Here is a 72,089-nt window from a genome sequence, read left to right on the forward strand (position 1 = left end):
TTGCCTTTATACCTAGGATATGGGGTATATTGGTATACAAGGCACTAACATCAAGAGAGACCCATTTATAATGTGGTTCCCATTTTATATTAGTAACTTTTTGCAGGGTATGAGGTGTATCCCTTAAATAAGATTTCATGAGAGGAACCAAGGGCTGTAAATAAGTATCCACATATTCTGAAAGTTTCGTTGTTAATGAACCAATTCCGGACACAATAGGTCTACCCGGTGGACAAGTAGCGTGTTTGTGTATTTTCGGCAGATGATAGAATGTTGCCAATCTTGGATATTTCTGATCTAGAAATTTCCATTCATTATCATTTAATATTTTGTGGTATTTGGCTTTATCAAGCAGTGCTCTGTATTCCCTAAGGAATACATCAGTAGGATCTGAATCTATTTTTTTATATATTGTAATATCATTCAAAAGCTTGTATGCCTCCAACATATATTCAGTTCTATTTTGGACCACAATACTGCCTCCCTTGTCCGCCTCCCTTATAACTATCTCTTTGTCTTGTTTAAGACTCTCAAGAGTTTGTTTGTCTTTTAAAGACAAATTATCATTCTTTATCTTGTAGTCTTGACATAAATTAGTTAATTCTTCTTCTACTAAATTTGCAAAGACTGGGATAAAATTTCCCCTTGAGTGTATCGGGAAAAAGGTGGATGGTGGTTTAAACTCGGTATGAGCCCCATATGATAAACAAATATCCATATTTTGTTCTGACACCCTATTTGAGTTTGTTGTATCCAGAGGTATGTTAGCCTCAGATAAACTTTCAAGTGCTAATATGGCTTCTATATCTTGATCATCTAATCCAATTGGATCAGCTTGATCCAGAAGAGCAATTTTATCTTTCTTAGATTTTTCAAAGTGTCTCTTAAGAGTTAACTTTCTGATATACTTATGTAGATCTATGAAAAGACCAAAAGAATTTGGGCCCTTGGTAGGTACGAAGGATAAACCTTTTTTCAGAATATCCAATTCCCTATCTGAAAACACCCTATTTGAGAGATTAAAGATTTTTACAAAACCAACATCATTTGTCGTCAATGTGTTATTGATTTTGTTCTTTTTGGATTGTACCTTTCTACCTGCTCTACACCCTCTCTTTCTTCTTCTTCCCATCTTCTTTTTTGTTGTTTTGGGGGGACTCTCCTCCACTGTGGTGATTCTATTGGTGGGTGATTTAAATATTCTTTTTCTTGCCTTATGTTTCTTTGAGGTGTATGATGTGAGTGTTTTCTTTGGTTTACCCCTAAAAAATGATGATGGGATTGACTGATCTTTCTGCCTTTTTGTTTATTATGTTGTCTAATGGGATAGTAATCATCCGATAAAGGTTCATATTTATTCCCCAATTGGAAACCCTTTCCAACTCTTTCATTTGTGTTACTATTTCGTCTATGATGGGACCCATAGTAACCATTGGTGTATTGGGTTCCTTTTTTGGGAATAGCACCCATATTTGGATGTTGGTAGAAATTCCTGTTGGTTGCTTTTAATTTATTAAAATTATTAGTTCCATTCCCTTTTGTGTTTTTAATATAATGCGGATTCCTATACAAATCCTGAACCAAATTACCCTTTGTTTGTAGTTCTTTCTGTTTTTCATTAAATTTGATAAAACTGTTAAAGTCTCTATTTATAGCATAATCAGGAGAATATATACATTCATCCAACGATTGTTGTTCAAAAACTTCCCCATGTGTTTCAATAATATTATGCCCTGCCTCCTCTGCATTCATATCATTTTCATGTTCCTCATTTTCATTTCTGGCTGAATTCTGATCTTTCTTTACCTGATAATCTCTCAGGAATTTATTCTTTTTCTTATTCTCCACAGTTTTTTCAAAAATATCTATTTTCCGTTTGTTATTAGTATCTAATTCCTTATAGTATACATCACCCCTGAACATGTTTAATCGTTCTCTAATATCCTTAATCTGATCAGTTAAAGTATCTACTTTTTTATTTCGATACTTGATTAGGATGTTGATAAAGGTTTGAGAACAGGTTTCAAGAGCCGTTTCCCATTCTGTTAACAGTTCTATTTCTGTGTCTTCAAAAATTGGAGTTTTCTCCAATCTCAAACCTTTAGGGATGATCTGATACTTTTTATATCTCTCAAGGTTATGGCTATCATGCCAGTTAAGTAACTGTTTTTTACTGAGTTTTTCCAGTTTTTCAAACAGTTTCTTTGGGTCAGTTATTGCCAAATTCCCTTCTAATGTAAGTTGTTCCTCTGAGATAGATAAATTACGATTTTTTGTGGAGGGGTCAAAATAGGCCCCATATTCAAAGGTAGACATAATAGATTAAATTGATATAACAAATAATGGATATAGCCAGAAATGAATCAAAAAATCATAAATATATATATATACACACATATACATACATATATATATGTATGTATATATATGTTATTGTAACTACACGATGTATACACTGGTGAATAGAGTGGTCACTAGTTTAAACAATGATAAAAGAAATACAATAGTACAATATAGAAAATAAGAAATTAAATAATTAAATTAATAATTAAATTTATACCGCCACAGAATAAAGAACTAATTAAACAGCAGCAGAAAGCAAAGGGAAAAATAAAAATATGAGAAAAAGATGTGATACCCGCGCTGTATTAGTTCTATTAAGTGACGTATAAATATAAATGTATGTATAAATACATAAATAAATCCCGTATAATATAACGGAAATAAATACAAATATATATGCGTAATAGCACAAGTCCACAGATTTATTTAGATGTTCAGAAAGGCTGCTGAAAAAGGATTTGTGGAGACTCCCAGCTTGTCTCCACAGCTAGAAAGAAAATCAGGTAAAAAGAGTTTATATTCTGCGCCTTTCTTCTGCGGAGTATACAGTTGTGGGGCAAAAAACAGCCCCTATAACTAAGCACTTACTTCAGGCCACCTCAATCCGTATGAGGTAAGTGATCACCAGAGTATAGATGTTGTTCCAGGACCAATGTAGGTTGTCATCCGTAAGCTGATTAACTGATGTAGAAGTAACAATATATCCAATGTGCTATGAAGAACCGGGTTGAGTGCAGAATCTTCGCCACCCAGTCAGATGTCTCCAATGATATGTGAAAAGGAAACAGACAAAAGTGCCCAACAATAGTGAAGTATGCCTTTATTAATTAAAACATATACACATATATAAGCCTCAGATGTCAGCCCACTCACACTAAGCGACCTCAATCAATATGAGGTAAGTTAAAAACCAATAATAGGAGAACATCAAGTGGCGAATCAAATAATGCACCAGCCCAGCGAATAAATAAAAATCACTCAGTTGGTACCGTACTGCGTCCCTGACGCGTTTCGAAGTTGCCTTCTTCCTCAGAGGGATAGAAGTACGGAGATACTTACACATTTAGATCAAGAGTGATTTAAAAACCCGCGGCGTGTGACCACGGACGAAATTTCCGTCCACTGATTGGTTACACTAGCTCGCGGTTCATTGGATTAAACATCCTGATGCGTGATTGGTCTAAACAGGGTCATGTGACCATGTCATGAGACCCGATCGTCTGTACTATTCATACATTTAAGGTGGACCAATACCGCATCATACAAAACATAGCACAATTGGATAATAATAAATATATAGAAAATAAAAAGACCATAAATGAATAATGTGACCACTCTGTACCATATAGAAAAATATATAAAAAAAATAATTATATATATAGTAGTAATAGTACCTAAAATATCACCATTATTATTGATGATATAGACAATATAAAAATTAATACATTGTAAAAACAACAACAATAATAATAAAAAATGATGAAAATAACCAGTGTAATACATAATAATAAAAAGTAGATCTATAGATACATAAGCTAAAAGCTGTAAAAACATATACATCTCTGCACTTAAAATGTATATATACATATATATAAACACATAATTGTATGCACCTACACATATATATACATACACACACATACATCCATCAATCCAAATATATACAAACCAATATTAATCAACAGTATTGTACACATTTAAAAACTAGTAATTAGTAATAAATAATGGATCTAAAATATTACTAACATAACTACATAGGGAACAGGATATTTTAAAAAATATATATAAAACTATATCAATTGATGTTAATAAAAAATATATTAAAAAATTAATTAAAAAATTGTAAGACAGATATTTTATATTTTATATTAAAAACGCAGCCAGATCAATATCTTTATTGAGACCTTTTGGTATTTTGGTATCCAGGGTATGTATCCAGAAGGTTTCTCGTTTCCTTAAAGTTAACTCTCTATCTTCATTAGGAACAAATTTAATAAATTCAATAATAGAACCTTTAAGGCATGATGGATCTTGATTATGAAAGGACAGGTAATGTGCAGACAGATTGTGTGACTTTTCCCCATTCTTTATATTCGTAATGTGCTCCAGTAAGCGTTTCTTATAGGGGCGTGTCGTGCGACCCACATATTGTAGGCCACACCCACATTGGAGTAGGTACACGACAAAGTCAGTTCTGCAATTTACAAGTGCATTAATCTCTACTTCTTTGTTATTTGAGCTGGAGATCACCTTTTTAGTCACTTTATTACAAGAATAATGGTGGCTGCATGATACACAATTTGCTCTGTTGCATTTAAAGAAACCAGTTGATCTTCTTTCTAACCAATTAGTCTTGGATACAGGTTTCTTTAATTTGCTCGGGGCTAAAATTGATTTTAAGTTTTTATTTTTTCTAAAAATCATACTAGGCCCCATACTAGTTATGTCATCAAGTAATTTATCTTTTTTTAGTATGTGCCAATGTTTTTTGAAGATTTTCTTGATGTCTGCAGCTCCCTCATTATATGTGGTAATCATATTTACTCCAGTCTTTTTTCTCTTAGTCGTAGTGTTCTCAATTTTATTAATCTGTAATCCTTCCTCATAAGTTTGTGTATGGGTATCCCCAAATAGTAAAACATTTCTATCCAGATCCATAGCCTTATTATACGCAATGTCAACTACTTTTTCAGAATATCCTTTGGCACGAAACTTTTCTTTCAATATCATTGATTCCCTTATAAAGTCCTCTATTTTACTACAGTTTCTCCTCAGACGTTGAAACTGGCCATAAGGGATATTATTAATCCAACTTGGATTATGACAGCTCTTTGCGTTTAAATATCCATTGCTGTCTGTCGGTTTTTTGTATAACTTACTCAGGATTCTTCCATCCTGATGATAGAGGACAAGATCTAGGAATTCAATCTCGCTACTGTTTATTTTATCTGTAAATTTGAGATTGTATTCATTGTTATTAATATACATCATGAAATTTTTTAGAGAATCATCGTCACCTCTCCAAATAAGTAAAATATCGTCAATAAATCTCATCCAAGTGACAATACATTCCGAATAAGGGTTGTTTACCCATATTTGTTGTTCCTCCCATAATCCCATATAAAGGTTCGCGAAACTGGGGGCAAATTTGGTGCCCATTGCCGTTCCGCTTACCTGTAAGAAAAATTCCTCATTGAAACAAAAGTAATTTCTTTCTAATATAAATTTAATTGATTCCAAAATGAAAGCCTTACGATTGTTGTCAAGTGTAGTTAATGAGTCCAGCCAAAACTCAATTGCCTTTATACCTAGGATATGGGGTATATTGGTATACAAGGCACTAACATCAAGAGAGACCCATTTATAATGTGGTTCCCATTTTATATTAGTAACTTTTTGCAGGGTATGAGGTGTATCCCTTAAATAAGATTTCATGAGAGGAACCAAGGGCTGTAAATAAGTATCCACATATTCTGAAAGTTTCGTTGTTAATGAACCAATTCCGGACACAATAGGTCTACCCGGTGGACAAGTAGCGTGTTTGTGTATTTTCGGCAGATGATAGAATGTTGCCAATCTTGGATATTTCTGATCTATAAATTTCCATTCATTATCATTTAATATTTTGTGGTATTTGGCTTTATCAAGCAGTGCTCTGTATTCCCTAAGGAATACATCAGTAGGATCTGAATCTATTTTTTTATATATTGTAATATCATTCAAAAGCTTGTATGCCTCCAACATATATTCAGTTCTATTTTGGACCACAATACTGAAGAAAGAGAGGGTGTAGAGCAGGTAGAAAGGTACAATCCAAAAAGAACAAAATCAATAACACATTGACGACAAATGATGTTGGTTTTGTAAAAATCTTTAATCTCTCAAATAGGGTGTTTTCAGATAGGGAATTGGATATTCTGAAAAAAGGTTTATCCTTCGTACCTACCAAGGGCCCAAATTCTTTTGGTCTTTTCATAGATCTACATAAGTATATCAGAAAGTTAACTCTTAAGAGACACTTTGAAAAATCTAAGAAAGATAAAATTGCTCTTCTGGATCAAGCTGATCCAATTGGATTAGATGATCAAGATATAGAAGCCATATTAGCACTTGAAAGTTTATCTGAGGCTAACATACCTCTGGATACAACAAACTCAAATAGGGTGTCAGAACAAAATATGGATATTTGTTTATCATATGGGGCTCATACCGAGTTTAAACCACCATCCACCTTTTTCCCGATACACTCAAGGGGAAATTTTATCCCAGTCTTTGCAAATTTAGTAGAAGAAGAATTAACTAATTTATGTCAAGACTACAAGATAAAGAATGATAATTTGTCTTTAAAAGACAAACAAACTCTTGAGAGTCTTAAACAAGACAAAGAGATAGTTATAAGGGAGGCGGACAAGGGAGGCAGTATTGTGGTCCAAAATAGAACTGAATATATGTTGGAGGCATACAAGCTTTTGAATGATATTACAATATATAAAAAAATAGATTCAGATCCTACTGATGTATTCCTTAGGGAATACAGAGCACTGCTTGATAAAGCCAAATACCACAAAATATTAAATGATAATGAATGGAAATTTCTAGATCAGAAATATCCAAGATTGGCAACATTCTATCATCTGCCGAAAATACACAAACACGCTACTTGTCCACCGGGTAGACCTATTGTGTCCGGAATTGGTTCATTAACAACGAAACTTTCAGAATATGTGGATACTTATTTACAGCCCTTGGTTCCTCTCATGAAATCTTATTTAAGGGATACACCTCATACCCTGCAAAAAGTTACTAATATAAAATGGGAACCACATTATAAATGGGTCTCTCTTGATGTTAGTGCCTTGTATACCAATATACCCCATATCCTAGGTATAAAGGCAATTGAGTTTTGGCTGGACTCATTAACTACACTTGACAACAATCGTAAGGCTTTCATTTTGGAATCAATTAAATTTATATTAGAAAGAAATTACTTTTGTTTCAATGAGGAATTTTTCTTACAGGTAAGCGGAACGGCAATGGGCACCAAATTTGCCCCCAGTTTCGCAAACCTTTATATGGGATTATGGGAGGAACAACAAATATGGGTAAACAACCCTTATTCGGAATGTATTGTCACTTGGATGAGATTTATTGACGATATTTTACTTATTTGGAGAGGTGACGATGATTCTCTAAAAAATTTCATGATGTATATTAATAACAATGAATACAATCTCAAATTTACAGATAAAATAAACAGTAGCGAGATTGAATTCCTAGATCTTGTCCTCTATCATCAGGATGGAAGAATCCTGAGTAAGTTATACAAAAAACCGACAGACAGCAATGGATATTTAAACGCAAAGAGCTGTCATAATCCAAGTTGGATTAATAATATCCCTTATGGCCAGTTTCAACGTCTGAGGAGAAACTGTAGTAAAATAGAGGACTTTATAAGGGAATCAATGATATTGAAAGAAAAGTTTCGTGCCAAAGGATATTCTGAAAAAGTAGTTGACATTGCGTATAATAAGGCTATGGATCTGGATAGAAATGTTTTACTATTTGGGGATACCCATACACAAACTTATGAGGAAGGATTACAGATTAATAAAATTGAGAACACTACGACTAAGAGAAAAAAGACTGGAGTAAATATGATTACCACATATAATGAGGGAGCTGCAGACATCAAGAAAATCTTCAAAAAACATTGGCACATACTAAAAAAAGATAAATTACTTGATGACATAACTAGTATGGGGCCTAGTATGATTTTTAGAAAAAATAAAAACTTAAAATCAATTTTAGCCCCGAGCAAATTAAAGAAACCTGTATCCAAGACTAATTGGTTAGAAAGAAGATCAACTGGTTTCTTTAAATGCAACAGAGCAAATTGTGTATCATGCAGCCACCATTATTCTTGTAATAAAGTGACTAAAAAGGTGATCTCCAGCTCAAATAACAAAGAAGTAGAGATTAATGCACTTGTAAATTGCAGAACTGACTTTGTCGTGTACCTACTCCAATGTGGGTGTGGCCTACAATATGTGGGTCGCACGACACGCCCCTATAAGAAACGCTTACTGGAGCACATTACGAATATAAAGAATGGGGAAAAGTCACACAATCTGTCTGCACATTACCTGTCCTTTCATAATCAAGATCCATCATGCCTTAAAGGTTCTATTATTGAATTTATTAAATTTGTTCCTAATGAAGATAGAGAGTTAACTTTAAGGAAACGAGAAACCTTCTGGATACATACCCTGGATACCAAAATACCAAAAGGTCTCAATAAAGATATTGATCTGGCTGCGTTTTTAATATAAAATATAAAATATCTGTCTTACAATTTTTTAATTAATTTTTTAATATATTTTTTATTAACATCAATTGATATAGTTTTATATATATTTTTTAAAATATCCTGTTCCCTATGTAGTTATGTTAGTAATATTTTAGATCCATTATTTATTACTAATTACTAGTTTTTAAATGTGTACAATACTGTTGATTAATATTGGTTTGTATATATTTGGATTGATGGATGTATGTGTGTGTATGTATATATATGTGTAGGTGCATACAATTATGTGTTTATATATATGTATATATACATTTTAAGTGCAGAGATGTATATGTTTTTACAGCTTTTAGCTTATGTATCTATAGATCTACTTTTTATTATTATGTATTACACTGGTTATTTTCATCATTTTTTATTATTATTGTTGTTGTTTTTACAATGTATTAATTTTTATATTGTCTATATCATCAATAATAATGGTGATATTTTAGGTACTATTACTACTATATATATAATTATTTTTTTTATATATTTTTCTATATGGTACAGAGTGGTCACATTATTCATTTATGGTCTTTTTATTTTCTATATATTTATTATTATCCAATTGTGCTATGTTTTGTATGATGCGGTATTGGTCCACCTTAAATGTATGAATAGTACAGACGATCGGGTCTCATGACATGGTCACATGACCCTGTTTAGACCAATCACGCATCAGGATGTTTAATCCAATGAACCGCGAGCTAGTGTAACCAATCAGTGGACGGAAATTTCGTCCGTGGTCACACGCCGCGGGTTTTTAAATCACTCTTGATCTAAATGTGTAAGTATCTCCGTACTTCTATCCCTCTGAGGAAGAAGGCAACTTCGAAACGCGTCAGGGACGCAGTACGGTACCAACTGAGTGATTTTTATTTATTCGCTGGGCTGGTGCATTATTTGATTCGCCACTTGATGTTCTCCTATTATTGGTTTTTAACTTACCTCATATTGATTGAGGTCGCTTAGTGTGAGTGGGCTGACATCTGAGGCTTATATATGTGTATATGTTTTAATTAATAAAGGCATACTTCACTATTGTTGGGCACTTTTGTCTGTTTCCTTTTCACATATCATTGGAGACATCTGACTGGGTGGCGAAGATTCTGCACTCAACCCGGTTCTTCATAGCACATTGGATATATTGTTACTTCTACATCAGTTAATCAGCTTACGGATGACAACCTACATTGGTCCTGGAACAACATCTATACTCTGGTGATCACTTACCTCATACGGATTGAGGTGGCCTGAAGTAAGTGCTTAGTTATAGGGGCTGTTTTTTGCCCCACAACTGTATACTCCGCAGAAGAAAGGCGCAGAATATAAACTCTTTTTACCTGATATATATATATATGCAAAGAAAAAATTGACACTAGTACACTGTTCACAATTCTACAAATAAAGTAAACTTGTTTGTTAAAGGGATACTAAACCCACATCTTTTCTTTATAGAGCATACAATTTTAAGCAACTTTCTAATTTACTCCTATTATTAATTTTTCTTCGTTCTCTTGCTATCTTTATTTAAAAAGACTATAAAGCTTAGGAGCCAGCCTATTTTTGGTTTAGCAACTGGGTTACACTTGCTTATTGATGGTTAAATGTAGCCACCAATAAGCAATAGCTATCCATGGTGCTGAACCTAAAATGGGCCGGATCCTAAGCTTTACATTCCTGCTTTTTAAAAAAGATAGCAAGAGAACAAATAGGTTTGTATTGTATTTGTAGAATTGTGCACAGTGTACTATTGTCACATTTCTCTTTGATTTTTATTACATGTACCTGATTGTCAAGGTATATGTGAAGACTAATATATATATATATATATATATATATATATATATATATATATATATATATATATATATATATATATATATATATATATATATATACAGGGAGTGCAGAATTATTAGGCAAATGAGTATTTTGACCACATCATCCTCTTTATGCATGTTGTCTTACTCCAAGCTGTATAGGCTCGAAAGCCTACTACCAATTAAGCATATTAGGTGATGTGCATCTCTGTAATGAGAAGGGGTGTGGTCTAATGACATCAACACCCTATATCAGGTGTGCATAATTATTAGGCAACTTCCTTTCCTTTGGCAAAATGGGTCAAAAGAAGGACTTGACAGGCTCAGAAAAGTAAAAAATAGTGAGATATCTTGCAGAGGGATGCAGCACTCTTAAAATTGCAAAGCTTCTGAAGCGTGATCATCGAACAATCAAGCGTTTCATTCAAAATAGTCAACAGGGTCGCAAGAAGCGTGTGGAAAAACCAAGGCGCAAAATAACTGCCCATGAACTGAGAAAAGTCAAGCGTGCAGCTGCCAAGATGCCACTTGCCACCAGTTTGGCCATATTTCAGAGCTGCAACATCACTGGAGTGCCCAAAAGCACAAGGTGTGCAATACTCAGAGACATGGCCAAGGTAAGAAAGGCTGAAAGACGACCATCACTGAACAAGACACACAAGCTGAAACGTCAAGACTGGGCCAAGAAATATCTCAAGACTGATTTTTCTAAGGTTTTATTTACTGATGAAATGAGAGTGAGTCTTGATGGGCCAGATGGATGGGCCCGTGGCTGGATTGGTAAAGGGCAGAGAGCTCCAGTCCGACTCAGACGCCAGCAAGGTGGAGGTGGAGTACTGGTTTGGGCTGGTATCATCAAAGATGAGCTTGTGGGGCCTTTTCGGGTTGAGGATGGAGTCAAGCTCAACTCCCAGTCCTACTGCCAGTTTCTGGAAGACACCTTCTTCAAGCAGTGGTACAGGAAGAAGTCTGCATCCTTCAAGAAAAACATGATTTTAATGCAGGACAATGCTCCATCACACGCGTCCAAGTACTCCACAGCGTGGCTGGCAAGAAAGGGTATAAAAGAAGAAAATCTAATGACATGGCCTCCTTGTTCACCTGATCTGAACCACATTGAGAACCTGTGGTCCATCATCAAATGTGAGATTTACAAGGAGGGAAAACAGCACACCTCTCTGAACAGTGTCTGGGAGGCTGTGGTTGCTGCTGCACGCAATGTTGATGGTGAACAGATCAAAACACTGACAGAATCCATGGATGGCAGGCTTTTGAGTGTCCTTGCAAAGAAAGGTGGCTATATTGGTCACTGATTTGTTTTTGTTTTGTTTTTGAATGTCAGAAATGTATATTTGTGAATGTTGAGATGTTATATTGGTTTCACTGGTAAAAATAAATAATTGAAATGGGTATATATTTGTTTTTTGTTAAGTTGCCTAATAATTATGCACAGTAATAGTCACCTGCACACACAGATATCCCCCTAAAATAGCTATAACTAAAAACAAACTAAAAACTACTTCCAAAACTATTCAGCTTTGATATTAATGAGTTTTTTGGGTTCATTGAGAACATGGTTGTTGTTCAATAATAAAATTAATCCTCAAAAATACAACTTGCCTAATAATTCTGCACTCCCTGTATATATATTTGGTCTATCAGCACCAAATGATTCATTCATTCATTCATTCATTCATAAGACATTAAAATTGACTTGAAACCCATATTCAATCCTCCCCCACTGCTGTGATTACACAGGATGGGTCACAAAGTCACTTAAAAAGGAATGTTGTAAAAGTGATTTTGAGAAAGAGCAGAGTTTTATAGCTTAAATTAGAATAGGACCATTAAACCATTTCAAAGGCAAAAACTTCAATAAGAGATGGTCAATCTATATAGCTATATATTCCAGGTTTTAGATCAGACATAAGATACGCTTCTCCTAATTAAGATAGCATTTAAATTGCTTCAAAAGGAATGGCCATGTCTATTTTGTATATTATAAATCTTGGATCAAACGTGATGATTCCCCTTCCTGATGAACAGGACATAGGAGAACCAGATTATAAGATAGATAACCCCATGCAGGGATATATATGACCACAATGTCAGAGAAATAGCTGGATTTCTTTTGCAACTCAATTATCTTTTCAAACAAAGATAAACATAGTACCTAAGTTACAGGAACCCTTTGGTTGGTAGAGTCAATGTTCTGTACTTTGGGGGAGGATAGCTCAAGAGTCTTTTGAAATCCTTCACCAAATCTTTCTAATCTGAAGAGAAACACATGCTAACAGACAAATGTGATAACAATGCAATGGCTCACTAAATCGTTTGAAGCCAAATGAGATGCAAAGACTCATAACTGCTGACACTTGAATATACGTAATTCAGACATACGTCTGGGGGGGGATAACACACAGCAAAAGTACATGGCTTGCATTATAATTTAAAATTTCACTGTTTAAAATAACTGTACTTAGATTTCAGTAAAACATATTTCAGACAAAAAGCATAAAATGTCTTAGCCTCTGTGTTTTTTTTAAGCATATGAATATGGAGATTTGTGGACCTAAAAAGCAATGATTAATAACATTATTATTTTTATTTCAGATCTGCATAGACAAGATTCATGCATTTAGGATTTATTAGAAATATGAAATATATTATATTCATGTTGGGATGCAGTGCAGTACTGAATATGAAATATGCTGTGTTTGTATATAAATGTGGAGAAATGACCTGGTGACATTTTAAATGGATTTTGAAATAGTTAGCAGTATAAATTACTTTGATGTAATATGATATTAAAAAGAATACTGATGTTTTATATTAAAATAATCAGAAAAATTATATGATACTACCCCATCTATAATTAATATTGTAAATGATTAATGAAATGTTAAAGTATTGTTTAAATGATCATTATATGGGAAGATATTGGGATTGGCAGTGTGGGATAAATGTTAGAAATGATTAAATGTATTGCTGTTTGTTTGTCATGCTGCCCCCCGATGGCCAAAATCCGGTGTTGCGATGCAAGAATTACAGCCAAAAGACAATTGGTTGTTAACAAAGATGCATCTCCCTAGCAACATACATTGCCAAAATTATCCAATCACAAAGCAGATCCCCAGGGCCACCCATTTGTTTCATTAATGATTAAAACATATATAAGTCAATGAAAAATAGGAAAAGGACATGCTGCTGAGCTAACTTGTAACTGGACATTGGCTGCGTTTGAAATACAGTTTACTATAGCAAAGCTGGGCTAACTTTTCTCATTAATTGCAAAATATACTTATTTTGTCTTCTGAGATGAAACAAGAAGTTTTTGGAAACTGACTTATCGATTTGGTGTTCATTTTGGTAAAGTATTTAAAGGTTGATAAAATATAGGTAAACATTTAAGATAAGCATTCCTTGTTGCTGTAGTAAATAAATTTAAAGAGCATATGTGTATTTTAAAACTAGTATTTCATAGTCTGTGTATTTTAAACTAATCATTAGTGCTAAGCAATTTATCCTGGAAAATTTACATATATATATATTCTAGAATTGTCTTAACTGTAGATAACTAAGAATTTAATTCAGTTTGGATAAATTGGCATAGAGTTTGGTTATTGGCACAAATAATAGATACTATTTCTGATGTTTTAAATTGGAATTATATAGGATAAATTGTGGCTAAATAGCTAATTGTATTGCTTGAATGTTAGCAGCTAAATATCTTGGAATCTCATTGTGTTAATTAAATGAAGTTCTATTGTGAATAAGGCTAGTTAAAAAGTTACAATTTGGTTTGCCTTGTAAAGAGTATTGCAACAGTTTAAACACTATATAATTTGACTCATATTCTGGTTCTTACAAATATATTTCAGTGTGTCTATAAATATCAACTAATAAAAAGAATTCAGGAATTTATATGAATTTTATGGTTTCTAGTATATGCATATTGATTAAGGGTTTATTTTAAAGAAAAATTATTAAATATATTGTGTTATAACCCGGCCATATACTGACATGATGTACCAGGAATTCTGGGTCATTTAATGTATAACATATGTTGCTTTAAAACTCACCAGATATGAGAAATACATTACACACATCATAAAAATAAGAAATAATAATTAAGAACCATAAAGGCAATCTAGCCATTTACCTCACCAAAACCCACCTGCATAACCCATGGCCTAATACTGGAAATTACCAATGTCTTTTAATGTGTATGTATATGGGTGTATGTGTGTGTGTGTGTGTATGTATGTATGTATGTATATATATATATATATAGATATAAATTCTCTTTGACAGGAAGGAGACCAGATTTTACCAATGTAGCATTATGATTAACAGCTTTAATAAAACATGTCTACTGCTAATTAAATTAATTTTAAAAAAATGTATTTCACTGTATTGAATAAACTCACCAGAATATAGCAAGAAACATTATTTGAAAAGTATATATAAAGACCCACATATATATTTTAAAGCGTATAAAATAATCAAATATTAGAACACTTTAAAGGCATCATATATAAAAATTTACTATACTTAAATTCCCTGTCCTGCAACTCTCAACTCTAAATATCAACAGGGGGCAAGGCTTGACCAATGAGAGCTGTCGCTCACATCCTAAATGTTTTCAGTGGATGATTAGCAAAAGAGGTTGAGGAATGCCAGAGAGAATATAGCTGTCACAGAGTTGAGAGACAAGAATCTTTGTCTCATCTTTGGAGTCTGATTGTCTGGCTAAATCCTGCAAAATGTGGCTGAAAACCCCTGTTCTGATAGTGAAAATTTTGATGCTAAAAACAAATCTCAGATTCCAGCTACCTGCCTACCTGGCTAACTAAAGTAACCTTTTGCTTGCGGGATATACTCACAAAGGCCCAAAAGACTCAGAGACCTGTTTTCTTACTGAATATAAACTTGGTACCCAATAATGTATAATAGCAATTTAATATTGTAATGGTCACTATAGTTAAAACTTCTATATTATTATTGTGATTAAAAGTGTGTTCGTTAAGCCCTTAAGGACCAGCATCGTACCCTGTATAACACTGCTGTCCTGGTCCTCTCTCTCTGCCGCGATCTTGCTAAAAGTAGCGAGATTGCACTATTTCTGCACACCCCACGAGTGGGGCAGTGCAGAAATAGAGGGGTAGAGGTACCAATGCAGCAGTGGTTCTGATCGTTGGTGGGTGGGAGGGTAAGGAGGGAGGCGGGTGGGCGGCCCATCCCTGGAGGGTGGTGGGAGGAGGGCGGTACTGCTAAGGCTACAGAAAAAAAACAGAGCGGCAGGGAGTGGGGGAATCTGGTTATCACACTGAGGGATGGGATAAAAGGGTGCGAAAATTATCTGGGGGGGGGAGGGTATTGGGGGCAGCTACACTACAGAAAAAAATGGGTATTTTTAATAAAAAAAAAAAAAAAAGGGGCAGCAAACTGGGTACTGGCAGACAGCTGCCAGTACCTAAGATGGCAGCAAATAGGTAGAGGGGGGAGGGTTAGAGAACTGTTTGGGGGGGATCAGGGAGGTTGGGGGGTAAGGGGGGATCCTACACTGCAGAAAATATAAAGAAATATTTAAAAAAGCCTTTTATTTTAGTACTGGCAGAATTTCTGCCATTACTTAAGATGGGGGTGACCATTGTGGGGTGGGGGAGGGAAGAGAGCAGTTTGAGAGGGATTAGGGAGGGAACAAGGGGTGGGATGTGTCAGGTGGGAGTGTAATCTATACACTAAAACTAAAATTAACCGTACAAGCTACCTTCACTTCTGGGCATAATACAAATGTGGTGTGCAGCAGCATTTAGCGGCCTTCTAATTACCAAAAAGCAATGACAAAGCCATATATGTCTGCTATTTCTGAACAAAGGGGATCCCAGAGAAGCATTTACAACCATTTGTGCCATTATTGCACAAGCTGTTTGTAAATAATTTCAGTGAGAAACCTAAAATTGTGAAAAGTTAATTAACGTTTTTTTTTAATTATTTGATCGCATTTGGCGGTGAAATGGTGGCATTAAATATACCAAAATGGGTCTAGATCAATACTTTGGGTTGTCTACTAAAAAAAAATATGTATAGTTTTGATAGGTAAATATAAAAAAGGCTCTATTTCTGTTTAAATCAAATGTAGTGATGGCAAAAATGCTTAAAATGCTCTGGTCTTTTGGGGATTTTTTTGTCTGAAATGCCCGGTCCTTAAGGGGTTAGGTTAATTTAAAACTACTGAATAAGGAATGTGTATTTATTATAAAAGGGTTATTTAGTAATTACTGTGGAATTATTTTTAATATACATTAAGGCATCTTTAAGGATCATATTTGAATGTAATTCTCTTTCTATTAATTGTTTAATGTGTTGGGTTGTTAACTTTGTATAAAGCTGTCTGATTGTTGAACTGAACTTATATAGGCTATTCAGTCAGACAGACAATTACATTGTACTTCCTGGGAGTACTGTTAACCTGTTGAATCATAGTTTAGATTTTAATTGTAATTTGTGACTCTTTCACTAACCAATTGTTGCTAAATAAGCCTTATTGTGTATTTGGTTAATGCTACTGGCTTATTCTGAATTGTTCTAGTAAATCTGTGATATTCGACATTTCAAAGTTCAATTCATTTTGGGTCAAGATTTTGTTTTCCAATATTATAGTGTCCATATCCAAAGGGTAACAGAAGATTTATTTGAATATTAATTAATTTAAATATTTATATAGCTTGTTCTATATTTAAATATTTTAACAAATCAGTTAATTATTATGATTACTGCATACATATATTTGTTGTGTCTATAATATTTACACCTGTCAGACCTTAGTTATTATTTGAGATTAAATATTATTTAACATATTTACTATAATCATTTATTAATATTCATAAAAATCTCAACACTGAGAAATCCTTAAAGGAATAGTCTAGTCAAAATTAATCTTTAATGATTCAATTTTAAGCAACTTTCTAATTTACTCCTTTGATACATTTTTCTTCTCTCAGTATCTTTATTTGAATGTAAGATTAAGAGCTGGCCTATTTTTGGTTCAGACCTGGGTAGCGCTTGCTGATTGGTGGTTACATTTAGACACAAATCAGACATCGCTGCCCAGGATCTGAACCAAAAATGGGCCTGCTCCTATGCTTACATTCCTGCTTTTTCAAATAAAGATACCTAGAGAACGAAGAAACATTTATAATAAGAGTAAATTAGAAAGTTGCTTAAAATTGCTCTATCTGAATCATGAAAGTTTAATTTTGTCTAGACTATTTCCTTAAAGCGACTTTAAACCAACATTTCATGATTCAGATGTGTCAGGTGTGCCATGCTCTATCTGAATTATAAAAGTTTGCAATGAACAGGATAAAAAAATAATACAAAACTATCCTTTGCAAAGATATCTATCTATCTATATATATTATATTTATATATATATATATATATATATATATATATATATATATATATATATATATATATATCCCACAATGATCCTTTACAGCTCTGTTGATAACAGCTAGAGTGAAGATGATACTGTTGATGGTGCCAAAACGGTTTACAAATAATTTCAGGCAGTTCCAGTAGGAGTCCCACTAAAATGCAGCTCCTGCAAGCAGCATAGGTAATAATAATAATAATGCCAAAATTATACTTCTTAACTGCAGTTTACAATGAGGGTGCAACAAAAGATTTTGGGGAAGGAGTGGTTTGCACTACACTGATCTCAGTCTAGTATTTGTTTAATTTCTCCCAATCCCTAACTGCAATATGTGGGGGTGAATGTATCCATTTTTGTACCCACCCCCCACATTATTATCTGGGGGGAACTCCCCCCCCCCCCCCCCAGTTCCTACTCCCATGTCTGGGATATATAATCTCACAGGAGAGAATGAGGTTAACAGGGGAGCACCTGGCATTAATATAAATTAATATGTTATCAGGGAGGTAGGAAGATACCCAGATAGCAAGGATAAATTGCCACAAACCTATAGCAAATTGTCACTGTAAGTCTTGCTAACTTGCTGCAAGTTTTTATTGGCAAGTCTGTTCACTTGCAGCATAATTGCAGCAAAAGTTCTGGTTTTCAACTTGAAGCAATTTTGCCAGGCAAGACTCTAGCAAGAGGACAGGGAATCTGTAATTTTGTGACAGGTCGACAACAAGAGGTCTGCGAGTCTGTTGCCAATAAATGGTAAATGAACTGCAAGAGCCCTGCAAGTCTACTGCAAATGTCTGACAAGTTGATAGCAAAAGCTCTGCAAGTCTGTTATAAATCTCTGTCGAGTCAACAGCAAGAGTACTGCAAGTCTGTAGCATATCTCTGGCAGGTATTTCACAATTAAGTTCCATGTCAGCCACAAGAGCACTGCAAGTTTACTATTATTTAAGTAAATTATATTTACAAATTAATAATACATTATAGGTTGATGAGGCAGCTGTGTTTGAGGAACGAGGGGTAAAGTGATGAACAGAAGCTGATGTCCGAGGGTTAGTTAGACTTAGAGGGTGAGCACGATGTGAGTGTGTCTTTACCAAGAAGATAAATGAGTGGAATGAGAGATAAAGAAACATGCTTTTTTTGTGGGGGGAAATGGAGGAGAGAGTGTAAGGAGGAGATTTTGTGTGAGGTGGAAGGATGAGGAGATGGTTCCATGGGAGGGAGAGGGTGAATGAAAAGGTGACCAGGGGCGTATGTAAGGGAGAGTAAGCTTTGATGGTGCACATTATACTATATATCATAGCTGATGTCACTAGTTATGTTGGTGATGATGTCATAATTTTGCCTACCACCCAACTCAATAATAAATTTCACTTACCTAACATTCCCTTCATGCAACTCTGCATTAACATCTTTCTCAATCTTGCAGTCCTCACCTCCTGCTTCTCAACCTCCTACCCTTCTAGATTGTAAGTTCCCACGGGAATATGATCCTTAATTCCTCCTGTATGTGTTTGTAAAATGTATAACATCTAGATGAATTGTACCCATGGACAGTGCTGCGGAATATGTTGGCGCTTTATAAATAAAGTATAATAGTAATAATAATAATAATTTTGTGTGATGTCATCAGTTATCATTGATGATGTCATGCAATTCTCCCAAGTAGTGCAGTTTGTTAGAAACTTCCTTGGTTCAATGTAGATCCCTTTTAAATACTGTGTATGCTTTTTTTGAACATTGAAAGCTATAGATTATTCAAATCCCACATTCTTTTATTATATATTTAATGTCTACTGCACTTTTTTTTACCATAAAAAAAGAATGTTTATCGAGACATAACATTTCACATAATATGACATTATTAACCTTTAATTGATTAGTTTGTTCTTTTATTTGTTGTATATAAATTGGAGTTACATCTAGGGTGATAATCTGGAAGTGCACTAATATACTGAACCTCAATTCAAAATATATTAATTATGAATACATCTGATACACCATCATTTAATTTTACATACAGTAAACATGATACAAATGTATTTTCTGTAACATTAAAATATTCTTTAAAATGTGTGTGAACTATTAACCTGTAGCTAAAGAAAGTCTGTTTTTCAGATACCACATTAAAATAAATCTCTAGAAAAATCCCATAAGATATGAGTCAGAAAACTGGGGTCAGAATGTCAAATTCTACCTCACAATATAAAATTAAACCAACAAGAGGACACAATTATAACCACATCAATCTGATGGAAATGAGTTACTCTCAAAATAATCATGTGAATTAAACTTTTTGACCAACTGTATGTAAAACTGAAAGCAAGTTGCGTGCAGAATACTGAACCTGTATCTTTTCTCACACTATAAGTTGTGGCTTCTATATAAATACACAATACAGATAAAAAAGCTTGTAAACTGAATATTTAGTGCACTGCTTGCTTTGCTTTGTAATAAAGCAAATGTTTTAGTAGTAGCAGATAAAGACTATATTTATAACTTGTTTCACAGTTATGATTGATAGATATTTTGTTTTCTTTTATTAATCATGAAAGAGCTTAGCTGGGGATCTGATTGAATTTGAAGAAAAGGACACTGTTGGCTTCTTACCCACAAGGTTTGTAAATGTATTTACCCAAGGATTATTTTATTTTCCTAGCTAAAATGTAATTCCACCAATCGAATAAAATGTGTGAAAATGTTTTAAATTAGTTGTTTTTTCTTCATAGTATCACAATCAATGTAAAAAGTAAATAAAATCATATTGTTGTTTATTTTTTTGCATTTATAGAGATACTATTTAAAGATTGTATTATAGATTGTAGAATTAAAAAAAAAATCATAGCTGTGAAAAAAATGGATACATGTGTGTATATATGTTGCTTAAATGTATTAATTAGCTACAGAAAGCTACAAAAAAAGAACAATAATATATTTATTTGTATGGGAATGGTTAAATAAATGGGCTGATTGGCTGATAGGGACACCTTCCACAGTGTACAGGATCAAGCCTAAAATGAGAATGTGGGATTTAAAATTATTTTTAATTTTTTTAAAGTTAAAGGGACACTGTACCCAAAAATTTTCTTTCGTGATTCAGATTGAGCATGAAATTTTAAGCAACTTTCTAATTTACTCCTATTTACAAATGTTCTTCATTCTCTTGGTATCGTTATTTGAAATGCAAGAATGTAAGTTTAGATGCCGGCCCATTTTTGGTGATCAACCTGGGTTGTCCTTGCTGATTCGTGGATAAATTCATCCACCAATAAAAAAGTGCTGTCCAGAGTACTGAAACCAAAAAAAAGCTTAGATGCCTTCTTTTTCAAATAATGATAGCAAGTGAACGAAGAAAAATTGATAATAGGAGTAAATTAGAAAGTTGCTTAAAATTGCATGCTCTTTCTAAATTAAAAAATAAAAAATTGGGTACAGTGTCCCTTTAACATTATTATTCCTTTTAATAAAATAGTTATATTGCTATTACTCATAAAAAAAAAAAAATTGCAACACAGAAAAGAAAATTGCATTTCAGGTTTAGTTAAAGAAACATTAGTAATTTGAAAATGGTTTATCTTATTTTCTTTTCTGTAACCAATAAGAGAGAGCAATAAATGAGCCCATGCACTTATCAAGCAGTAATCGTGTAGAATGTTGCATTGTCAATGCTCTTAAAGGTACATAAAACAAACAAAACAATATTTCATGATTCAGATAGAGAATGCAATTTAAAAAAAAAGTTTCCAATTTATGTCTGTTATCAAATTTGCATTGTTCTCATGTTATTCTTTGTTGAAGTGATATCTAGATAGGTAGCGTGTTCATGTCTGGAGCACTACATACAGGAAATAGTGCTGCCATCTTGTGCTCTTGTTAATGTATAACATTATTACAAAACTGCTGCCACATAATGCTCCAGACACGTGCCCGCTTCTGTACTTGCCTTGCTGCTTTTCAACAAAGGATAACAAAAAACAAAGAAAAGTTTATGAATAGAAGTACATTGAAAAGTTGTTTAAAATTGTATGTTCTATCTGAAATTTGAAAGAAAGTTTTTTGGGTTTTATGTCCCTTTAACACTGCAAGACACATTCCAGTGCTCAATGTGGGAAAAAAACACAGTTTTGGGAGATAAAAGATATGAAAAGCTGACGAAAATTAGTGAAATTATGTTTTATTCTACACATAATTAAATACTTTTTGGCAATTACGTTTTTTTTAATAAGCGAATATATTTTTGATCTGAAACTTTGGTCAAACACTTAGATGATTTAAAGATTAAATAATGAGTTCTGAATATATTTGTCAGTAGTGTCTGAATCACGGCTATAGATATCCATCAGAACATAACATGTGTCTATAGAAGATCCAACCAAACTACAGACCAGGAGCCACATACTATCCTCCGAAAGGGTTTTGTGTGGCCCCGAGCCTAACTGCACCAAAAACAGACATTATTAATTTGTTGCCAAAAAAGCAACTGTACATTTCTCATTGGATAATTAAATGTGTATATGTAATAAGTGTTATAAATCTGAGTAGTATTTACAGTTAGGTTAAAGGGACACTGTACCCAAATTTTCTCTTTTGTAATTCAGAAAGAGCATGCAATTTTAAGCAACTTTCTAATTTACTCCTATTATCAAATTTTCTTCGTTCTCTTGCTATCATTATTTGAAAAAGAAGGCATCTAAGCTTTTTTTGGTTTCAGTACTCTGGACAGCACTTGAATGAATTTATCCACCAATCAGCAAGGACAACCCAGGTTGTTCACCAAAAATGGGCCAGCATCTAAACTTACATTCTTGCATTTCAAATAAATATACCAAGAGAATGAAGAAAATTTGATAATAGGAGTAACTTAGAAAGTTGCTTAAAATTTCATGCTCAATCTGAATCACGAAAGAAAATTTTTGGGTACAGTGTCCCTTTAATTAATAGCAGTAATTTTCTACCTACTGTGTTGTAACTACACATTTGTTTATAATATAATTTTCTTTTAAGGTATTATCTTTATCGTCCCCTTCCACGGGCCATACAAAAATGTTTGGCACCCATGGTCTAAATAGCGTAACAAAGGACTTCTCAAATTTAAGAGGCTTCACCATTGTTAGTGAATCTAGACGGTAAATCTTTTATTTTATTTGAACTTTTAGTGACTTTTATTGAGGTTTATAGGAGCAATAGATTTTCTGTTCATACATAGTTTCAGCAACTATACTTTACATGAATATGTTTAATGAAATAAGATTCATAGAAAAAAAATGAAACATACTTAAGACAGACACAATTTCCAATATTTAATTGGAAAGATGAAATGTAATTTTATTCAACACAAATGATAATGAATAAAAAACAAACAAACAATTCCATAAATGCTTTTACATAGCACACATTTCTATTACAGTGCTATCACATATAAACAAATTGTTATGTACAAAATTATATCATAATATAGGGGGGGGGGGGGGAATTCTCATGGTTAGTTTTAATTTTATAAAACTTTTAAAATTAACCCAGTTTGTTCTTTTAAGGACAATTTTAATTTAGGTACAGCAGTAGTTCACAGACGAAAATATTTTATTTCACAATTTTGGCTCTACTTTGCATATCTAATTTTTTTTTTCTTCAATCAAATTAATTTTAAAGATATATACATTTCAAGGCCATAGTTTTTTTTTCATTTTTTTTAGTATTTTGTTTCATACATTTACAAAGATAGAGTACCCGTTTTTGTTTCTAACATTTCAGAAAGTGCTTTTGATTTTTCAACTTTAAGAATTTTTCTCCATTGGTCTTCACTAATGCAGCTAAACATTTTTAAAATCTTGAAAAGATCATTCCTAAATTTAACTCCCACAAAAACATAAATAAATGGATTCATACAGCAATGAAGGAAAGCAATGCTCTGAGTCACTTTATATGCAATGTCTAGATTTTTGGAAATCATACAATCTGCAACTGTGGCATTTGAAGCATCCCATGCCTTAACTATAAGCAGACTATTATAAGGTAGCTGAGAAAGTACAAATACGGTTAATAAAGCAAAAATTACTTTAAGTGCTTTATGCTTTTGAAAACTTTTGGCTTGTACAAGAGTTGGAATAATCATTGAATAACAGAATATCATGATCACAAAGGGAATGCAAAAGGCAACTGTGACTTTCAAACCAAGAGCAATGACTTTTAGTGACTTGCGTATCTCAACAGGATAAGACATAGTACAATAGTATTTGGAATATGAGTCTTCCTTTACATTACTATATAATATCTCAGGTAGACTTAGAATTACTGCAAGAGTCCATACAAAAATACATATACATTTACTAAAGAAAATTCTCCTGGTTCTGTGTTTTTGTGCTTTTGTAGCCTGGACTATGGCAATGTATCTATCAACACTAATGCAGGCTAGTAACATCATTCCACTGTACACATTTATTGTATACATACTGTTAACGATTTTACAAAGAGCCGTCTTAAAAATCCAGTCATGTGAAGCAGATATTGCCCAGAAAGGCAGAGTTACTAGAAAAAGGAGGTCAGCGATTGCTAAATTTATAAGGTAGGTGTCTGTGATAGTTTTTAACCTTCTGTAATACACATATATAATAATTACCAGGCCATTTCCAAGTAGGCCAAGAAAAAATACACACCAATAAATTGGAGGCAGAAAAGATGCAGCAAAGTTTCTGACAAAACTTTTCTCACAAAAGGATCCTGGGTCATCCAAAAAGTAGTCCGGTGTAACAAGCATGTAACCGTCTTCATTTTCTGCGTCTGTTAGGATCTGGGTTTCCTAAATTTGAGAGCGTGGTGTTAAACTATATTATATAATCATCTTGAAAAATAAATGTAAAACAAAAATACATTATATCTATACATACTATACAAATGCAAATTGACTTATTTCAGTGTTTCTATTATTATTGAAATAAAAAAAAAAACAAGTTACAGAAAAATTAAAAATTATACCTATGTAAAAGCAATGATACTGAGGTTAGTAAACCCTTTTGTTTATTAATAGGTATATTAGAGGTTCATTTCTGCTTAAACTATATTAATATTTTTTATTATTAATTTTATTATTATTAGCAGTAGTAGTAGAAGTAATAATAATTTTATTTATTCTTATCTTGTTTTTAATTTTTTGATAGTGTTATTTTTCCTTTATATTGGGTGTTCTGTCTGCATTAGTAATAATGATTGGGGAAACCTATTCATCTATTGTTTTTATTTCAGGAATCTTTAGGGTTATTTTTGATGTACTTTTTCTGTGTACAGGTAGCCCTCAGTTTATGCTGGGGTTAGGTTCCAGAAGGAATGGTTGTAAATCGAAACCATTGTAAATTGAAACCCAGTTTATAATGTAAGTTAATGGGAAGTGAGGGAGATAGGTTCCAGGCCCCTCTCAAAATTGTCATAAGTAACAGCTAATACATTATTTTTAAAGCTTTGAAATGAAAACTTTAAATGCTAAACCTAATAAAATAACACAACACAGAATATATAATTAAACTAAGTTAAATGAACAAAAACATTTGCTAAACAGCATTATAAACCTAATAAAATAATCACACAACACAGACTTCACTTGCATTTTTCTGCAAACAGTTCTTTCTATGCATTCCAATCTTGACTGATTTATCGACAGGAAGATCTTGTTCCTTTGAAATCTGCTCGATAGCTCAGGTGTGGTTAAACTGATTAATTTCAGCTTGCTTGGCTTTTCTGCAACACAAGCGGACAGCTCCACCTACTGGCTATTTTAATAAATGCACTGCTTCTCAATGGTTTTCAATAGCAGTCACATGACTGGAAAAAAAGGTTGTTATTCTGAAACGGTGTAAATTGAACCGTTGTAAAACGAGGACCACCTGTATATATATATATATATATATATATATATATATATATATATATATATATATATATATATATATAATTTTTTTTTTTTTTTAAAGATATGTATGATTAAATTGTTTATTGGAATTTAATTTTGAGTTTCATTTCTGTAATGGTTTTTGTGCTTGAGGAGTTATGTTTACAAAGCCCCATTGATTTCATTGTCATCTATAGGAATTTTACATAAGGGGCAGCAAATATCACAATGTACAAACTATAATAATCAATGTAGATGCATGTGTACAGTATGCATTTACAGTTCTATCTATCACTGGATACATAATTACCAAATGAGATTTAAATAGTCATAGAGATATCTTTACACCTTTACTAGGATGATTTAAATATAAATGTATTAGTTTATTTTTAGTAGAGGAACAAATTGTGCTGCCTGGATCAAGACTGATGCCCCCAAACCATCTATTACAGTCTGAACTAAGTATTTAGGTGTAGGCACTAAATAGCAAAGACATCTAAATAGTAATTATGAACAAATATAAAGTCACTCATTAGATATACAGATTTAAAACAACAACAACAATAAAAACAACAAAATGAATAAAATAAATCCAATGATCAAAATGTATTATTCTGCAGTCTCTGTATATTATACACCTAAATAGATAGGAAAAGTTATTTGTCCCCTTTAAAATGTAACATCATATACTGTATACTATTACACCCTGTATCTGAAGAAAAGTATTGTTGTACTATGTTTTTTCTAATGGGATTATAAAATTATTCTATGATATTTTTGGGTGTATAATATACAGAGACTGCTCATATAAGTAGGATTAAGAACATTCTAGGGCTCTAAGGTATATTATGTATATTGGTTGAGATTATAGAGGCTGTATTTATATTTTAAAGTGAGTTTTAGATACAGATTTCAGATGAGAGAGCGTGTGTTTTAAAAACCTCATCGATGTGCATGACAAGGCATTCTCATCATGCACATCTGTCCTGCAGTGAGGATAACTAACACAGGTTCACTATCCAGGAAAGTCCTTCTGATCCAGATCCTGGGGAACCCCTAACTGCATATGGGGAAAAGGAGACTACATTCCCATTTGCTGTTTCTGCACTGCAGACTGTGTGATGTCACAAGGGGCATGACTACTTGCTAAAGCAGGGCTGAGGGAAAAGGCTTTGGAAGCTTGAATCTCAGTCCCTAGGCGACTTACAAGTGACTCTCATTTGAAATGAAGGTGTGCATGCCCCTGTAAGTTGCAGATGATTGCTGTAAAAAATTAAGAATCTGTTTATCCTCTCTGCTTTGGCTAGAGGCGCAAGTGAACCCTCATTTGAAATAGGGGAGTCTGCCCTTTCAAATAAGTGGTCACATGGTCACTATGGGGTTGATCACAGTCTAATTTATAACAATTAGTGGTAAGTTGATGGCTGCATATGAGCTTTTTTTTTATTTAACGTGATCACAAAGAGCCATTTTAATTTTTTTATTGGCAGCACTTTTTTATTATTGTTTCCGTTAACAACAGTCCTCTGTTTAACGTGTGCAAGTCCTGTTTTTCTGATCACAATCCAAAGTTATAATAGTTAATACATTTACGGTCTATTTTTCAGTTATTGAATTTCACAGACAAATTGACATGATAAACCCCACACACTTTTCAACATACCAAGCACCCATGCACACTATACCGATATTATTAAAAAACCCTTATAAAGGAATACACAAGTATCACTATGCTTATGCAGCACAACCGGTTAACTGCACACACGTAATCTATTAGCATCACTACACACTATTAATAGGGATAAATCAACGTACAGGCCTTTCAACCTGTTATGTAATTGTTAAACCCAGAAAATTGCCTTTTTTCTGTTAATCATACTCATTTGATTTGTGGATTATGAAATCAGGAGATTAATGTGGCAGATAAAAAAAAAATCGTATGAAAAACGCAAAATTTGTATTCAAATTACACAAAATTGTTAACAGTTCTGTTACGATTTATTATGCACCATAGCAATACAAATTTGTCCTGCATATTTTTGTGCGAATGGTTAAATTATTTGTTTTGTATGATTTTCATTGTGCACTTTTGTATTGTATGCATCTCCTGTCCCATACACACTAATATCTACATACCTCCCGAACACACTCAAGCCTAGATATCTGAAGAAAATTCTAGGGAACATAGAACTCAAACAGGGCAGAGTGATTCTAGCAGGAGACTTTAATATGGTATGGGATGACAAATTAGATAGGAAAGCTAAACCTGCCAAAACAAAACACCCTATGTGGTGCAAGTGGTAGATTCAGAACTTTAATGACATAATACAGTTACTTTGATATATGGCAGTCGTTTCACCCTTCGGAGAGGGATTACACCCACTTTTCTCACCTGCATGCCACCTATTCGAGACTCGACTACATCTTTTCCCATGCGGATGCTCTTGATTTGGTAAACTCGGCCACCATTTCTATCTGTCACTGGTCGGATCATGACCAACTCCTGATTGACATACACTCCCTTGACACAGCCCAGTCCAGGCCCCCTTGGAGACTCCCCCACCACATTCTCTCAGACATCCCTTTCAGGGAAGAACTGAGAAAGTAAATTGTATTTACCATTAGGACAAATAAGAAACCCCCAGCTTAGGGATGACACAATATGGGGGGGCTTTTAAGGCCACCATAAGAGGCCTCATCATAAAAAAACAAGCGTCCTTGCGGAAACAGGCAAGTCTATCTCTCTCACAGGTGTACTGCAAACTAAGGGAACTAGAACAACAACAGTGTACATCTGATACACTAGGCCTGAGGGACAAAATTAAAGAAATTAGGCTCCACATCAGTCAGATTGAGTTTAAAAGGACCCAAGCTAACCTCTTCAAACTAAAACAAACCATGTACGCCAAAGGTAACAAAGCTGATACCATCCTAGCCAACAGACTTAGTCAGCGGGTGGGCGCCTCTCGAATCCACATTATTAAAAAAGGAGATCAGAGCTTTAGACTCCATTCCCAAAATAGGTCAGCAATTTAGTGAATAGTATTCATCACTGTATAATATACATAAGGAGCCTACTAATCCTGCCTCTCCTGAGGCTATAAGCTCTTTCTTAAACTCTCTACATCTTCCCTCCCTTAACACAGATCAAAAAGAGTCCCTTACTAGCCCCTTCTCACTCCAAGAGATAAAACGTGTCATTAAAAATGTAAAACCTCTTAAAGCCCCCGGACCTGGTGGGTATACAGCAATTTTTTAGAAAACTTACATACAGGAAATATCCCCGTTGCTGTTTAGTTTTTTCAATCTAGCAAACACTGAAGGCGTTTTTCACAAAGAGTTCCTCGAGGCGACCATAATTACCATCCCCAAACCAGATAAAGACCCAGTGCTTTGCACAAATTACAGACCGATCTTATTGATCAACTCGGATGTTAAGATCTACTCTAAATTAATAGCAAACAGAATTACTAACCTGTTACCTGACCTCATAGATTCCGATCAGGTGGGATTTATTCCGGTTAGGGAGGGCCCAGATAACACCAGGAGACTGTTAAATATTCTTACGGAATCTAATAGATTAAATAGGCCCATAGAAGTAATTTTACTCGATGCTGAGAAAGCGTTCGACCGGCTTCGTTGGGAGTACTTATGGAAGCTCCTGGAAACTTTTCAGTTTCCTGTACGAATGATCCAGGCCATTAAGGCACTTTACTCTCACCCTATAGCCTCGATTAGAGGACTGGGATTCAGCTCACCCCCTTCCCCATTTCCAAAGGGACGCGACAGGGGTGCCCCCTTTCTCGTCTGCTATTTGCGCTAGCGATAGAGCCACTGGCAGCTCAAATCAGAAAAGACGGTGCTCTTGAGGGAATAACCATTCATGGAATGGCCAATAAGGTGGCACTTTTTGCCAATGACACGACAGTCTTTTCCTCCAAACCTTTACAAACCATCCCTAGACTTTTGGAAACCTTAGAGAAGTTTGGTAGTCTCTCCCACTTTAAACTTAACCAAAATAAAACAGAGGTATTTCTGAGGGGTTTTCCCGATGAAGTGGCCAAATGTATACAAGATCAATATGTTTGTCATCAGGACCTCCCATTTCACACACTTAGGAGTTGTCACATGAAATCCCTACAAATGTTAAAGCTAATTATCAGCCTCTTCTGTCGGAACTTAGATCCCTAAAACATAAATGGAACTGCAAATCTGTATCATGGCTGGGGAGAGTAGCAGCCCTTAAAATGAGCTTTCTCCCCAAGCTGACTTACTTATTTAGGTGCCTACTTCAGTTTCAAAGTGAATGTACCAGATACATATGGCAAGGCAAGCCCCCTAGGATTGTGCATAAAACCCTCCAATACCCTAGAGTGCATCCCCATCCATAACCCGATAATTTGAGGCAGCGATGCTCACACATTTCACAATGGGTCATCGATTCCAACAGCAAGTGGAGGTCATTAGAACAGGCCTCGTTACCCCACCAAGTGTCCTTGAAAGACCTTATATGGACCCCCCACGCTGTAGAAGGACTCTAGCAATAGACAACATTATCCTCAAAGAATGTCTGACCACATGGGAACAACTTAGGCACTATGAACATATAGCACCCCACCCTTCCCCTATCACATCCATCTCTGTTCTCCTAATGGGTCTACCCGATTCACATGCTGCCACATGGGCATTTTGAGGGTGGCAGACATGTGGTCAACCAGTCAGGCAGACTCATTTACTACACTACACCAGCTTAGAGCCACATTCCCAATCCCACACACACCAGAGTAACAAGTCTGCTATCTAGTTGGAGGTTCCGGCCCTCTTCAACTCGCCAACTCACTCTTTGGGAGACTAGGTGGAAGCAGGGGCTCTGACTGGGGAAACCTATGTCCGTCCATTATAACTTAATGGATGGCGCCACACCAGACGATAAAGCCTCCCATATTCTAAAGTGGGAACAAAAACTTAACATATCCATACCTAGTAAAGACTGGCAGCACATGTTCACACTCACAAAACAAGCCCTTCATTGTGTCACCATATATGAGACATACTTTAAACTCCTCACCCATTGGTAATATGTCCCGACCAAATTAGCCAAACTGTTCCCCTCAACCATACCCCTATGTTGGACTGCAGTCAGATTGGTGATATGACACATATTTGGTGGAGCTGCCCCAAGGTTAAACCACTGTGGGGCGCTTGTTTCTCCCTACTTTCCAGTATTGGAATAGTATTACGTAGAGCCCTGGAGATAGCCCTACTTCATATAGGTACATGTAAGTTGCCTAGGTATCAAGGATATTTATGTATCTACCTTTTCTCTGCAGTAAAACTTTTGATAGCTAGATTCTGGAAAAAGTTGAACCCCCCGCCATGGTCAGATATAGTTAAGCTTATGGCATACATGTACTCAACGGAGAGGAATATTTTCTTTTCCGTTGGAAAAGTAGACTTATTTGAAATAATATGGGCTGAGTGGAAATCCAGGTTTGACACCCACTGGCTTCCGAGCCTAGACACATAGGGATCACCACATCCAGCTCTAAGGGAATCTCCCATGCCCCTATTCTCCTATATACAAGGAGTATTACTACTACTAAGCTCAAAACTTCCAGATTATCTTTGATAGAATGTGGGACAACACTCCTCTGCTTCCCCTGAGCCTCCCACTACCACCCTACCCCCTTCTCATCCCTTCCCTTTTCCCCCCACCCCCAATTGGAACACATCTATATATCTTCTCATATTCTTATTGTTTCTTACCTCTGTTCCTGTGTATTACTTTATTTTGTGGCAGAGGTAATGAGTTAACCCAGATGCGGGTTACATTAGCATTCTTTTTATTGCTCTTTTTTCTTTTATTATGCTTCTAAGTTTATGCGATGTGTTGAGCACCGTAAGGTGCATCACTGTTTATTTACTTTGAAAATCAAATCAAATATATTATAAAAAAAGAAAAAGAAAATTGGACACCCTGTTTTCAGGGTAATATAGTGGCTTTATAGAATTCCACCAGGGAAATAGAAGAATTGGTGAGTATTCTTATATAATCTCGCCAACCCAGAGACTTTTAGATCATCGGCCCATACACATAATACCTCTCACATGTAAAAGAGGATTGCCCATAATCAAATGAGTGGTTTCATAGAAGTAGCAATCACCTGTAAAAGGGGCCATTGTACCCCAAAATAAGCACTACAATGGGGGCAAGTGACACCTCTTTTTAAAGAGGCAAAGCCACTCTCAAAGTAATCACCAGTCAGAGCATTTGCTCTGTTTTAGCCCATCCAATTAGATGCCTGCAACAGACATTCTGAAATCCTGAGCCATGTGCTGCCCAGCAGCTATATTTTTACATATAAGCTGCCAGACGTAGAAACTACATTTTATTCTATACAGTTTGCATATCGCAAGTGTATTACGTATGTACGGTATCTAGTGAAGTTTAGTATAAACTAAAGATTCTGTATCTTGGTTTTGTTTGTATGTCATGTGTCTGTGGTCGTATTGAAATTGGCACACAATTATCAGTTGCCATGTTCACTCTGCAGCTGTTTGCTTTTAGTGTCAGAGATGCAAATCTCTTATGTACGTAATGGAAAACACTTTTTTAGGGCTGACTATCTATTTGTTATCAATATGGTTGAAACGCTGTAGATGAAACAGATGTTAGGTGAAGATGCCACATCTAAGGCACAATGATGCAATCTGAAAAGTAGGTAGTGAAAGTCTCAGTTACTTGGCAGACAAAAAAAAATAGAATGTTAGTGTTTTTGCTTACAATGAATTTATGCAAATTGAAAATAACTGGAATACATTTATTAACCAGGGTATATAACAAAATGTAAATATGCAAATAATGTTTACTTTATGTAACAAAACAAAAACATGTATATCAATTAACCTTTTCCGATGTAAACAAATTGAAATCACATGATTGTGTGATTTCAGTGATGGGATCGGGTCTGGGGGAAGTGCCTATGATGCTAGGCACGCCCTCCAGCCCACGATTCCATTAACCAAGCCTCTATGGCTTCAGGACAATAGGACGTTCCATGCTGTCCTAATGGCGCTAAAGCCCTGCACAGTTAAGACAGCATGGAACGTTCTAATGGCGGGAAGGGGTTAAATTGATTTATTTTCATTATATGACAATAACTGAACATTATTATTTTTAAGTAACATTAAAAGAACAGTAAAGTCAAAATTAAACTATCACGATTACGATAAAGCATGTAATTTTAAACAACTTTCACATTTATGCATATTATAAAATTTGCTTGTACTCTCAGTATCCTTTGTTGAAATGCATACCTATGTATGCTCAGAGCTGCAGTGCATTACTGGGAGTTAGTTGGCGATTAGTGGCTGCATATATATGCCTCTTGTCAGTGGCTCATTAGATGTGTTTAGCTCCTAGTAGTGCATTGCTGCTCCTAGGTTTATGCTTCAACAAAGGGTAACAAGAGAACAAGATAAATAGATAAAATAAAGTTGATTAAAAATGCATGTCCAATCTGAATAATGAAATTTTAATTTTGACTTTTGTTTTTACAGAATTTGCTTTTTTAGAGAATGTGGGCTATAAGGAAATGCTTGTGTGCAACTATTCTCTAGGGACATTGCTACCTGACTGATATGAACAACACCCAGAGCTTTCTTGGTGGTCTGTGACACAAACATAAAACCAGAAAATATTTTTTTTTTTTTTCATCACATGAACATCTGTTCTGCAGAAAATTATCTCTTTTTGAAGGAGCAAAGATAAAAAAATAATTGAATCTTGCTATTGTCAGCATTTATATGTGAACATTTATATCTCACAGCAGTAAAGGGTTTTCCATTTAGTCATTTGATAAACGAATATATAACAATCACAATTTCCCCCAAAAATGTGGTCAACAAAGACACCTGTGTTTTTGTATCTTTTTTTTTAGTAGTTGTCATTGAACAGTTTGCCAAGGTGAAAAATTACTTTTTTGTTGGCCATACATCTACGTTATAATGTAAAAAAAAACCTTCAAGATTCACAACATAACATATAGTTTGAGGAAATGAATGACAGATTTATGTATTTTTTCTCACAGCTTCCTCTTATATTTGTGAGAATGGTATCTGAGAAGCAGGATGGTTAGAAACAGGTGTGCAGTCTGTGTAATAATTCATTGGTTAAATAGGAATAGAAAGACATATCACTTCGATACATGTACCTGAATACACACATAATTGTTATATATTTAAAAAAAACTAAACAAAACCTTTTACTGTAAATATACTGTAATTTAGAAGTCCTGCATGTTTAGTAGCTTCAAGGAATGGCAAATTTCTTTTTTCTTTTTTTTTTTTTTAAATTTAATCAATTAAAGGGACATAAAAATGTTTTTTATGATTCAGAGAGTGTAAAATAAACCTTTCAGATTTAATTCTATTATCAAATTTACTTTGCTCATTTGGTATCCTTTGTTGAAAAGCAAGTAGGGAGGAGCGTGCACGTGACTAGAACAATATATGGCAGAAGTGTTATAACTATGTTATTCATTTGCAAGAACAGTAGGTGGCAGTAGTGGTTCCTGTCATACGAAAAAAGAACAAAGGATGTGGGGAAAGCAATAAGACAATCTGCATAAAGAACCTCTTAGTGAAACAATTGGTAATATATGGTGTTAATTATATTAATGTTAGGTTTTATGCCCCAGGGTGTAAGCAAGAAAAACACAATTATCAGGTTATCAGAGGACCCCCTCTGAGGAAGCGTTCTTGTGAAACGCGCGTTGGGGGTTACTAGGAGAAGACTTGTCTCTCCATTTTTAACTTGCTTACCTGAATCCTATGATTTAACGTATATCCTTATTTGCGCAGTTGATACTCAGCAGTTCAGATATTCTCTGTAATATTACAATTAAAGCAGCTCCCGGATTGAAGGGGCTTAGCTGATATTTATTCTTTGTCTGCTGTAGTATTCTCACAATTTATTTACTCATATACAGGTAGTTATCATTTTGGTGGATCATTCAGGTTCAAGTGTTAATAGTTTACGTTGCTGGTATGAATAGTTTTGTGTATAAAATAATAAAGATTTAGTATGAATGTGTGTTTTCTAGTTGCAATATACTATCATTGTTGATATCCTTTTAAAGCAGGAACTCTTTAACCTAAAAACCCAGGGGAGAGCAATCTTTTTCAGTTGTATGCTCATTTATAATTACCTGATAATTGTGTTTCCTGTCATGTAGCGCTCCAGAATTGTGCAAGTTACCTATCTAGATCAGTGATTTTCAACCACTGTGTCGTGGCACACTAGTGTGCCGTGAGAGATCCTCAGGTGTGCCGCCGTAAATTGGTGCTTATCCTACACTGATTGTGAAACTCTTATACTGGTGCCCCCAAGGCTTTGGGACTTTAACAGTAGGATCACTTGAGCCCCAGTAGTTTCTGCTTTTGAGTTCAATACCATATATATATATATATATATATATATATATATATATATATATATATATATATATATATATATACTGTATTAGACTACAATGTGTGATTTTGTAAAATTTTGAGATGGTGGTGTGTCGCAGGATTTTTTAATATAAAAAAATGTGGCGTGGCAATAAAAAGATGAAAATCACTGATCTAGGTATCTCTTCAGCAAGGAATACCATAAGAAAAAAGTAAATTTGGTAACAGAAGTAAATTGAAAACTTTTTTTTAAGAGTGCATTCTCTGTCTAAATCACAAAAGAAAAATGTCCCTTTAAAGAGACAGTAAACACCTAATTACAAGACATTTCTGCCATCTTGCATAGAGCAACATATCATTCAAGTCTAAAAAGTTTTTAAAACAAATTAACATCTTGTATGCTGTAATGTTTTTCAATAGCCAAACTCAACCTACCACTTGCCTCATTTGGATGATCCAATTTGGGCTTGAATCAAGGCTATTAAAAAAAGTATATAGAATAGTTGTTTTACTACTCATACCTAAATAACATAATTTATACTTACCTGATAAATTCATTTCTTTCATGGTGATGAGAGTCCATGATCCATTACTTCTGGGAATTACTCTTCCCGACCACTAGGAGGAGGTAAAGATTCCCAAACCCCAAGAACTTGATAAAATCCCACCTCACCAGTACCTCAGTCTAACGTATAGCTAAACACAAAGAGCAAGGAAAAGTAATGAGCCAACAAAATAGGAGCAGGGAGAAAAAATGTGCGGACAAAAGGAAAAAAACAGGAATGGGGCACGTGAACTCTCACCACTATGAAAGAATTGAATTTAACAAGTAAACATAACTTATGTTTTCTTTCATACAAGTGATGAGGTTCCACGATCCAAGCTGTGGAGTCCATGAGTAATAACATAAAAGGGTGGGTTCAACATTTCACTGAAAAAAATAAATCCACGACCCTAAAAGAGCCTAAAAAGGCAATAAAAATTAGCCAACAAGCAAAAATATATCAACCTGAGAAAACTGCCTGAATGACACCCTACCAAAGGCTGCCTCAGAAGAAGCAAGAACATTAAAATGCATGTGCACATTTTTATGAGCCGTCCTTAATTTATTTTATAAAGGATCCTAAGAGAACTAAGCAATTTTGATAATATAAGTAAATTGAAAAGTTGTTTAACATTGCATGTTCTATCTGAATCATAGAAGTTTAATTTTGACTTTACTGTCCCTTTAATAATGGAAAAATGCAAGATTCTACATTTTTTCAAAGTAAGAATAGGCAGGCGACCTATTATTTAAATGGGAGAAGACTTCGCCAAACAGAGGAGGAAAGGTATTTGGGAGTAGCAATAGATAATAAGTTAAAGATGGGTGCACAATGCAGGGCAGTGGCTTCTAAGGCTAAGTTGAAACTAGCATGTATTATAAGAGGCATTGATGCAAGAGAGGAAAGCATAATAATGTCACTATATAAATTCCTGGTAAGACCTCACCTTGAGTATGGAGTGCAGTTCTGGGGACCAATCTCAAAACAGTAGTAGTAATGGTCAGAATGCATTAAACATTAATACATTTATCTATAAGATAGCATATAACAATATTAAACTTAATTTAATACTGGTACTACAATTTCAAATGACCCAGCTTCAAAGGCAGATTTAGGGACAGAATTAGAAATCTCCATAACTGCAATAAACTAATGATGAAATTAAATGCAGTTAAATGATAATATCCCCATTAAAAGTGCTCTTGAAGAAACAGAGACACTTACCCCTTATAAAAAAATGTCTTAAAAACAATTTGAAAAATCACTGATATGTATAAGTGAATCTTGTATCCAGACAGCACACTTGTACAGGGAGACCAATGCAAAGAAAATCCAGCAGCACAACAATGGTGAATAATCTTCCAAATTTATTAAGTACCTGGAGGTAAAACAATAAAAAAAAAAAATCTATAAAAGTCTAACAGTGTTACATACTCGTATTTCAACTGCATATTACATTTCATATCAAAATTTCAGAACAATACAAAATTTAATATTTACAAAAAGTAGTAGTGAGGGACAATTCTTCATCTCAACGTTCATATCTAGAAAAGGGATTTTTGTAGAATCTGTAAAATCACAAAAAGATATTAAAATCAATTTCACGGTTCATTCCTTTAGGATACAGACAATCTAGCCTATAAATCCACATAGATTCTCTCTTTTTTAAGATCAGTTCTCTGTCCCCACCTCTTCGTGGGACAGGGACATGGTCTATAATCTAAAATTTCAACTGAGCAATCGAATGGCCAAAGGTCAAAAAATGATTGGAGACAGGGGCATTAAAATCTTTACATCTAATGTTAGACTTATGTTGTATAATTCTATCCCTCACCCTTTGGGTGGTCTCTCCAATATAGATCCACCCACATGGGCATTTAATCAAGTAAATTGCATAATCGGTATTACAAGTGAAAAAGCCATACATTTTGTAAACTTTACCAGTTAAAGGATGTGAAAAATTCCGGCCCTTGGCCATGTTATTACAATTAACACACCCTAGACAGGGATAGCAGCCCAAACCTTTTCCAGAGATATATCCTTGTTTTAATTTCTTACTCCCTACATCTGCTCTTACAAGTTTATCTTTAATACTGGTACCTTTTCTATATGCTGGCATAGGACCATTAACAAAAACCATATTATCTGGATGACAATCTCTTAACAAGAACCAGTATTTATTAACAATTTTTTGTATTTTATAGCTTTGATTGCTTTACTCTGAAACAAAGATAATTCTACCTTCTCTATTGTCCACTTTATTCTTATTTACACTGGTTGATGTATCATTCTTAGCTCTTTTTATTTCATTGTTTATAAGGTCAACCGGATAGCCCCTATCTCTAAATTTCTCTCCCATCTCTTCTAATCTAGTTTCAATAAGTTGTTCATCAGATACAATTCTTTTAACTCTAGTCATCTGACTTCTCAGTAAAGATTTAATTAGAGAGAGTGGGTGCGCACTTGTATAGTGTAGTAGACTGTTCTTGTCTGTAGTCTTCCTATATAAATCTGTTTTAAGACTACCACCTTCCTTATAGACCAAAGTGTCTAAAAAATTGATAGATTGCTCATCCCAAGTAAGGGTAAATTTGATACATCTTGTGGCTCTATTCAGATCCTCCACAAACTCCAATAGAGATCCAATGTCGCCCCACCATATACCAAAGACATTGTCTATATAGCGCCACCAAGTGGCGCCATACAGAAGAAACATCTTATTTTGGTAAACAAACTTCTCCTCAAATGTTGACATAAATAAATTCGCATAGGTAGGGGCGACATTGGATCCCATTGCAGTACCCTTAACTTGCATATAAAAAATGTCCTCAAAAATAAAGTAGTTGCAATATATGATGATACTCAATAGGTTCAACAAAAATTCTTGCTGTTGGTCAGTATATATACCACTTGTTGCCAGAATATTTCTTACAGCGCCCAATCCGCCTTCATGTTCAATAGAGGTATATAGACTGACCACATCAAGACTATACAATATGCATCTATCTGGTGCCATAAGGTTCTGTATTTTATTTAGAAAATCTCCAGTATCTTTTATGTAGGAAGTAAATTGCTCAACAAATCCCCTCAGGATTTTGTCTAAATATATAGATATATTAGAGAAAATGGACTCAGTACTGGCCACTATAGGCCTCCCTGGTGGCTTGTCTAATTTTTTGTGCACTTTTGGTAAAGTGTAAAAAAAACGGGTATTATCCCATTTTCTATAAACAAAAACCTTTTAGTTTCATTATCGATTAACCCATTATTCATAGCATTTTCCAAACAACCAATTATTTCTCTCTGTATTGCCCATGTAGGATTATGATTCAGTAGCTGATATACTTCTGTATCACATAACTGTGATCTTATTTCATCTACATAATATCCCTTATTAAGTACCACCAAGGCACCAACCTTGTCGGCCTGCTTATAGATTGTCTCTTTCTTCCCTTTTAAAGTTACCAAGGCCTCTCTCTCTGCTTTTGCAAGATTATTTCTATTGATTGACTTGGTGTGTATTCCCTTTCTAATATAGACATTATCTCTCAATTTATTAATATCTTTACATACTAAGTCTATGTAGGTATCCACACAATGGTTATAACTGTTAGGCATAAAATTACTTTTGTTCTTCAACCCAAAATTACGAATGTTTAGTTCAGTATAGGTTTTCACATTTGTATGCAATTCATTATTAGAGAAAAAAGATTTTAACTTAATATTCCTAAACAGTCTATTTAGATCTTGCTGTAAGTCAAAAAAATTGCAGTCTTTGCTAGGGCAAAAAGACAGACCCTTACTCAGTACTTTTTCCTCGGCAGCCATTAAGGGTATTCCAGAGATATTCACTATCAGGTCTTGTTTCTTTGTTGTTGCTGCGGTTCCCTCTGCGGCATCCGTCCTTGTCCCTGTGGGCCTTTTGCGATGGTATCTCTTACCCCCGCGTCGCTTCCTGCGTCCGATTCCCCTGGAGAGCTATCCGTCTGTGAATCAGGGGTATTAGCTTCACGTCTTGTGTAGCGGTTGCCACGTCTGGCCCAACCGGAAGTGCGCTGGCGTTCCCTTCCGGTACGTTCCCTCGTCCAGCGATACACAGTTCCGTGTGTATAGTCCTGTTCATCTCGATAGAACTTCTCACGTTTTCTGGTTTGTAGTTCTTTTTTTATTTCAGCTATCTCCTTGTTAATTGTAGCCAACTTGGATTTGATATCAGCAGTAGAGACATCTACTTTCAGTGAATCTTCTATTTGCTTGATCTCCATCTTCTGCTCGTCTATGGCTTTCTGTAAATACTCCACCGTGAGCACTATAATATCTAGTGAGCATTTGTTTAAAATGCATTCATACTTCTTGCAATATTCTTTGTTGTCTAACAAATGACATTTGAATTACATGCCACCACGCTTGCAGAATACCATAGGGTGCGAAGAATCCCCAGGGGCCTGAGAATGAGCTCCAGACCCACCCTATTGGTAGACAACAAAGAATGCCCATATATAGTGGGTGGATCTATATTGGAGAGACCACCCAAAGGGTGAGGGATAGAATTATACAACATAAGTCTAACATTAGATGTAAAGATTTTAATGCCCCTGTCTCCAATCATTTTTTGACCTTTGGCCATTCGATTGCTCAGTTGAAATTTCAGATTATAGACCATGTCCCTGTCCCACGAAGAGGTGGGGACAGAGAACTGATCTTAAAAAAAAGAGAATCTATGTGCATTTATAGGCTAGATTGTCTGTATCCTAAAGGAATGAACCGTGAAATTGATTTTAATATCTTTTTGTGATTTTACAGATTCTACAAAAATCCCTTTTCTAGATATGAACGTTGAGATGAAGAATTGTCCAACACTACTACTTTTTGTAAATATTAAATTTTGTATTGTTCTGAAATGTTGATATGAAATGTAATATGCAGTTGAATTACGAGTATGTAACACTGTTAGACTTTTATAGAATTTTTTTTATTGTTTTACCTCCAGGTACTTAATAAATTTGGAAGATTATTCACCATTGTTGTGCTGCTGGATTTTCTTTGCATTGGTTATATTGGAGTCTTTGAGCAGTGGCTCCTCCAGCTTTGCACACTGAACTTTAACCACTGGTGCTTGGGTCACTTTGACATTGTGGACTTGTACAGGGAGACGTGAGTCAAACTTCATATATAATAGAAAAGGGCACCAAAAAGTACATACCCTATCACACCGACACAAGCAGACCCAAAAAACATACACACCTGGAAAAACTAGCATGCGTCAGAATATGCGTGTGAAATGCAGAAGCCCCAAAAAATGGACGCGCATGGAAAAAATTGATATGACAACACAGGAGAAATATCAAATAACAAAATGTATATAACTGTCCCAATTATGTACATATATAACAATGTATAGTGATAACCTAAATGGCTTATAGAGTGTCACGTATATAAAATATAGTACTTACCTAAAGGCACTCTGCTACTGGAGGAAACCAGTAGGACGCCAAGACCAGTGCTGAAACATAACAGCAGAGGAACTGGAATATAATTATTTTGACAAAGTTCATGACTAAATCCCTCACTGGTGAAATATGTCACTTTCAATACATAACATACATCCCTCCAACCAGCAATTTGTATTCTGAGGGGAAACAGGCCTCATCTTGATCTGAGAACCCCCCCTCTCTGAAGAATCAAATTCACATCTTCATTCTTCCACCACCTTCAGTGGCGGCAAAGACAAGACTAAAATACTGGTGAGGTGATGTTTTTTTTTTTTTTTTAGATTTCCTTGAGTTTGGGAATCTTTGCCTCCTCCTAGTGATAGAAAAGAGTAATTCTCAGGAGTAATGGATCATGGACTCTCACCACCTGTATGAAAGAAATGTTATATTCAAATTTCAAGATTTTTACTGTTCCTTTAAGCACTTCACTGCAAAATGAAATAGTTTGTTAGCAACATTTAATATTTTTTTAGTTCAGTGGCATACTCTTTTAAAAAAGTAGTCCAGGGACATATTCTTTGAACCCCATGAGGATTATTTTTCTTTTAATCTCGGCTTTGACCAGCTAAGGACACACATAAATTAATTTCTGCACTGATCATGTAGTAGATTTTAGCAGGTATAAGTTATAAAGATAGGAATATGCACTGCAATCTCTCGCAGGAATCAGATAAAATACAATTTTCAAAATTAAATTAGTTAAAAAGGGGACAAAATAAATAGTAAAAATAAAGTAAAAATGCTGATTAGTGTACTTTCATTAAACTGAACATTTTATGAGGAAATAACGTGAAATATTATGCCCTTTGAAACTAATTAAAGAACATTAAAGTCAAATTTAAACTTTCATGATTCAACAACTTTCCAATTCACTTCCATTATCATAATTTGCATAATCTTTTTACATACCCACTTTTTGAGGCACTAGTTCCTTCTGAGCATGTGCAAGAATTCACAGTATATATACGTATATGCATTTTGTGATTGGCTGATGGCTGTCACATGATGCATTGGGAAGGAAAATATAACTGAAATTTGTCAGATAAAAAAATCTAATACTCATTTGACATCTAGACTAAGTGCTTTTGAATTGTCTTTCTATTATGCATTTGTTGATTATGCAATTCTGCTGTATCTAATGGTCCTTTAAAATGCAATCCTAATGATTGACCTTACATGCTCTTAAACACAATACCATAGTGGCTAAAAGTCCCTGATTTCCAGGGACAGTCCCTAGATTTTGTTGTATGTCCTTGGATATTTTTCTCTCCCTGGAAATGTCCCTTCCAGGAGATTTGGAGGGCTTCAGCTGAGCTGGGGCATGTGCGACACAAGTTATTGAGGAGGAGCTGCTGGTGAAGCTGTGCGTTTAGTAAGTACTCTGCTTGATTACTTAGAGCAGGTCTAGGCAGGAACTCCTTGCTGCACCTTCTCTGATTAATCAATGCTTAAACTGCCATAAATCAGAAGAAAAAACACTTACAAACAGCTCCTCCACACTAGGTAATGAGCTTTGCTGATTTGTTGTAAAAGAGGGGGGATTACTTGGCTACTACTGTAGATAATTTGTTTGCATCTTTGCATTATTTAGTCTGACAGTAGTGTTCTTATTTAACACTTTGTATCGTCTGCAGCTTACTGATTTTAGCACAAATTTTAAACATACACCACTTGTTACATACAGTGCAAAAATATGAAAATTGCTGTCAGACTAAATAATACAAAAATCCATTTGCTCCCAACAGCTCACCCAGTCCGGTTTTCTGTGTCTCTCCTCCTGTTTATAGAAATTTGACATACTGCAGCCTAGCTCCTCCCCTCCACATCTACCCTCAGAGTGTCAATAGGAGTCCAGGATATCTCAGGAAGCATTGCTGCCGGCTATTAGGACAGTGGATATAAGGTAAATTTGTGTCACTTCAGCTCTGGGTGTCTTTAAGCACTCAACTGAGCTTTTCAACAGTGTAATATATAGGGAAGTGATACTATATAAGAGCTGGACAGTAAAAAATAATTGATTAGGAGATGGTTTATGTTTCATTATAGCTTTACTGCAATAGTGAAGAATGCTTCTATTTTTATGGTCTTTTGGAAGAATTAATGACTATTAATAGTAAAAGTTTTATAAATATATATGCACATGCTGCAATTGGTAGTGTTTAAATTACATTATGGCTAGTGATGCAGACTGTTTTCTGTTTACTGGTACAATTTCTAACATAAAGACATTATTTTTATACTTTAAAAAAAAAAAATTTGAGAAAAGTTTTTTTTATTGAGGTATAGGAAAATCAACATGAAAATCACAATGTTTACAATTACAATATCCAAGGTACAAGTAGTCATACATTCTAAGACAAGCTATATGCAGGTGCCTATTATAGACGATCAACACTAGTTATCTGTTAGAGTAAGGAGGAACGGAAAGTCCAGAAATAAACAATCAGTGTGTAACAGGCAGCCAGCGTCAGAGAGGTGTAAAGTATACTATACTGCAAGGTGGAGTCAGAAGGTGTAACCAATGTGAATCAATCAAGTTGAACCTTATTTTATTTTTATTTTGTTTTATATAATATAACAGATGTTGGTTACTATTATTAGTTTTGTTTCACACAATGGTGTACCAGCTCGGGGATACCACTCCAGGAAGGGTATCACACTATAAAGGGGAAATGTGGGGCGATAAGAGTAGAAAGGAGAGCTCTCTTGTTCTAGAGTGGTTAGGAATGGTTTGTAAACTGGGTATACTGGAGACAAGAGGAAAACCAATGGCACTACTGTAAAAGAATACTATACCCCTATGATTCCTTGTATAATACGTGAACTGTGTTACTTTATATGGTAATAGGAAGGTTTGGTGCTATGTAGTAAAAGCACAATTTCACAACTGACAAGAGAGGCTAAGACTGCCTACACTTGAAAAAGACTACATAAATAGCACTCAAGGGGTTAAATGTGCGTAACAGTGTCCAAGAAGAGATACTATATAGAATGTCAGACAAGTGATGTGCAGTCTTGACTTATGAATGACAACTAATGGAGGTTAAAATATAACTTTTATTGGAAGCGCAATTTAAAATAGGAAAAACACACATTAAAAACACTCTTAGGAGCCTATTATAAATGAAATAATAATATTAATTAAATAGGAGCTGGATATAACTGTTGGGACAAAACTTGAACCACTTTATTGTAGATATATAGTTATATCCATCATTGACATAAAATACCTTTATATTGTAGCAGAGCTAAAAGAGTTAGTTACCACAGTAACGTGCACACAGTGATTTAACGAAACAGTGTCGTCATCTTACTAACTCAGAGGTGTAATAGTCAAAATTATATCTGTGCCCTTATCACAGTTAGGATATAATCGTGTGCTGTCTGAGACTCAAGTGTCTGTATGTATATTGGACAAAGAAAGTGAGAACATCTGAACAGTGCTCAAGTGAGTCATGAAAATTAATACTTCCACATGTATATACTGGATTGTACCAAACTAGCCCGCATCAAATAGTATACCCTGCTATAAGAATAAACTGGTCTAGACAACGGTATTATGTTATTTTGGCTTTGTGATAGACCAATGGTATAGTAAATAATAGAGTAATAATAAAGTTACTCGTTAATTTTAATATCAGCTGCTCGGTCTATGCTTGAGAATAAGTAAAAACAACTTTAATACCCTACCGGTAAGAGATGACTAGCATTTATAAACTCCACTCACAACGGCTTGCAATTCAAACTCACAGCAACAGATAGGGCTTAGCTAATGTGCTTTTCTATCTGTAAATAGTAGCTCCGATGTTGGTGCATATAATAATACTCATGTGTAACTGTATTAACAGTGTATCAGGCAGATCAACTTATATAACCACGTAATTACCCACAAACTATCATATAGAAAGCAAGTTAATTAAGGCTGTGGATGCCCCCTAAATTATATTATAAAGTGAACACTAATATCTTCCGGTTCATCAGCAAACAAAAAGTGGTTTAATATTGGAAAATACAAAAAGCTCTTTGCACGATCTTATATTCTAATTAGCCCAGCTTCAAGCCACTCCATTAATAGTTAAAGTAAATATATTATTTAAATAAAGACTATAGGCTGCCTAAGGCATACTAAAAATACAGGAGCTCCTAGTACTCCTCACCAGTACCCTAATGTCCCTAACATGTTTCGCCTTTCGGCTTTTTCAAAGAGAGTAGTATAACTTTTGGTGTTCAAATAGAGTAATAGTAACTTGGGTATGTCAGTTTTCTAATTTAGGGAAATTAGCGGTCAAGAGCCGCTTTAGTTACGGGGAGGGTAAATAGGATGAAGAGATTATACAAAAGCAATCTCTAATGGGATTGAATGTTATGTAATGGTACTGAGTGACTGGCACCAGCATTAGGTCGCGAGAGGGGTCAGTAACTCAGTTCCAACCTTGTGATCGTTTTTTTTTTGTAGAGACTATTTATAATGGGAAGGTGGGCTAGGTGAGGGTGTCAGTAGTGTAGAGTGTCCTACGTATGCTGCAGTACGGGTAGTGGGAACTATAGTGGTGAGTGTGGTGAGTATCGTGAGGCGGTTGGAAGAGTGGCAGGTGGTTAGTAGAGGGGGGGGGCATCCAAGAGTGCCCCCCCCAAATCACAGATGTTGTAGATAAGAGGGCAGGGAAGTCTTACCAATGTGAACCCCTGCATAAGGTAGTGGAGAGGGTTTACCATTAAACAGTTAGGAGGGTTGGATTAGGAAAGTGAGTGGAGAATAGGGAATGCAGGTGTTGCATAGATGATGTCAAGTAAAAATAAAAAAAATAAAATAAAAATGAGTAACATAAACATGAAGATACAGTAGCATGCTTACGGGTATGAATCCACGATCTAAATCAGATCATATGTAGGCCTAACAAGATTAAACAGAAGAGGAACAGCAATTATCTCATACATTTTCAACCAGGCGATAAATGCAGATTTAAATTTTGTGCAGGGCCTGTCCCTTTCTACAATCTCAACGTAAAGGGGGAGTGTTAAGAATGCTATGAGTATGTAAGGCTGTTAATTGCTAAGAGCTATTTGTAGTCCAGGTCTACTGGATAAAAAAATGAAGAGGCAATTTCTAGCCTGTCTAGGGTTACTTATTTGGGACGTGAGACTAAATGGTGTAGGTATGAAGGGTTCAAGAGTATTACCTCCAATCAATAGGGGGTACTAAAGGGGGAGGTCGGGGAGGGGGAATTGGGCCCAAAAGGTGCTGCATTAAGGTAGAACTGACATTACAGGGGAAGTGAGCATGTGTGCAGTAGGGTATATAGACCCCGGTGAGTAGTACAACTGACCAGTTGACACAACAAATATATAGATTAAAGTAAAGGCCAGTCATGTATAACCTCAAAACAATTACCTGTATCTTGATCTTGAATAAAGAGAGATGATTCCTAGAACAGAGCGTTAGTTAAGAGTTCAGTATGAGACCCTTCTCACTACTTGCTTGGGTAGATGGGAGATATAAAACAGTGATACGGAGAAAAGATCACATATACATAACCAAATCTAAGAGGAACTGGATAGTTAATCATCACAACCTGTAAGAACTGAATAACACATGATATACAAGAATAACAATTGAAGCAAACTAGATTATATAAAAAAAGGGGGGGGGGTCGTATATGTGTGCACCTGCGTGGTAACACTGGCTTAAGATCTATATTAATGGCAATACTAAATAACAATATTAATATTGTTATTTAGTATTGCCATTAATATAGATCTTAAGCCAGCGTTACCACGCAGACGCACACATATACGCCCCCCCCCCTCTTTTTTATAGTAACTATTCAGGTATTTTGGGATAACCTGCAATTTATGTGAGTTTGATCTATCTCCAGCGCATAGACCTTTTTTCTTTCCTTTTTAAAAAATTTAGCAAACTAGATAATGCAAGGTCGGTCATGGAAGTGTCTCTCACAGGATCATTAAAGCTCAGAAGAGGATATTTCCGGGCCAATAATAAAGGGTAAGATGAGTACCCGTACGTAGGCCTTCACTGATCCTAGTTAATGACTCATAACGACAGGGAAGAGATAAACTTGAGAAATGAGAACAGCACAAATTGTTCAAGGTATGTCCTTTGAGTGGGTTATGTCTTTTCTTTTCAACTGTTGAGGTGGTTTGAGAGATGGTTGCCACACAGGAGCCCCCGAGTTATCAGGTGACTTATTGTTGAGAACCGGAGTGTGGGACAGTCCAAGAGTCTGGAGAAGCTGCATGCCTTGCTCGAGTGAGGAAAGAGTGTAAGAGTGGTCGCCATGTTGAACAAAGACCTTTACTGGGAATCCCCCATCTGTACTTCACACTATGCTGTCGGAGAGTTTGGGTAAACTGTTGTAATGTCCGTCTCTTAGCTAGTGTGTGGGGCAAAAGGGCCGGGAAGATTTGAATGGATTGGTACGGATCTCTCAAGGCTTTGTTGGTGAAGGAGGCTCTGAGGATTTTCTCCTTACTTGTAAAATCTGACAATGTCGTCTCTGGGTGTTTCCTCTCCAGCGTTTCCGTGCGCTCGCCCAGGGTGAATATGTCTCTTTTAAGCTCACTGACTGACTGTCTGAGGTCTTGCTTAAGGGAGGTATAGTGGGTATCCATTTTGTTGGAGAGAGCATTTATAGAATCAAGTATCGATGAATGAGGGAGAGAAAGTTGGTCCATGCTTGTATTAACTGCTTTGTGAGAGCCTTTGAGAGAGGCAGTGGGGTCTCTCGAGTCATCGTCAGAAGCCTTGATCATAGCGACTTTTACTATTGAAATGGTCTGCTACAGTCCGTTTGGGGTTCTCCTGGTGTTTTTGTTTTTTCTTCATGGCATGGGCCATCTTTTCAGACTGGTCTATCACCTGTGTTAAAATAGATGTATATATGTTCTTTAACTTGACTTCCCCAGTAGAGATGGGACTGGTGGGAGAGAATTTGGAACCTCCTACCTTCGGTGGTTAACACTGCCTGGCCAGGTTAGGTTGGCCAAGTGAGAAAAGGAGGTTAATTTATCAACCAGTAAAGTTTCAGTGGCTTATAGGTGGCTGTAGACTGGGATCATCCATATGAGTAGCCCCCCTCCTGGGGAGGTGCCCCCTATAGACAAAGTCGGTAAAAGGAGTAGGGATATGACCCGCAGGCACACAAGTCCTGCGGGAAAGGAGGAGAGGAGCCTAGGTTTCGGTAGGATATGAAAAGCCACGTGCTTTATGTAGGTTAGAAGATAGATTTTAGTGTTGTCTGTCTTCTCTTTTTTTTATTTTTTCCCCCTCCCTTCTGTCTTATCTCCCTCTCTCCTGTTTCACAACTTCCTCCATGCTGTCCCTTATTAATCCTTCCCCTCTCCCTCCTCTCTCTACAGCCTTTCCCCTCTTCTACTTGCTTGTTATATGTGATTCCCTTTATGAAACCCCTGAAAGGCAGACCTAGTTTTATAATGGGAGACTTGAAGTGAAGAGGTTTAAGGGACCGAAATGTATTAGGGGTCTGATGAAGATAAAAACTTTATTTGGAGAGTGTTCCTCCGTGCATGTGAGAGGAGTGAACAAAGTCAAGGAAACCTTGTAGCAGATACTGTAATATTGTAGTTGAAGGGTCTTATGTATATAAAACAACCAGAGAAACAAAAACAGAGTGGTGCTGTTTTAAAAGTCTCAAGGGAGTTCTATAGATATGGCTATGTGCCTCCATGAGGACAGACTGTGGCAATCCTTAAAGTGAGGGGTGAATCTTAGGTAGACAATTCTGCCCTGCCATTCAGGACTTGTGTGTTGTGAAAAATTTCTCCCTCAGTAGTTCCCGTTGGGGCTGTTGGAGGCATTAGTTATGATCCCAGTGGGGGCCCAAAATGAAAGCGGTACAGGTACAAGGCAGTAAAAGATCCCACTCTGAGCCAACAGTTTTAGTGAAGGCTATACAGGGGGCTTACCGTTTGCAGGCGATCTGCTGGGGTTCTGTGGGCAGGTTGTTGGAATCAGAGTGTTGCGATCTTGTCTGGATATTCACTGCGGAGGCGCTTCAAGATGGCGCGGTTTCTGCCCCAGGTAAGCAGTGAGTCCTCGAGTCTGTCAGAGATGATCCTCTCCTATGCCATGTGAATGGGAAACGATCTCCTGCAGAAGGTCTTGTAGCAGATGTGTGGCTTACCAGCCTCAGAACGATCTCCTAGTACTGTTTGAGAACCTTCAGGTCCGCAACGGAACCGTCCGCAGCCCGGTTTCCGTGTTTGAGTTTTCTGCCTTACTTAGAGGTTGGATGTTTAGGGAAAAATGTGTAGGCTGTTTTTTAGGGTATATAAATGAAAATAAGGTGCAAAATCTCCCTATAATCGGGAGAGCTCTGCCCTTGCACGTCCGCCCCCTATACTTTAACATTTTTAAAAATCTGTTTTTGCATATTGCTTTACTTCATGCTACATCTCTTTCTATGACGTCTCTTCCTGTGATATAACTGAAAATCAAAAATGACTGCAAATGATGATATTCAAAGTTGGCAAGATTGCACTTTCTATGGTTGGGAAATGTAAGGCAATGCCATTCTGTCTAGGAAGCTTTACCTCTAATTATAATGGTATACATAAATGTTATTGTATTGCTGTATTATTAACCCTCTACTGACTATAGACAACCATATAAAATGCTACCCAACATTTAGTTTATATATATATATATATATATATATATATTGTTATTATTATTGAATTGGTTCAGATATTATTTGTCTGCCTAATTTGATGTTGTGTTGTAGCAATAACCAGATGCCCATAATGTGTTCCAGAGATTTGTATTGTCAATATTATGGGGTAGGTGTAAGAGCTTGGTGCTGTAATCTGTATAATAAGCTATGGATATGTATAAATTATACAATTACTATCAAGTGGGTGTGTTTTGATTGCAGAACTAAGTGGGCGGAGCAGTTTAACAATAGGTCATCATAGGTTTGCTCTGCTTCAATCCTATATAGGGCTAGATAATGTAATAATGTTAATGTAAAATAGATATCTATACCTAAATAGCTATAGGAATATATATATATATATATATATATATATATATATATATATATATATATATATATATATATATATATACAAATATGTATTAAAAATAAAAATTACATTATAATGTATGTGAAGAACATTGGAATGTAAAATATCTACAGTATATACACAGTAAAACACATAACTACATAAATACATATGTACACACACCTATATATATATATATATATATATATATATATATATATATATATATATACACATACATACACATATTTAGACATGCATATTAATGTATATACAATATGGCCCTTTGCAGTCAAACACCTTGTAATATATACAGTACCCTATACCTTTTGAACCCTTAATTTTTTTTTATATTTATATGAATAATTTTTTATCAGATAGTATTTATGAGGGCAAGTGTATTTTTAAATTTATTTAGGTTGTGTTTGTTTTAACTTTTATTTTTAACGCACTACCTGACTAGTATAAAATGCAAATCTCGTGATTACTTTCAACTTGTAATACAAGCACTATTTCTGACGCGAGCAAAAACACAATATTGCTTATGCGCAACAGTTAGCGAGCCACCCGTAATCTACCCCTAAGGAGGCTATAACATAGTCTATCCTTACACATACAAAGAGGCAGATGTATAGCTTGTAGAAACACATTAAGGGCTAGATTACAAGTGAAACGTTAGTTTAACGTGCGCCCGTAAAGTGCCATTATATTGCGGTCTATGGGGACTGTGTTATCACTGAAAATATGTATGCATATATACATATATATTTATGTGTTAATATGTGCATATGCATACATTCATATACATATATACCATATTTTTAATTTGCTACCCAACACTGCGCAACTTACCACCTGTGCCGCACTAGGTTCTCTCCCATGACTCACAATCTCAAAACAAGGCTCCCACTGAAGCCTATGAAAGCTTCCAGGCTATGGAAGCATTGCGCCTAACTTGTAATACCAGTGCACGCAAATGTATCCCGCTCACAAAAAAGTGCAATTTGTCTCTCCACTCGCAATCTATGCCTAAATATCCAAAACCCAAGAGCACTTAAATCCATTAAACAAAATTTTAATTACATAGTTTTCTCCACGGGCACAACTGATTTGTTTATTCCAAAGACTAGGTTTAGAACCTTTCTTTAAAAAAAAGTAGTGGTCATGCTAATTGGTGTAAATTGGGGCAGCATCACACAGACATGAAACCTTATGGCCCTACACATAGATAACGCACACACACGCCTGCACCCAGATATACAAGGAACGTTAAAACCTATCAATCTTATACTTTTGAAGCCCATAGCACCACATACAAAGAAGCAGATAAAACCAGTAAACCCACATTAAAATAACAGTTATATCCTTTTAACCTGCAGACAAGAACAGTTACAGTTTGTCAGTGCAGATACAGTAACATTTATAGATTGGGCGTCTGGGCTCTTCATCTGCGTTTTTTTTTTTTCCCTTCTTTTTTTTCTCATGTAACTGGGCGCACAGATGTCCTGCCCCCTTACAAATCCATCTAACGCTGTTCTCTTCATGTTGCTTTCTACCTTACTGGCATTATTAGTTTTTATTTGTCACATGATGAGTCTTCGCTGCTGTTAGCCATGCTTGAACTATACTCACTCCTTTGTTTTATATGATGGGAAAGTATTCTAGTTAATCACTGTTTTTCCAATATATAACAATTAACAAAGGTTTAAAAGTTCAAAACAATGTTTAGTGCTTGAACATAGGTTCTTTTTATAAACTAGCACCTGGGTAGCGCTTTCTGATTGGTGTCTAAATGTAGCCACCAATCAGCAAGCGTTACTCATATTCTAGAACAAAAAATGGGTGGGCTCCTAAGCTTACATTTAAATAAAGATATGAAGAGAACGAAGAAAAATTGAAAATAAGAGTAAATTAGAAAGTTGCTTAAAATTGCTTGCTCTATCAGAATCATGAAAGTTTAATTTTGACTAGACTATTCCTTTAAAAAGACAGTAAAGTCAAATAAAAAAATGTATGATTCTGATAGAGCATGCAATTTAAAACAACTTTTCAGTTTACTTCTATTACTAAATTTACTTTTGTTCTTTTTTATCTTTTGTTGAAGAGTAAACCTAAATAGGATCAGAAACAGCAATGCACTACTGGGAGCTAGCTCATCGGGGGAACAAACAACAAGAGGCACCAATTACCACCTAGTTTAAAGCAAAAAAACAAGGTTTACTCTTCAACAAAGGATACACTTTTTCTTTGTATCCTTTGTTGAATAGTAAACCTTGTTGGTTGCTTTGAGCTAGGTGGTAATTGGTGCCTCTTGTTGTTTATTCACCCGATGAGCTAGCTCCCAGTAGTACATTGCTGCTTCTGATCCTATTTAGGTTTACTCTTCAACAAAAGATACAAAGAGAACAAAGTACATTATGTAATTAACCCCTTAATGACAGAGGACGTACCAGGTACGTCATAGAAAAACATTCCCTTAATGACAATTGACGTACCTGGTACGTCCTCTGTTGTTAGAAGCGCTGGAAGCGATCATGATCGCTTCCAGACTCTTACAAGGGATTGTAGTGATGCCTCAATATTGAGGCATCACTGCAATCCCTTATTTCACCCACCGATGCAGAAAGGGCCACTCTGTGGCCCTCTCTGCCTCGGATTATGGCAATCACACATTTGTTGGTGGGTGGGAGCAGCTTCTGGGAGCACCGTTATGTATATGCTCCATATTTCTTGTAATCTCAATCAGCGCGCATGCAAAATATGCCCAGAAGAAAAAGAAAAAAATATATATAACCGATGCAGATGCATGGGGATCTTCTTTGTTTAGTAAGAGATCTGGGAGGGATGTAGATTAAGGGGGGCCAGCTACACTACAGAAAACACATTTTTCATCTAAAAAAGTTTAAAAAAAAACTATTTTGGGGGGTAAAATAGCTGCCAGTACCCAAGATGGCGGCAAATAGGTAGAGGGGGAGGGTTAGAGAGATGTATGGGGGGATCAGGGAGGTTGTGGGGTAAGGGGGGATGCAGACTGCAGACAGTATGAAAAAAAAATAAAAAAAAATAATAAATGCTTTTTATTTCAGTACTGGCAGACTTTCTGCCAGTACTTAAGATGGCGGTGACTATTGTTAGGTGGGGGAGGGAAGAGAGCTGTTTGAGGGAGGTCAGGGGGGGATCAGGGGGTGGGATGTGTCAGGTGGGAGGCTGATCTCTACACTAAAGCTAAAAATTAACTCTACAAGCTACCTAATTAACCCCTTAACTGCTGGGCATATTACAAGTGTGGTGCACAGCAGCATTTAACGAACTTATTATTACCAAAAAGCAATGCCAAAGCCATATATGTCTGCTATTTCTGAACAAAGGGGATCACAGAGAAGCATTTACATCCATTTGTGCCATAATTGCATAAGCTGTTTGTAAATCATTTCAGTGAGAAACCTAAAATTGTGAAAAATTTAACAGTTTTTTTTTATTTGATCGTATTTGGCGGTGAAATGGTGGCATGAAATATACCAAAATGGGCCTAGATCAATAATTTGGGTTGTCTATTACACTACACTAAAGCTAAAATTAAACCTAAAAGCTTCCTACAAGCTCCCTAGTTAACCCCTTCACTGCTGGGCATAATACACGTGTGGTGTGCAGCGGCATTTAGCGGCCTTCTAATTTCCAAAAAGCAACGCCAAAGCCTTATATGTCTTCTATTTCTGAACAAAGGGGATCCCAGAAAAGCATTTACAACCATTTATGCCATAATTGCACAAGATGTTTGTAAATAAATTCAGCAAGAAACCTAAAGTTTGTGAAAAAATTTGTGAAAAAGTCAACAATTTTTTTTATTTGATCGCATTTGGCGGTGAAATGGTGGCATGAAATATACCAAAATGGGCCTAGATCAATACTTTGGGATGTCTTCTAAATAAAAATATATACATGTCAAGGGATATTCAGGGATTCCTGAAAGATATCATTGTCCCAATGTAACTAGCGGTAATTTTGAAAAAAAAGTGGTTTGGAAATAGCAAAGTGCTACTTGTATTTATTGCCCTATAACTTGCAAAAAAAAAAAAAGAACATGTAAGCATTGGGTATTTCTAAACTCAGGACAAAATTAAGAAACTATTTAGAATGGGTGTTTTTTGGTGGTTGTAGATATGTAACAGATTTTGGGGGTCAAAGTTAGAAAAAGTGTGTTTTTTATTTCAATTTTTTCCTCATATTTTGTATTTTTTTTATAGTAAATTATAAGATATGATGAAAATAATGTTATATTTTGAAAGTCCATTTAATGGCGAGAAAAACGGTATATAATATGTGTGGGTACAGTAAAAGAGTAAGAGGAAAATTACAGCTAAACACAAACACTGCAGAAATTTAAAAATAGCCATTGTCATTAAGGGTAAGAAAATTGAAAAATGGTCCGGTCATTAAGGGGTTAAAGTAAACTGAAAAGTTATGTGAAAAAGAGAGATCACAGTATATTTCTTTTGAGTTGGCTTAGAGAATAAGATAAGGGTCCAGATTACCTTTTTTAATTTTGTGTATCTAAACTGAAAAGTTGTTTTAAATTCCATGCCCTATCTGAATCAAGATGTTACATTTTGACTTTGCTGTCCCTTTAATAAATATGTTAATGCAGAGGAATGCTACTTAATACACAATTGGTATATACTTTCTCCTTTGTGCTATAATGTATAATTATGTGTGTTACAGACATCTATATACAGGCAGCAGAGGGAAACAAAAAGAAACGTTAAAACATGAAGGGGCACTTAGTGAGGAACATATAGGGCCCTATTTATGAAGCAGTGAATGCTGTTTTGCATGCCCATCGTTTCAGGTTCACCTGAAACGGAAATTAAGAAGCAGCGCTCAAAGGATGGCTGCTCTGAAATTATCCCGATCCGATCTGGATGATTGACAGCCCCTGCCGGTTGGCCGCCAGTGAGCAGGGGGTGGCATTGCGCAAGTATTTCACCAGAAATGCTTGTGCAATGATAAATGCAGACAGCTTAAGCTGTCTGCATTTAGTGATGTTGAGCGGACATGATTTGCTATAGCGATAAATCAACCCTATATAATGAGAAGCACAAAGACATAAAGAGCACATAATGAAAAAGGAAGGAGAGCTTCCCAATAACAGGGAGATATGCATGGGGCACAGGTAGAAATATCTATGCACTTATCAGATACTGGCAATCACATATTATCTGCAATATGGAGAAATAGAATAAACTGATGACTAAGAGGGAAGTGAGGAAATGAGGTTGCTAAGGGAAGGTATAAATGGATATGGGCTGGGAAGGAAAAGGATACAGGGAGAATTATGTTATGTCAGGCTGCTGTTAGATGAGGAGAGCAATCTGAGTAAAGCTTTTAAACATTGATTCTTCACAAATGTTCTAACTCTTTTTGTCATGTCTATCAGCTAGTCAGTTCAATCTTCTCTAAACTAAAGTGAATAGAAATTTCCAATGAAGCAAGACAATGCACATGCACAGACATGCGCACACAAACAGACACATACTCACACATATACAGACAGACACACATGCACAGACACGCACGCACACATACACACAATCATAAACACACAAATACATACACACATGCAATCATAAACACACAAACACATACACATACAAACATACATACACACACACACACACATGCGCACACACACACATACTAACAATCATAAACACACATAGACAGACACATACATGCATACACAGACACACACATACACAGTATATATCAGTAATTAAAAACATTGCATTACAAAATATCTGCATACAAAACAAATGTTTTATAAACATTTAGGGCTAGATTACAAGTGGAGCGCTAAATTTTTACGTGCCCGCAAATAAGCAAATTTGCGTGTTTGGACTTCACCTGTAATACCAGCGCACATTTGCGTGCACTGGCATTACAAAGTGGAGCGCAAATATCGCTTTAGCGATATTTTGCACTCCATTTATGATCTGGCCCTTAATCTTTGCTTTGTTTTGCAGTTAAGGGACATATCCCTGAAAAGCCTCTTTTCATGAAAGTCAAAATTAAACTTTCATAATTCTGACAGAGCATACAATTTGTCACCTTTCCAATGTGTCTCTATTATCTAGTTTGCTTTGTTCTCTTGCTTTCCTTTGTTGAAAACCATACTTGGGTAGGTTCAGGAGCAGCAATGCACTTCTGATAGGTGGCTGCAAATATGCCTCTTGTCATTAGCTGAGATGAAGTGTTCAGCTAGCTCCCAGTAGTGCATTGCTGCTCCTTGAACAAAGAATACCAACAGAATGAAGCAAATATCATGTCCCTTTAAGTTTGTTATATCCTTTTACTTTAGACAATTAGCAACAATTATAAGTGAGCTCCTACACTGATCAAGAAATCAATGCGTAGAATGCTGTGGTCAGTTTTCTAGATCTTGAAGGACCCACTGTCTCACTGGAGGCAGTGACATAAAAAAAAGGTTAAATATAGGAAAAGCTTACAAATACAGATAAAAGATTTTTTTTTAAAAAAATAAGCAGAATTAAACGTTTTCTGGGGGGGCTTCAATCTTGAATTTGGTGTTCCTTAAATCATTAGCCTTTCTGGACTGACTAGGGGCATAATTATAGAATGACTCATCATGCTCAGGTGTAGGTGGGAAAATTATTTAAAGGGACAGTTTACACCAGATTTTTTTTTGTTTTAAAAGATAGATAATACCTTTTATTACCCATTCCCTAATTTTGGATAACCAACACAGTTATATTAATATATGTTTTTACCTCTGTGATTACCTTGTATCTAAGCCTATGCAAACTGCCCCCTTATTTCAGTTCTTTTGACAGACTTGCATTTTAGCCAATTAGTGTTGGCTCCTAGGTAACTCAACGTGCATGAGCACAGTGTTATCTATATGACACACGTGAACTAACACCCTCTATTGGTGAAATCTGTTAAAATGGTTTTTAGAATAGAGGCGGCCTTCAAGGTCTAAGAAATTAGCATATGAACCTCCTAGGTTTAGCTTTCAACTAAGAATATCAAGAGAAAAAAGCAAAATTGGTGATAAAAGTAAATTGGAAAGTTGTTTAAAATTACATGCCCTATCTGAATCATGAAAGGTTTTTTTGTACTAGACTTTGAGTGAACTTTTAAATTATGAATCTTTATATTGCAGATTGGGTTTGTTTAAAGTATATTCATTATTACAGTTAATACTTAAAAATGAATCCCATTATTTAAAATATTTTTGCAAGTAAGTAAAATATATTGCAATTTCAGGTTATTGAATAATGATAATCCAGTGCTAATTTATGTTAATATCACCATTTTAGCATTTAATGGGACTGTAAAGTTCAAATTAAACTTTTATGATTTGGATAGAACATACAAGTTAAGAGACTTTCAAAACAAATCCTGTTAATAAATCTGCTTGGCTAATAAGTTTATTAGCATGCAAGCGTTTTCAGCAATCTATGGCAGAAGTGTTTCCAAAATGTTTGTAGCACTATTATACACTTCAGCAAAGGAAACCAAGAACAAACAAAGCAAATTTGATTATAGAAATACATTGAAAAATCTTAAAAATTGCATATTCTAGCCATATCATGAAAGTTTGTGACTTGACACACTGATTTTAGGAAAAACATATTCGTTCTGAAAACAAAAACTGGTTATATTTTGTCAAAATATGAATTAAGAACAATTTGATTTGTAACCTCTCTTTTTCATAGTGTGACGATGCTTATTTAAAAAGTGACCTGGATAATTTGTTTCAAATAGTATGTTTGATATTATGAAACATTGTTATGCTATTGCTTAGATTTTTTTGATTTAACTAAATATTTGGCCATGAAAAGCATCTTTAGCTCCATCTTTGGTTTTTCTTTGTACCTCAGTGAAGATTTTGTTTGGTTGGATACAATTTTAAAAACATTAAGATTAATTATGGCTTATAATAAATTGAAATTTAATAAAAACTCTACTTGTTATATGAATTCATATGCATCTGTTTTTAATAAAATATATTTATTAAATAAACAATCCAATGTACTTACCATCATGTAATTTGATTGTATATTCTCATTCACCTTTAATTATTTGTAATGTAAACCTGATATCCCTTTTTTCTGAAAATGACAAAAAATAGTAACATATTAAAAACTCAAATCAATATAGCAATAAAAATATGGTTAAAATATAACAAAGTGGTTTATACAACATATAATGCTAGAAGGGTATTTCTGAACTTCTAAAAATGCAATGCCTTCACTGAAGAATAATTTTCAATAAAAAAAAGTTACCTAAATGTCTAAAAATTTACACTAAAGTCATATTATGTTACATACAAATATTGTATTTCTTGTTTTCACCTAAAATAACTAAATACTTGCACTATTTAATTACCTGGAAATCAAAATACTGAAGGGGAACATTATACTCAATCTATATTCTACACATGCAAAATAAATTGTTTACTCTTTTGCTTTAAATTACAATATGTGTGATAAACATTAACCAGTTTTAGTAACAAATAAAAGTGCTTGCACTATCGACAATGCATCTGTATTTGTTATCTCAATTCATTTCTTTAACTTACCTGTTTACAAGTTTAAAAAGAGTCTCATAGCTTTTCAGGCTACAAGAAAATCCATATGGTAGTGGTTAAATCTAAGTGAGATCTTCGTTCTGCGCTTTTATTCCAGTGTTATGATGATGTGAGTCATCAAAAACAAACAAACATACAGACATAGCACTCAATGGGCGACGCATCTTTTATGTACCAAGGAAGGAAACATAAATTCAGGGGAGGGGGGATCTGTCTGAAAATGTTTAAAAGCAGTTCTACACAGCATTCATAGCACTGATATTTAAAAAACATTCTGAAGCATTAAAGACCAAAAGCAAATTATGTAACGAGTGTTTTCTTCAAAATGCTGCAATTGCATGAAAAAGCTACTTATTATTATAACTACTGGGGCATTCAGAGCTTGATAATTCGGCCCCCAAGTCTTTTTAGATTTTTTTTTTATAGATGAATATAGTTTATACTATAATGGTGATATTAGCTACAATCTTAGATTTTAGATTACCTTTTAAAATATGTCACAGATACCTAATATTTTCAACGGTTCTTATGGATCAATAAATAAAAATATGCTTATTTTTTTATAAATGTATTTCTAATGACATTTCAACAGACATTCAACTGGCCTAAAATAATTCAAATATCTTTTGAGGAAGCTAAACCTCTCCATTTCTATGATCTTATAGAGAACATTGACACATATCAGAGGCAGCTCTTAAATTGTTAAAGGGACAGTCTACTCAATTTTTTTATTGTTTAAAAAGATAGATAACACCTTTACTACCCCAGCTTTGCACTACCAACATTGTTATAATAATATACTTTATAACATTTAAACCTCTAAATTTCTGCCTGTTTAAGTCCCTGCAGGCCACCTTTATCTCAGGCCATTTTTATAGCTTTTCACAGCAAGATACTGCTTGTTCATGTGTGTGATATAGATAAAAAACCGTGCTCACTCCTGTGGAGTTATTCATGAGTTGGCACTAATTAGTTAAAATGGAAGTCAGTAAATATAACTGAGATAAGGAGGCAGTCTGCAGAGGCTTAGATACAAGGTAATCGCAGAAGTAAAAATTATTTTAATATAACAGTTAATTATGCAAAACTGGGGAATGGGTAATAAAGGAATTATCTATCTTTTTAAACAATACACATTTTAGAGTAGACTGTCCCTTTAAAAATTATGATCCTCAGGATAAAGTAAGGGAAACTAGACAGGACAGTGATTAACACTGTAAATATTCCTAGCAAAGTACAGTTCACCAAATATTAATATAGTTCATAGGATGAGATGATTAGAAAAAAAAAAAATAATTGGAAAGTTTTTGTTGATAAGTGTATACTGACTATTGATTAATTGGTGATAAATACAATTTAAAGCATTGATAAGGAAAATAATAGCTGTATAACAGTAACTGTATAATAATGTTCAATTGGAAATGTTAAGTGTCCAAACAAACAGATTAACAGGCTGTTAAATACAGTAGTATTGTATAATAAACAAACACATAATAAGACAAGCAGTAGTTTATTTTTTAACAAGTATAAAAAGTCCTTCAATGTGTACCTGTATCATGTAACAGGCATCAGCCAATCACAGACTCATATACATATACATTGTAAACTCTTGCACATGCTCAGTAGTGTATAAAAAAAAACCTGCACAATTCGATAATAGAAGAAAATTGGAAACTCTCTTAAAATTGCATGTTCCACCTTTAACAATTGAGATTGATAAAATGTGTGGGAGGTAAAGGGCGACAACAGTTATTTAGATACAATATACTCTAAAGAAGTGTGTTCTATAAGAAGAACACCACATGAAAGGGCTGAAGTGTACAAATAACCAATATGTGCAAGTGAATACATAAAATATATTTATTATAAAGAAATGTTATCTTCATAAGAACTATCATAAAAACAAACTATTATTAAAACAACCAAAGGGATCCCAATGAGTAAAAACAAATGATTAATTAAAGATTATAATGTGAATGGGTTATCGAAAAGTTGTCCAGAAAATAGTCCAAAAGGATATCCAAAAAGTTTTACACTCCCCATGAAAGATAGAAAAAATAAAGAATAAAAATGTACCTGATGTGTCCAAGTGATTCCTAAATCAAAAAAAGGAAAAATAAAAACTAATAATAATTGTATTTGGTTTAGAATGTCTATATGATGATATACCATATTATTTAATCTCCCCTTAAGGTATTGTAAGGAGAATATGCCCACACCAGACAGATTAGCTATTCCCATTCATACCATCCCTCTATTATATCATTATCTATCCCTCCTTAGGTCACCTTTCCCTACTGATATTTAGACTTTAGAGTAATAGTTTCCATATCCGATTATAGCTATATAACACTACAAGGGCACATAAATTATGATTTGACTATTATGACCATACATCAATTAACCCATGATAGCTGATGTAAAAAGAAGCTGTCGAACACATTCCTCCTCTTTTGTTCACTTTAATAAGATATTAGTGTTAAATAATATTCTGTATTTGGCGTTTAATAATCCACCGAAATGTAGATATGTTTTTTGACAACTCTCCACTAGGTTGAAGCACTATCTAATAGCTGACCAAAAATAGTTCAGCCTAGTTTTCACAGGATTGTCAAACAGATCCCTGTGTAAATATAGACCTTGGGGATATTGTAAGCATTCCTTTCAGACCAAGAATACTGATATATTCCATAAGTAGATCACTTCTACATTCTATGTCAGAAATATAATTATCTGCAGAATGATGGCACAAATATAACCAAAGTAAATTACTCAGCCACTTCTCCTATTTTAACCTAATCAGTGTCACATTCCATGCAGACTATTCACATTAGCCATATGATATACATTTCAAGCATTTAAAATGCATCGCTCAGGTTGATTTTTTTCCTATTTTTTTTAAAAGTTGATTGCCTGTTTTTCTCTTAAACTTCTAACACCTTCCGACATAGTATTTAAATAATAGAACCTCAGAGTCACATCTATCCAATCACGGTCATATGATTATGTTAGTACCCCTACTCGATCATGATTAGATGACCCAATCTGACGGCCGCCACTTATTTTGGTCCGCACAATATACAGGTAGCCCTCAGTTTACGCCGGGGTTAGGTTCCAGGAGGAATGGTTGTAAATCGAAACTGTTGTAAATTGAAACCCAGTTTATAATGTAAGTCAATGGGAAGTGAGGGAGTTAGGTTCCAGGCCCCTCTCAAAATTGTCATAAGTAACACCTAATACATTATTTTTAAAGGTTTGAAATGAAGACTTTAAATGCTAAACAGCATTATAAACCTAATAATATAGATTGTATCATCATCAAACTAAGTTTAAAGGGACAGTCTGCCATAGAATTGTTATTGTTTTAAAAGATAGATAATCCCTTTATTACCCATTTCCCAGTTTTGCATAACCAACACAGTTATAATAATATACTTTTAACCTCTGTGATTATCTTGTATCTAAGCCTCTGCAAACTGCCCCTTTTTTCAGTTCTTTTGACAGACTTGCAGTCTAGCCAATCAGTGCCTGCTCCCAGATTACTTCACGTGCACGAGCACAGTGTTATCTATATGAAATATGTGAACTAATACCCTCTAGTGGTGAAAAACTGTTAAAATGCAATCTGAAAGAGGTGGGCTTCAAGGTCTAAGAAATTAGCATATGAACCTCCTAGGTTAAGCTTTCAACTAAGAATACCAAGAGAACAAAGCAAAATTGGTGATAAAAGTAAATTGGAAAATTGTTTAAAATGACATGCTCTATCTGAATCATGAAAGTTTATTTTGGCGTAGACTGTCCCTTTAATGAACAAAAACATTTGCTAAACATCACCTAATAAAATAATCACACAACAGACTGCATCATCATCAAACTAAGTTTAATGAACAAAAACGTTTTTTTACTTGCATTTTTCTGCAATCAGTTCTCTGCATTGTTAGCATTTTAGATAATGATGGTTCTGCACCTATTCTATGCATTTCAATCTGCAGTGATTAATAGGCATTTAGGCACCCTCATCTCAAGCAGCTGGACAGGAAGATAATAGGGAAGTGGCTGCAAGATCTTGCTCGATAGGTCTTGTCTGATCTGTGTACACAGATCAATTTCAGACTGTTAAACTAGCTTAACTTTGCTGAAACACAAGCGGACAGCTCCACCTACTGGCTATTTTAATTAGTGCACTGATTTTTAATGTATTTCAATAGCAGTCCCATGACTGAAAAAAAGGTTGTTATTCTGAAACGGCGCAAATTGAACCGGCGTAAACCGAGGGCCACCTGTATACATATATCGCAATCAGCTGATAGTAGGTATCAACCGATTGAATTGACGGCCACATATGCATAGCCAATTGTGTAACAGATCCAAAATGGGGCCTTAGCGAATCATGATCGAGAAAATACGGGATTAACATACACTCGATCCTGATTGAGTAATCTACAAAAACATATGGTAAGACCATAACAAACCACACGGAGCAGATGAATACATATTAACCAAGATGTTCAAATGGTTATAACACAATGAAGGCATAAACAGTTAAGGACACCAAACTGAAGTTACATGTATATAGCAAAATACACTTAGAGGAGTTAAGAAAATATATTCATTATTTCCGGTTTTACACATCCGGTTTAGGAGGTGCCTAGATTATGCTAATCAGGCAAACAAACAGTACTTAAATCTACCAGCTATAGTAAGAAACCAGTCTTGATAAAGGCCTGATTTAGGGCCAAAACGCGTTGACCCAGCTGGTAAGCACTACTCCAATAATATCTCTCATATCTGTACAATCTACACTATTGGTTTTATTTCCATAGGGACACTTAGGATTGGATAGGAAGACATAAGGAGCATCTAGGATCCTATTTGAGGATAACTTTTATCAAACAAACAAGTTTGTTCACTCTTTTTATATATACACCAGGAGTTACAACACTGACTTATTTCAGCATTTTAATATCATTTTCATCTTTTTTTTATTTTTTTCATTTTTTCACACGTGTATTTCTCCTGTTAAGTGTAGTCAGTCCACGGGTCATCCATTACTTATGGGATTATAACTCCTCCCTAACATGAAGTGCAAGAGGATCACCCAAGCAGAGCTGCTATATAGCTCCTCCCCTCTACGTCATACCCAGTCATTCTCTTGCACCTAACTAATAGATAGGACGTGTGAGAGGACTGTGGTTATTAAACTTAGTTTTTATTTCTTCAATCAAAAGTTTGTTATTTTAAACAGCACCGGAGTGTGTTGTTTTTTCTCAGGCAGCATTAGAAGAAGAATCTACCTGAGTTGTGTATGATCTTAGCGGACATAACTAAGATCCATTTGCTGTTCTCGGCCATTCTGAGGAGCGAGGTAACTTCAGAACAGGGGACAGCGGGCAGGGTTCACCTGCAAAGAGGTATGTTGCAGTATATTATTTTCTAAGGAATGGAATTGACTGAGAAAATACTGCTAATACCGATGTAATGTAAGTACAGCCTTAAATGCAGTAGTAGCAACTGGTATCAGGCTGATATGTATGTATGTTGGCACTGAAGTATTTCTGGGGAATGGCACTTCACTAAGAAAATACTGTATACATATAACTTATAGCCTTTCTGCAGTGAAAGCGACTAGCAACAGGCTTTTTAATAACATTTCATATATTTATATTTAAAACGTTTACTGGCATGTTAATCGTTTTCTCTCTGAGGTACTTGGTGAAAAATGTTATGGGCATTATATTTCCACATGGCTGTCGTTTGTTTTGAATAAAATCAGTTTACTGAGCTTCCCCACTGTTGTATTATGAGTGGGAGGGGCCTATTTTGGCGCTTTACTGCGCAGTAGAAATTCAGTCACAAGTCTTCCTTGTTCTCCCTGCATGATCCAGGACGTCTCTACAGAGCTCAGGGGTCTCCAAAACTAGTTTTGAGGGAGGTAATCACTCACAGCAGACCTGTGAGACTGTGCTTTGACTGTGATAAAAACGTATATATTTTTATTTGTTATCCGTTTTTTGGTATTAAGGGGTTAATCATCCATTTGCTAGTGGGTGCAATCCTTTGCTAAATTAATGCATTTAATGTGAAAATTTGGTTACTATAACTAATCCGGTTCATTGTTATCTCAACTGTGACAGTTTTGTGTGCTTCTTAAAGGCACAGTAACGTTTTTTATATTGCTTGTAAATTTATTTGAAAAGTATTTTCCAAGCTTGCTAGTCTAATTGCTAGTTTGTTTAAACATGTCTGACACAGAGGAATCTCTTTGTGCAATATGTTCAAAGGCCAATGTGGAGCCCAATAGAAATTTGTGTACTAATTGCATTGATGCTACTTTAAGTATAAGCCAATCTGTACATGTCATGAAAATTTCACCAGACAACGAGGGGGAAGTTATGCCGACTAACTCTCCTCACGTGTCAGTACCTGCATCTCCCGCTCAGGGGGTGCGTGATATTGTGGCGCCAAGTACATCAGGGCGGCCCTTACAAATCACTTTGCAAGACATGGCTAATGTTATGACTGAAGTTTTATCTAAATTGCCAGAACTTAGGGGTAAACGCGACCACTCTGGGTGAGAACAGAGTGCGCTGATAATACTAGGGCCATGTCTGATACTGCGTCACAATTTGCAGAACATGAAGACGGAGAACTTCATTCTGTGGGTGACGGATCTGATCCAAATAAACTGGATTCAGACATTTCAAATTTTAAATTTAAGCTTGAGAACCTCCGTGTGTTACTAGGGGAGGTATTAGCGGCTCTGAATGATTGTAACACGGTTGCAATCCCAGAGAAAATATGTAGGCTGGATAAATATTTTGCGGTACCGACGTGTACTGACGTTTTTCCTATACCTAAAAGGCTTACAGAAATTGTTAACAAGGAGTGGGATAGACCCGGTGTGCCTTTCTCACCCCCTCCTATATTTAGAAAAATGTTTCCAATAGACGCCACCACACGGGACTTATGGCAGACGGTCCCTAAGGTGGAGGGAGCAGTTTCTACTTTAGCTAAGCGTACCACTATCCCGGTGGAGGATAGCCTGTGCTTTTTTCAGATCCAATGGATAAAAAGTTAGAGGGTTACCTTAAGAAAATGTTTGTTCAACAAGGTTTTAATTGCAACCCCTTGCATGCATTGCGCCTGTCACGGCTGCGGCGGCATTCTGGTTTGAGTCTCTGGAAGAGACCATTAGCTCAGCTACGTTGGATGAGATTACAGACAAGCTTAGAGTCCTTAAGCTAGCTAATTCATTTATTTCTGATGCCGTAGTACATTTAACTAAACTTACGGCTAAGAACTCCGGATTCGCCATTCAGGCGCGCAGAGCACTGTGGCTTAAATCCTGGTCAGCTGATGTGACTTCTAAATCTAAATTGCTTAACATACCTTTCAAGGGGCAGACACTATTCGGGCCCGGTTTGAAAGAAATTATCGCTGACATTACTGGAGGTAAGGGCCATGCCTTGCCTCAAGACAGAGCCAAACCAAGGGCTAGACAGTCTAATTTTCATGCCTTTCGTAACTTCAAGGCAGGAGCAGCATCAACTTCCTCCGCTCCAAAACAGGAAGGAACTGTTGCTCGCTACAGACAGGGCTGGAAACCTAACCAGACCTGGAACAAGGGCAAGCAGGCCAGAAAACCTGCTGCTGCCCCTAAGACAGCATGAAGTGAGGGCCCCCAATCCGGAAGCGGATCTAGTGGGGGGCAGACTTTCTCTCTTCGCCCAGGCTTGGGCAAGAGATGTCCAGGATCCCTGGGCGTTAGAGATCATATCTCAGGGATATCTTCTGGACTTCAAAGCTTCTCCTCCAAAAGGGAGATTTCATCTTTCAAGGTTGTCAACAAACCAGATAAAGAAAGAGGCGTTTTCTACGCTGTGTACAAGATCTTTTACTAATGGGAGTGATCCACCCGGTTCGCGGTCGGAACACGGACAAGGGTTTTACTCAAATCTGTTTGTGGTTCCCAAGAAAGAGGGAACCTTCAGACCCAATCTTGGATTTAAAGATCCTAAACAAATTCCTAAGAGTTCCATCGTTCAAAATGGAAACTATTCGGACAATCTTACCCATGATCCAAAAGGGTCAGTACATGACCACAGTGGATTTAAAGGATGCCTACCTTCACATACCGATTCACAAAGATCATTACCGGTACCTAAGGTTTGCCTTCCTAGACAGGCATTACCAGTTTGTAGCTCTTCCCTTCGGGTTAGCTACTGCTCCAAGAATCTTCACAAAGGTTCTGGGTTCTCTTCTGGCGGTACTAAGACCGCGAGGAATATCGGTAGCTCCGTACCTAGACGACATTCTGATACAAGCGTCAAGTTTCCAAGCTGCCAAGTCTCATACAGAGTTAGTACTGGCATTTCTAAGGTCACATGGGTGGAAGGTGAACGAAGAAAAGAGTTCTCTATTGCCACTCACAAGAGTTCCCTTCTTAGGGACTCTTATAGATTCGGTAGAAATGAAAATTTACCTGACAGAGGACAGGTTAACAAAACTCCTAAATGTTTGCCGTGTCCTTCATTCCATTCCACACCCGTCAGTGGCTCAATGCATGGAGGTAATCGGCTTAATGGTAGCGGCAATGGACATAGTTCCCTTTGCACGCCTGCATCTCAGACCACTGCAATTGTGCATGCTAAGTCAGTGGAATGGGGATTACTCAAATTTGTCCCCTATGCTGAATCTGGATCAAGAGACCAGAGATTCTCTTCTATGGTGGCTCTCTCGGCCCACATCCGTCCAAGGAGATGCCCTTCAGCAGACCAGATTGGACGATTGTAACAACAGACGCCAGCCTGCTAGGTTGGGGCGCTGTCTGGAATTCCCTGAAGACTCAGGGATCATGGACTCAGGAGGAGAGTCTCCTTCCCATAAACATTCTGGAATTAAGAGCAGTTTTCAATGCCCTTCTAGCTTGGCCTCAGCTAGCAACTCTGAGGTTCATCAGGTTTCAGTCGGACAACATCACGACTGTGGCTTACATCAACCATCAAGGAGGGACAAGGAGTTCCCTAGCGATGATGGAAGTCTCAAAGATAATTCACTGGGCAGAGTCTCACTCTTGCCACCTATAAGCGATCCACATCCCAGGCGTGGAGAACTGGGAGGCGGATTTTCTAAGTCGCCAGACTTTTCATCCGGGGGAGTGGGAACTTCATCCCGGAGGTCTTTGCCCAAATACTTCGGCGTTGGGGCAAACCAGATCTGGATCTCATGGCGTCTCGCCAGAACGCCAACCTTCCTTATTACGGGTCCAGGTCCAGGGACCCGGGAGCGGTTCTGATAGATGCTCTGACAGCACCTTGGGCCTTCAAGATGGCTTATGTGTTTCCACCCTTCCCGATGCTTCCTCGATTGATTGCCAGGATCAAACAGGAGAGAGCATCGGTGATTCTAATAGCGCCTGCGTGGCCACGCAGGACCTGGTATGCAGATCTAGTGGACATGTCATCCTGTCCACCTTTGGTCTCTGCCTCTGAGACAGGACCTTCTAATTCAGGGTCCTTTCAAACATCAAAATCTAATTCTCTGAGGCTGACTGCATGGAGATTGAACGCTTGATTTTATCAAAGCGTGGATTTTTCTGAGTCAGTAATTGATACCTTAATACAGGCTAGGAAACCTGTTACCAGGGAAAAATTTACCATAAAATATGGCGTAAATACTTACATTGGTGCGAATCCAAGAGTTACTCATGGAGTAAGGTTAGGATTCCTAGGATATTGTCTTTTCTACAAGAAGGTTTAGAAAAGGGTTTATCTGCTAGTTCTTTAAAGGGACAGATCTCAGCTCTGTCCATCCTTTTACACAAACGTCTGTCAGAGGTTCCAGACGTTCAGGCTTTTTGTCAGGCTTTGGCCAGGATTAAGCCTGTGTTTAAGACTGTTGCTCCGCCGTGGAGCTTAAACTTATTTCTTAACGTTTTACAGGGTGTTCCGTTTGAACCCCTTCATTCCATTGATATCAAGCTGTTATCTTGGAAAGTTCTGTTTTTAATGGCTATTTCCTTCGGCTCGAAGAGTCTCTGAGTTATCGGCCTTACATTGTGATTCTCCTTATCTGATTTTTCATTCAGACAAGGTTGTTCTGCGTACTAAAACCTGGGTTCTTACCTAAGGTAGTCACTAACAGGAATATCAATCAAGAGATTGTTGTTCCATCATTGTGCCCTAACCCTTCTTCAAAGAAGGAACGACTTCTACACAATCTGGACGTAGTCCGTGCCCTGAAATTTTATTTACAGGCAACTAAAGATTTTCGCCAAACTTCTTCCCTGTTTGTCGTTTATTCTGGACAGAGGAGAGGTCAAAAAGCTTCTGCTACCTCTCTCTCTTTCTGGCTTCGTAGCATAATACGTTTAGCCTATGAGACTGCTGGGACAGCAGCCTCCTGAAAGAATTACAGCTCATTCTACGAGAGCTGTGGCTTCCACTTGGCCTTTAAAAATGAGGCCTCTGTTGAACAGATTTGCAAGGCTGCAACTTGGTCTTCACTTCACACCTTTTTCCAAATTTTTATAAATTTGACACTTTTGCTTCTTCTGAGGCTGTTTTTTGGGAGAAAGGGTTCTTCAGGCAGTGGTTCCTTCCGTGTAAAGATCCTGCCTGTCCCTCCCCGTCATCCGTTACTTTTAGCTTTGGTATTGGTATCCCCCATAAGTAATGGATGACCCGTGGACTGACTACACTTAACAGGAGAAAACAAAATTTATGCTTACCTGATAAATCCTTTCTCCGGTAGTGTAGTCAGTCCACGGCCCGCCCTTTTTTTATGGCAGGTCTAAAAATTTTAAATTACACTCCAGTCACCACTGCACCCTATAGTTTCTCCTTTCTCGTTTGGTTTCGGTCGAATGACTGGGGTATGACGTAGAGGGGAGGAGCTATATAGCAGCTCTGCTTGGGTGATCCTCTTGCACTTCCTGTTAGGGAGGAGTTATAATCCCATAAGTAATGGATGACCCGTGACTGACGTACACTACAGGAGAAAGGAAATTATCAGGTAAGCATAAATTTTGTTTTTTTTAATTTTTCAATGTATTCCTATCCCATTGTGGAAAACCCATTGGGATGGTTTGCAATATTTGGAAATTTTTGCACTCTTTTGCACCATTTTTGTAATTTTTTTATACACCCAAATTTTTCATACACCCCTAATTTTTTTCCACACCAGTCATTTTTTTCTGCACCGGATATGGATGGCTCATCACACCACTTTGGACACTAACTAGATTAACATTACCATCTTGTTGACATTATCATTAGGACCTTGGACACCAATATTATCAAGTTGACTGTAGACTTTCTATTCCTTTTTTTTTCTTCCTATTTGTGGAAATTAACTAGTTGTGTTCATACCGTTGCATTAACACATGCACCAGTTGCATTCACACACTATTTATATATAGGATCCTCACTCCGCTCACCTTATCATTTTGACGCCCAGAGTTAAGCCAAACAACTCATTGCATATTCTTGCAACCCACTCTTAATGCAAGCCTTTTTTCAATTTAGGCATCATGGATTTATATGTTTATATGCTGTCATTGCCACTGTTTTTATTGTTTTTATCATTTGTATTTTAACTGTTTGTTATCTATTGAGATATTGTAATTAAACACTCTCTTAAACAAGAAGTGTAATATCCATCTCCCTGTCTATCACCATTCAGACACTCTTGAGCTTCCTCATTTGATTTTATTTCTTTCATTACCTATAGCCACCTCTGCCTTTTTTAGGCGCTTTGCACACTACACCACTATTTCAATCTCCCTTTTGGCCAGCTAGGGGGGCTTTGTGCATAGCTAGAGGTACACATCCGGGCGCTTGGGCTCAGACTTCTTTATTTAATAAACTATATCTGTATAAGAATAAATATAGCATGTGTCAAAATCTATATTGAGGCAACAGCCATTTAAATTTATAAAGGACATAGACGCAATTTTCTGCCGGCCATAGATATTGTACAGGGAAAAATCTGTATACCACTCTCCCTAGTATTATATATGAGCCGCCATAGCTGTTGTAAAATTGAGGATTCAAGCCAACACATAGAAATCTGGATATACAGCAGTGGTAGAAAGATATAAACAGACCCCAGCTATGGTGGCAAAGTACAAATAATCTCCATATAAGTAAACATGTTGATTCATAAGTTCACACGTATCCCCAACAGTCCATACTTAACATATCAGTAGTATGTCCATCTGTAGTGACAAAAATAGGTTACTAGCATTAATCAACAAATACTTTCATTTAATATAGGCAATCCAGAGGCATAACTAGATACCACAGGGCCCAGGTGCAAGAATCTAAGAAGGGCCCCCCACACCACCCCTCCCCCCCTCCAAAAAAAGGTGAATTTAATACATTTTTTTTTTTTTTTTACATTTAGCACAGAAAAAAATGTGAATCAGATTACATGTCTGCAAAAGGAGGTACCCTGTGCCCCACAGTCTGTGAGATGGTCCTGACCCCCCTATTACTGTATATATATATAGTGACACTATTTAACCCCCCAGTACTGTATATAGTAAGTTAGTGACACAGTCTGTAATCTCCCGGTGAGATGGCTGGCCTGATCCTACCCGTCCAGTACTTTATAAAGTGGACCACAGTAGTCAGTGACATGGTCCACCCCCCCCCATACTGTTCATAGTGGTACTGTATAGTGTACCTGCGGACCCTCTGCACCCCCTGTAGTTTTGCCCCTGTAGCATCCAAAGCTAAGCTGAAAGTGTTTACTTTTGGAAGGATTACGTTTTCCAGCAGTGTTTTAGATCCCAGGGTTAAGGTCCCCAAGCTAGCCCACACCTTGTTCTCCAGGCCATAGGGACACGTGGAGAAAGGATAAGCAGAAAAATAGGTCCTCCCAGTCTCTGAAGGACTAAACTTCATCAGAACACTCAAGACTCATAGGACACATGGAGCTGGGCTGCACTCCAGGTGGATCCGCCCAATCGCTGCACTGCTCCACACAGAGACTTATGGTCACTCTCCCATTCAAGTGGGAAGATAGTTCCCTATGTTTGCATGCTTAGGTAAGTTAAGGAAGCCCATATCTTAAAGTTGTGTAGCTGTTTTTAGGAAAATCTTCT

At 35.9% G+C, this 72,089-nt stretch overlaps 1 protein-coding gene across 1 annotated transcript; it reads right to left on the reverse strand.

Moving 5' to 3' along the window:
- Nucleotides 1–23,255: 23,255 nt before the first annotated feature.
- Nucleotides 23,256–59,109, reverse strand: LOC128643900 (C-C chemokine receptor type 9-like). The gene is made up of 3 exons (XM_053696673.1): nucleotides 58,973–59,109; nucleotides 58,431–58,502; nucleotides 23,256–24,752 (listed from the first exon to the last, which is right to left on the reverse strand). The coding sequence occupies exons 2-3, from the start codon at nucleotides 58,434–58,436 to the stop codon at nucleotides 23,667–23,669; spliced, it is 1,092 nt and encodes a 363-aa protein (XP_053552648.1). The 5' UTR covers nucleotides 58,437–58,502; nucleotides 58,973–59,109; the 3' UTR covers nucleotides 23,256–23,666.
- Nucleotides 59,110–72,089: the final 12,980 nt, after the last annotated feature.

Source organism: Bombina bombina, unplaced genomic scaffold (assembly GCF_027579735.1).
Source record: "Bombina bombina isolate aBomBom1 unplaced genomic scaffold, aBomBom1.pri scaffold_497, whole genome shotgun sequence".
NCBI lineage: Eukaryota > Metazoa > Chordata > Amphibia > Anura > Bombinatoridae > Bombina > Bombina bombina.